The sequence below is a fragment of the Poromitra crassiceps genome (assembly GCF_964638095.1).
Source record: "Poromitra crassiceps genome assembly, chromosome: 27".
In the NCBI taxonomy this organism is placed as follows: domain Eukaryota; kingdom Metazoa; phylum Chordata; class Actinopteri; order Beryciformes; family Melamphaidae; genus Poromitra; species Poromitra crassiceps.
This window is the reverse complement of record NC_139650.1, coordinates 13,628,345-13,700,433: the sequence shown is the minus strand read 5'-3', so window position 1 is coordinate 13,700,433 and position 72,089 is coordinate 13,628,345. Positions and strand designations below refer to the sequence as shown.

The 72,089-nt window shown below is 44.8% G+C and overlaps 1 protein-coding gene, 1 long non-coding RNA gene and 1 pseudogene across 3 annotated transcripts; 2 read left to right on the top strand and 1 right to left on the bottom strand.

Moving 5' to 3' along the window:
* The first annotated feature begins 7,157 nt into the window (after window positions 1-7,157).
* Window positions 7,158-11,728, top strand: LOC310798977. Its single transcript, XR_014553794.1, has 3 exons — window positions 7,158-7,229; window positions 11,169-11,254; window positions 11,362-11,728. It is a non-coding gene; the product is annotated as an uncharacterized lncRNA (long non-coding RNA).
* A 37,509-nt stretch (window positions 11,729-49,237) lies between these two features.
* Window positions 49,238-62,307, top strand: rgn (regucalcin). Its single transcript, XM_083661867.1, has 8 exons — window positions 49,238-49,263; window positions 50,975-51,143; window positions 53,862-54,044; window positions 54,154-54,254; window positions 54,786-54,900; window positions 56,677-56,808; window positions 59,158-59,312; window positions 61,721-62,307. The coding sequence occupies exons 2-8, from the start codon at window positions 50,978-50,980 to the stop codon at window positions 61,769-61,771; spliced, it is 903 nt and encodes a 300-aa protein (XP_083517993.1). The 5' UTR covers window positions 49,238-49,263; window positions 50,975-50,977; the 3' UTR covers window positions 61,772-62,307.
* A 3,374-nt stretch (window positions 62,308-65,681) lies between these two features.
* Window positions 65,682-68,027, bottom strand: LOC310799112 (oxysterol-binding protein-related protein 3 pseudogene; annotated as a pseudogene). The gene has a single exon. The product of its transcript is annotated as an oxysterol-binding protein-related protein 3 pseudogene (transcript).
* Window positions 68,028-72,089: the final 4,062 nt, after the last annotated feature.

Sequence of the window (72,089 nt, the reverse complement as noted above, 5' to 3'; positions counted from 1 at the left end):
TCTGCGCTGCTCTAAACATAACGTAGTTGGCTCGAGACTGTTTCGTCCTGGAACCCACTCGCTTTGCGCCAGAACACAATCGATTTGGGGGTGGAACACGCCAGGATTGGCCAACGCCAACGTCAGTGCCCAGAACTGTCAAATCAAATCAATGGCCCGCCTCCCAGTATTTTCAGTGTATCAGAGATAGAGAACGATAAATGATAAATATAGCCACGTTATAAACAACAAACTAACGCTGGTGATCCGTATGGAAACAGTGTTACTCGAAATGGTTAAAAGTTATATCAATTTGGTCATTCAGTGGCGTTTTACTGCCATGTAACATAATTAGCTAGCTGCTAACATTAGCCACAGTGGGCGATTAACCATGGATGCATTGCTCTTAAAGGGCTCGTGCCGCGTGAACTACAGTAATAATCAAATGGGGGAAACATTTTTTTTCTTCACATGAGTGGGGCACGCGCAAATACCACCGTGACGTCACGATGTACCAAATCTCCCATTCATTTGAGGGCACAAAAAAAAGCAGGTTTGGACCCATATAGGGAATTATGCTGCTGAAATGATAAGGGTTTGTAAAATTGTAACAGATTGGTCTCAAATGTGGAGATTTTGACCAAAATCCTTCACATACCACCCCAAAAGCCATATATATTGGTTAAAAGCTGAAAAAAGTGTTTTGGGGTAAGTTACACTTTAAGTGCTGTTCTATTCAAAGTAGTGGTGCAACGGACTGTAGTTGATCCGTTCTGATCTGCCCCCACGGTTCAGCACGCATGTGCCACAGATTAATTGCTAAGTTTAACAGTCAGTGTGAAATACAGTTTTACTGCTGCTGAAACTTTTTAAAGTCATATTTCACTACATCTCCATGCAGCTGCAGTGACAAGATACAGACAAGACAGATGTGTTTTACTGTGAAGTGAAAAGATACAGATGATGAAGATGCATGTTGGTAATGCAGACTGTATGAAGAGTTTTGAAAAAGTGGCTTCAGTTTTTACCCTTAACACATTCACTGCCAGACGTTTTTTTTTTTACTGTAGTTAGCTTCTGCCAGAGGGGTTTTTTGAGGATTCTGGCTCATCTTTCAAGACCCGAGGATTCTTTTCTGCTAAGATTTTGTGAACACACAATATCTCAAAAGAACTAATAGAATGTGTGCTTTCTCTGTCTAAAAGAGTTAGTTTGTAGAGTTAGTAGTTATGTAAGCATTAGCAGTTGAATACAGCATGGTTTCAGCGTCAGAAAAATTATTCAGAGATAAACGGCTTTTTGTGAAATTCGATAGAACAGTCACTTTAACCATTCATTTTTGGCATCAGTAAGACGTCAGACATCTAACAATAGTTTTGAACAGTAATTTCCTCCATAACAGCAGGAAACCCCCCTCTGCTTCCAACTCCTCCCTCCGTGGGCGTTCTTCTTGGCTGCAGCGGCCGTCACAAGCTTGTCACCAGTCTCACTGCTTTGCTGCTGCTGCTGCCTGTCTGCGCGGCCGCTGTTTGAGGAAGTCTGGATGGACTCGCTCGCTTCTTGGAGTTTTGGTTGAGAGAAGCTTTTGCGATTCTGGTCATATTTATGCTGCGTGTTTCAAAGTGTGTTCCACCTGTAATCTATTATGCAAATTTGCAATCCCGCATCGCCAGCAATCAGCGCGAAAACGAAAGCGTTTTCCCCCATCCATTTTCATGAGAATGGCTGCTTTTTGCTTGCCTTCCTCTAGTCAGGAGAGCACTGTCGCCACTTAGTGGCTCGGTGGAATGGGTTGTAAACGTTCGGTGGCTCCAATAATTATATAAGAGATGTAAAAGGGTTAGATGCACATCCCACGGTCAAAAAATAATAATTCATTTTTTTGACGTATTAATACGTCATTGGCAGTCAACCGTTGGATTATTTTTGACGTATTAATACGTCATTGGCAGTGAACGTGTTAAAAACACTCTAATGGAGTTTATTTATTCCAACTCTGTTTTTTGAGTAATTATTATGTTGATTTAATTTCATATTCTTGTTTTATTTGTGTACCACCATGCTGACCACATGCATGCACTGTTTTTATATCTGAATGTTTTTACAACAAAGATAAAAGAGCCAAAGTATCACATTTTTAATTATTATTTTTGCTGAACTGAAAAATGATCTGATCTGTGACTCAATAGCGTGATACAATCTGAACTGTGATCTGTTGCAGCCCTAATTCAAAGTGACTTTACTTATTTTACTAATGACTCTCTTGTCTCTGTTCAGAGCCTGTCAGGTTGGTGGGAGGAGCCAGACGCTGTGCTGGTGAACTGGAGGTGAAACAACATGGAGACTGGGGACCAGTGGATGAGTGGGAGTCTGACTGGAACCTGAAGTTAGCAGCTGTAGTGTGCAGACAGCTGGACTGTAGCTCTGCTGTTTACACAGAAAGGAGAGAGGCTTCCTCAGTAAGATCTGTATTGAAGTTCAGGTCTTCCTGTCTTCAGTCTGGATCTACACTGAGGGAGTGTTTACTAACAGGGTTTGACTATTCATCTGTCAGCCTGCAGATCAACTGCTCAGGTAAAACCATCAATGGTGCGCGCGCGTGTGTGTGTGTGTGTGTGTGTGTGTGTGTGCATGCGTGCGTGTGTGTGCGTGTGTGTGAGAGTGTGTGGTGTTGCTTTGGAATACTTTGGTGACCCTCTTGCTCTTTCTCTCTCTCTCTCTCTCTCTCTCTCTCTCTCTCTCTCTCTCTCTCCAGAGTCTGTGAGGCTGGTGAATGGTACTAGTCTGTGCTCAGGCAGACTGGAGGTGAAGTCTAACCAGTCATGGTCCTCAGTGTGTGAAGCTGACTTTGACCAGCAGGATGCAGAGGTGGTCTGTAGGGAGCTTGACTGTGGGGCTCCTTCATTCCTCCAGGGGGCGCTCTATGGAGACAGGGAGACTCCAATGTGGACCAAAGAGTTCCAGTGTGAAGGCAGTGAGTCTGTTCTCCTGGACTGTGGAAGCTCAGGCTCAGCTAGAAACACCTGCTCACCTGGCAAAGCTGTTGGACTCACCTGCTCAGGTAGGAGAGGAGCTGTGCGTGTGTGTGTCTGTGTCTGTGTGTGTGTCTGTGTGTGTGTGTGTGTGTGTGTGTGTGTGTGTGTGTGTGTGTGAGTGAGTGTGAGAGTGAGCGTGTGCGTGTGCATGTGCGTGTGCGTACGTGTGTGTGTGTCTGTGTGTGTGTGTCTGTGTGTGTGTGTGTGTGTGTGTGTGTGTGTGTAGGTGTGTGTGTGCGTAGGTGTGTGTCTGTGTTTGTGTATTTTCTCAGTGAGAACAATGTTTATGGTTGAATGAGCTTATGGTGAGACATGTATAAAGTGTGTTGGTGGTTTGAGTGAGTTTTGGAGGTGAGATGATGAAGATGCATGTTGGTAATGCAGACTGTATGAAGAGTTTTTAAGTTTTGACCCTTAACTCATTGAGTGCCAGCCACTTTTGGAGAACGGACGCTCCCAGTGCCAGAGTTTCAGAGCTTTTTTCAGTGATTTCTCGAGGCCCACAGAATATTGTGTGATCTTACTATGTAAACACCGAACAAAAAGAACGATGAGACTCTCTTCTATCATCAGCAAAAACAGGTTTATTGATCCCATTTTCCGTTCTTTAGTTATCAGCCGGAGAAGATAGCTTGATTTAACCAAAAACAGCCGTTTTTTTCTAGAAGCTGAGATAATGAGCCTTTTGTGAAATTAAACATTTCAAGCACATCACTGACTCTGAAGCTAATTTTCTGATGTAGTCACACCTCAAAAATAATTTCCTTCAATAAAACAGTGAAGGCCAGGGAATTTTGTTTGGCAGAATAATATTTTTTAGCTGCAACCAGCAGCGCTGGCCCCTGCGTGCGCTGCTGGTTGCAGCTTCTTGCTGGTCTTGATTTGCTGCTGGTGGGGATCGGATATTCTGGCTTGCGTTTGCCAATCCTCTCCTGCTGTCTGGGTCTGTGTTGTGTGCTGCTCTGCGTGCCCCCCCCCCCCCCCTCAACTGCAAACCCCTCCTCCAGTCCGTGGGAGTGTCTCTGGGGCTTTCTACTGCGTTTGCTCTGCACTGAAAAGTCCACTACATCCAGCTTTTTTACAGCGTTCCGCGTGTGTTTGTCACCCGCTCCCATGCTTCCAGTTGAGAATAATAACAACTCCACGGCTGATCATGCGGATGGGCTGTCGCAGCGGACACGGAGGAGCTCAATTGTGGGAGCAGATTGGCTGCTGCAGGCACAGCTAATGTTATGCTTCATGCATATCGATGCATACGGATGCGATGCGATTTCCAACGACTTCTTCTCTGTTTTTCTCTGCCTTTCTGTAATCTGGAGAGCACTGTCGCCACCTAATGGGTCCCTAAAATAGCTTTTACACATTCAACAACCACCATACTTTCACAGGAGATGGATCTGGCTTTAATGCACGTCCCACCGTCAAAAAACGCAATTGACGAACATACTCGTCCATGGCACTCTACGTTACTAAACCAATTGACGAACATACTCGTCCATGGCACTCAATGAGTTAAAAACACTCTAATGGAGTTTATTTATTCCAACTCTGTTTTTTGAGTAAGCAATTATTATGTTTATTTAATTTCATATTCTTTTTTTATATGTGTACCACCATGCTGACCACATGCATGCACTGTTTTTATATCTGAATGTTTTTACAACAAAGATAAAAGAGCCAAAGTTTTAAAATCTTAATTATTATTTTTGCTGATCTGAAAACTGATCTGATCTGTGACTCAATAGCGTGATACAATCTGAACTGTGAGTTTTGTGATCTGTTGTAGCCCTAATTCAAAGTGACTTTACTTCTTTTACTAATGACTCTCTTGTCTCTGTTCAGATGTCAGGTTGGTGGGAGGAGCCAGACGCTGTGCTGGTGAACTGGAGGTGAAACAACATGGAGTCTGGAGACCAGTGGATGAGAGGAGGTCTGACTGGAACCTGAAGTCAGCAGCTGTAGTGTGCAGACAGCTGGACTGTGGCTCTGCTGTTTACACAGAAAGGAGAAAGGGTTCCTTAGTAAGATCTGTATTGAAGTTCAGGTCTTACTGTCTTCAGTCTGGATCTACACTGAGGGAGTGTTTACTAACAGGGTTTGACTATTCATCTGACAGCCTGCAGATCAACTGCTCAGGTAACACCATCAATTGTGTGTGTGTGTGTGTGTGTGTGTGTGTGTGTGTGTGTGTGTGTGTGTGTGTGTGTGTGTGTGTGTGTGTGTGTGTGTGTGTGTGTGTGTGTGTGTGTGTGTGTGTGTGTGTGTGGACTCTGGGTTGCTGCATAGTCAGCTCCCATAACTCTTCACCACCCAGTGATGTTTTTGTAACTTACTCTCTTTCTCACTCTCTCACACACACACTCTCACACTCTCTCACACACTCTCTCTCACACACACACACACACACACACACACTCCGTCTCCCTCCGTCTCTCACACTCACTCCTTCCCTCTCTCACTCTCTCTCTCTCTCTTTCTCACACTCCTTCCCTCTCTCTCTCCCTCTCACTCTCTCTCTCTCTCTCTCTCCCTCCTTCTAATTCAATTCAAAGAGGTGTTATTGGATGATCATGAGTATAAAGCACATTGCACAGGGTCGTACAAAGTGGCCTCCAATTTTTTTTACATAACACAATGTTACTGTAACATGAGAGTAAAAAATACAACCATGTCAACAACACTTTGTAATGTGTGTGTGTGAGAGAGAGTGTGTGTGGTGTTGCTTTGGAATACTTTGGTGACCTCTCTCTCTCTCTCTCTCTCTCTCTCCAGAGTCTGTGAGGCTGGTGAATGGTACTAGTCTGTGCTCAGGCAGACTGGAGGTGAAGTCTAACCAGTCATGGTCCTCAGTGTGTGAAGCTGACTTTGACCAGCAGGATGCAGAGGTGGTCTGTAGGGAGCTTGACTGTGGGGCTCCTTCAGTCCTCCAGGGGGCGCTCTATGGAGATGGGGAGACCCCAATGTGGATGAAAGAGTTCCAGTGTGAAGGCAGTGAGTCTGTTCTCCTGGACTGTGGAAGCTCAGGCTCAGCTAGAAACACCTGCTCACCTGGCAAAGCTGCTGGACTCACCTGCTCAGGTAGGAGAGGAGCTGTGTGTGTGTGTGTGTGTGTGTGTGTGTGTGTGTGTGTGTGTGTGTGTGTGTGTTTGTGTGTCTGGAGATTAAAATACCTAGTGGAGACTGGAAAACATTGGATCGTGAGCGCTCTGAGTGGAACCTGAAGTCAGCAGCTGTAGTGTGCAGACAGCTGGCATGTGGCTCTGCTGTTTCAACACAATGGAGAAAGTATAACTCATCAAGATCTACATGGGTTATTCATTCTCTCTGTGATGGGTCTGAGTCTGCACTGAGGGAGTGTGCAGGAAATTTACCATCATATCTCCATCATACCATCAGGTCTTCCAGCCTGGAGCTGATCTGCTCAGGTAACACTGAACAGTGACATCACATCCTCAGCTGCTTCCACAGTGCCAGGCTGCTCTCTGACTCCTCTCTGTATTACAATGTAGCAGTTGCAGTTCTCTGTATTACAATGTAGCAGTTATCTGTATTACATATAAATAGCCTCTCTCTGTCTTGTACGGTGGCTGCTAACAGACAAACCGTCATCTTTCAACCATCAGCATTCATCACTTTGGTTCAGCCAATCATCTCTCTCTGTTTACAGACCTGCTGGTCCAGCCAATCATCTCCCTCTCTGTTTACAGACCTGCTGGTACAGCCAATCATCTCTCTCTCTGTTTACAGATCTGCTGGTTCAGCCAATCATCTCCCTCTCTTCCTCCATGGACGGGGTCTCCGAGGCCCAGCAGCAGGGGTTTCAGGTGTTCAGGGGCTCCAGCTTCACCATCAGCTGCTCCATCGAGCCACAGTACCCAGGAGGCTTCTTCCACCTGACCTCCAGCAACACAGCACAGGACTACATCCTGCCAGCTGTCAATCACTCTGCCTTCAACACAGCAGACAACCACACCCAGCCAGCTGTCAATCACTCTGCTCTCAACACAGCAGACAACCACACCCAGCCAGCTGTCAATCACTCTGCCCTCAACACAGCAGACAACCACACCCAGCCACCTGCCAATCTCACTGCCCACGTCCTGTTTCCTGCTGCAAGCCACGCCCACCAAGGGATCTACAGCTGTGTTTATCACATCTATATTTTCTCTCATAACTTCTCCTCTGAGAGCCAGCCCCTCTCTCTCACTGTCTCAGGTAACGTGACGGAGAATATTCCATTTTTTGCCCTTATTCCGAAAAAGACAATATTCCACAAATAGTCCTGTTTACATGCAGCAGTGCATACTCCCATTACTGTAACATAAAATGTTCCCATGACGTAATGTACGTCCTACGGCTACGGTGATTCATGCATTCACTCACTCACTCATCTTATTCTGTTCCCCAATGGCTGTTAGGGTGCATGAACATAGCTACACACTATAGGGGTGTAAAAATATGCGTATTTGTACCGTACCATATTCGTACTGAAACCATACCGAACGGTGCAGCTGTACCGAATTTAGATTTTTTTTATAAATAAATATAAATCCCAAAAAGTTCAAACAAAAAGTTACCATCTAACAATTTTAGAGCCGTTATTGTTAAACTAATGTTTTTGGCTGTGGACCAATGTTTCTATTTCACTATTTTTTGGAGACTGGGTTGTGTGAGAACATAAACCGACCTCAATCCGACACAACTGCAGGAAACAGGGCACACTTTTTACCACGTGCGCAGGGCCTGGTCAGGAGATGGTTCTTTGGGGTGAGTCATTCACTCATTCATTCATTCACTCACTCAGTCAGTCATGTCACAGAAAGGACATTTCTCGGGTCTATTACTTCCGGTTGAGTGAACGCTGGCGCGTCTAGCCGCCGCTGCTCTCCGGTTGTTTTAATGTTTCTATGATTCTCATCTAGTCTTGGCGAATGTGGTACCGTTGGCCTCTACTCTGGGCTTACTGTCAATTTGATTTGATTGTCAGTATTGTGTTTTAACCTGCTCAAACGTTACATGTAGCGTTGGCGCCCTACTCACCCGGCCTCTGCTGCTGCTGCTTTGGTAAACGTTACATCTGCCCGTTCATCATGTGGATCTACAATCTCGCTGTGAGCTCTGTGCTCTTGTGGACTGTCCTGTCCTTCTTAATATATCCAGCGTCAACCCTGATCCAATACATGAGTGCGGAGCTCCACCAACTTCGTTTCCACCGGTCTGTTCCCCCGCCTGTACTGCATCATTTCCCGGACATCGCTCACCTTCCCCGTCGGAGGTACATCCATCGCGGAGCCGGACGAAGCTACCACATCGATGACTCCACTGCAATAAACTCCATCTGGTCCTCCACCCGCCGCCACCCTCCGAAAAACAACCGCAGGAAGGTGGACCACAGCGCGTTAGCTAGCCTAGCCAGGTCGGCTAATGTTAGCTCCTCCAACCAGCACTCCGACGTCAAACTTGGATTATTTAACATCCGCTCCCTCACTGGCAAGGGTCAACTGCTGCAGGACCTCCTCCTCGACCGCAAGTATGACTTTCTCTGTTTAACAGAGACTTGGCAACATCCCAATGACTTCTCTCAGCTGAACGAGTCTACTCCACCTGGGTTTGTTTACAACTGTCAACCCCGTCTCACCGGCAGGGGAGGAGGTCTCGCGATAATTCACCGCGAGATTTGGAAGGTCTCATCTATCACAATGCCAGTGTCTCATTCATTTGAGTCTGTGGCTCTACAACTGAATGGACCTACTCCAACTGTTTTAGTAAACCTCTACCGCCCACCCAAACCAAACAAGGACTTCATTGATGAATTCAATACATTTCTCACCCACATCTGTTCACTCTCATCCAACATAATTCTGTTAGGTGATTTAAATTTTCACATGGACAACACTAATCATGCTCTCACTAAGGACTTCATCTCTTGCCTGGACAGTTTTGGTCTCCATCAATATATTGATTTCCCTACCCATTCTAAAGGTCATATTTTGGACTTGGTCTGTTGCTCAGGTGTCACTCCTCTCAACTGTTCTGCTGTCGATCTCCCCATCTCTGACCACATGCTTGTTTCAGTTAACTTCAGTTTAACACTATCCAAAATCAAACAGTCACGTATTATGTCCTTCCGCAACATCAAAAATATTAATTTAGCAGATCTCACAACAGGCATTGACAGTTTCCCCATCATCATCCCCCCATGCACCCCGGATCAGCTCATCTCTCATTACAACGATGGTCTCCAAACTCTGCTGGACTCACTTGCCCCCCTCAAAACCCGGACTGTCTCATTCCCCCACTCTGCCCCCTGGTTCTCCCCTCACCTACATCTGCTGAAAGCCAAAGGACGTCAGCTCGAGCGGCTTTCCAGAAAAACGGGACTCACTATTCACAAACAGATGCACCATGCCCATATCCTCCAATACAAGGACGCCCTCTCCTCAGCCAAATCCCAATATTTTGCCGATAAAATCACTGCTGGTGCTGGGAACACCAGGGCCCTGTTCTCAGTGGTCAACAACTCACTCCGCCCCCCCGATTCCCTTCCCCCCCACTTCTGGGGCGGCTTTAGCTCAGGAGGTAGAGCGGGTCGGCCAATGACGCAAGGGTTGGCGGTTCGATCCCCGCTCCCTCCCAGCTGCTGTCGTTGTGTCCCTGGGCAAGACACTCAACCCTCCTTGCTCCCGATGGTGTGTAGGCACCCTGCGTGGCAGCCTGCCGCCATCGGTGTATGAATGGGTGAATGTAATCTACTCCACTGACCACTGTAACTCCCTGGTGTCATTTTTCAATTCAAAAATAGCCAATATCCACCAGCAACTGACCCCTCTCATGTCCGGTTGTCCATCTCCCCTAGCTCCCCCCCCCACCCTCTCTGCACCCCTCTCCTGCTTCCATCTCCCCTCTTCTGCCGATTTATCAAAACTCATCCGGAAATCCAAGCCATCCACCTGCCAACTCGACCCCCTGCCCTCCTCCCTGGTTATATCCCCCCTCTGTAATTTTGGTCTGGAGCCGGGCCTGCCCCGACGGTAATCTTTGCAAATACTGCAATGCGTGCTTCAACATTCCCTCTCGCGGGCGCGCAGAAAGGACTTAAAAGGGATTTGCACCGACAACCAAATTGGCTGAAAACATTGGCTGTAACGTGAGGGGACATAACGCGAGGAGACACTGACACAGAGTTCATGTCTGTAAAATGTAGTTTGCCACTTACCGTTTTAGCACGGGCCGAAGCAAAATAATAATGAAATAGCGAGTGTGTAAAACAGGCCGAGGGTATTTGCATTGGGAGGAGGAGGTGTGTGTGAGTCAGTGTGGACGTGTGTGTGTGCGAGTCAGTGTGTGCTCATCGAAATGAAGGCAGCGTCCCAAGCGGGCGGGGTCAGGGGTATTGAAACACACCACCCCTTTGGGAAACGAGAGTGAAAGTCATCCAGCGTCCCCGAAAGTGGAAAGTGTCCTTTCCGTTCAATATGACTGACTGACTGACACTGAATTAATAGTCTGTAGACCCGTGCTCTGCACGTGGTAAAAACATCATCTTCATTCTTCAGATCCTTCAGCATGGATAAACTTTTGGGGAATTTTGCATCATTGCAATCATCAGCAGTTTGGACTCGACCAACTTAGCTCTGGTCTCCGATATGGTAAATGAAAACAAGTCGTGGTCATCAGAGCTAGCCTTCTTTTTTAACACCTGTGTAGTTTTACTTGTAGTTGAGTAATATTTCAGTAATGTAACCTACTTCTACTTGAGTACAGACGTTCAGTTTATATTGTAACAACTTTCACGTAACAAAAAATGCCCTTTCTGAAATTAAACTAAATAAATAAATTAGAAAGCAAATTAACATATATATTTAAGGAACATCTTTTTCTTACCTGTCCTCGCTGTCCTTCCTTTCAAACTTTGAATATCTATGGGAACAGATTAGTGATGGTGACACAATATACAATGAGTATCAGCCACATGCTATCGGTGTATTTAATATTATCGGCCGATGAACCAATTGTAGTCAACAATGCAAAAATTGCCCATTTCCGATATTTAACGGATACAATTGTTTATCACTAAGGGCAACATGAGCTTTATGTTTAATGGGAGCTGTTCTCATGATGTCAGAGGATGTGATGATTCTGAATCTGTTTCAGCCTCTCCTGCAGATCTCACCTTCAGACATGTTGTCCTGCTGCTGACTGTGCTGTTGCTGCTCACTGGCCTCTGTTTCTACTGCAAGGTACTGAACATCTTTACTCAGTAGACGATTGGTTAAATGAAACAGACTGTACATTTTAGCTAGAAGAGAGGTGTGATCCAGTAACAGCTGCTGTCATGTTTTTCCAGGCCAGAAGGAGGCACCAGCCAGGAAGAGAGAACATTGAGCTGGTTTATTATAACCTTCATGGTTCAGATGCTGAAGAAAGAGAGGAGAACATTGAGCTGGTTTATTATAACCTTCGTGGTTCAGATGCTGAAGAAAGAGAGGAGAACATTGAGCTGGTTTATTATAACCTTCGTGGTTCAGATGCTGAAGGAAGAGAGGAGAACATTGTGCCGGATTATTATAGCCTTGATGATTCCAGTGCTGAACGGAGTGAGGAGGACGTTGAGATGGGTTATGATGATCTGGGTGGTCACAGTGTTGAAAGAAGAGAGGAGGACATTGAGCTGGATTATGATGACCTGGGTGGTCCCAGTGCTCAAGGAAGAGAGGAGGACATTGAGCTGGATTATGATGACCTGGGTGGTCCCAGTGCTCAAGGAAGAGAGGAGAACATTGAGCTGGATTATGATGACCTTGGTGGTCCCAGTGCTGAAGGAAGAGAGGAGGACATTGAGCTGGATTATGATGACCTTGGTGGTCCCAGTGCTGAAAGAAGAGAGGAGAACATTGAGCTGGATTATGATGACCTGGGTGGTCCCACTGTTGAAAGAAGAGAGGAGGACATTGAGCTGGATTATGATGACCTGGGTGGTCCCACTGTTGAAAGAAGAGAGGAGGACATTGAGCTGGATTATGATGACCTGGGTGGTCCCAGTGCTGAAAGAAGAGAGGCCGTTTAGCTGGATTATGATGACCTGGATGGTCCCAGTGCTGAAGGAAGAGAGGAGAACATTGAGTTGCATTATGATGACCTGGGTGGTCCCAGTGCTGAAGGCAGGTCAGGTGAAGAAGCAGCAGCCCAGGGAACAGAGTAGGATCTCCAAGGAGCTGATCTCACTCCAGATGGATGTCTCAGCTCTCACAGAGCCAGCTGTCCATCACCTTAGTGAAGGTAGTGACAGAGTTGTTCCCTTTGAAGTCCCACTGAAATCACAGCAGGATAAATGCAGCCAATCAGTTGTCAGCAGTGAAGGCTCACAGCAAATCAGATGACTCCTTGACATGCATATTCATGACAACACTGTCAACGTTACTGAGAGTCTAATTGGTTTGATTGAATTGTCATGCTGACCACGACACGCTGCACGCCGCCTCGCTCAGCTGCTTCTGCTTGTGGGCTATCGGCATTGCGGACTGTCGGCACTGTGGACTGTCAGCACATAGATGTGGCACCGTTTAATAGCCAGACAGATTGATCAGATCTATCTAGCAGCTGTAGGTAGCCCTAGAGACCAACAAGCAAGCACTAGCAATCTATTGGTGTACAAATGTATGACTGTTTATACAATGCAATCTGCATAAAAAATGTCAGCAATCTCTTAAAAAAAAATAACTTCATGATGTTTGGCTATCGTGCAGACTGCTCTGCTCAGAGACTGGCGGGACTTAGATGTGTGAGTTTAGATCAATAGATCAGATCATGATGTGTTTCAGATGTATTGAGTTAGATGTGTGAGTTTAGATCAATATATCATTATGTGTTTCATATGTATTGAGTTAGATGTGTGAGCTTAGATCAATTGAGTTAGATGTGTGAGTTTAGATCTCTCTAAACTCAGTCTGCTGGTTTTGGTCCCAGCCAGACCTGGATAAGACTGTTAGCTATATGCTGAACACATCTAGCACTCATTTGTATATTGCTTTATTTTGTTCTTATTATTTTGATTACTTATTACTTACTAGCTACTTACTTATCATGTTATATACTGTAAAAACCTTATGTAACTTCAACTTTATATTTTCACGTTGGAGATTTTGCTTGAATGAAAAGTTTGATAAGCTCAGACCTCAAACTTTTCTACTTTCTACTGCTGAAAAATGAGCTTTTAAAGAAAACAGTGTTAGGGGTTGTGTCCACAGAAAATCCCCATCCCCCCATAGTGGAGCACTTTGGATATCAGTTAGTAGCTAACATTAGCTAGCAAAAGGGAAATAGCAAGCTGACATCAAAACAACAAGATAATACAATTGATAATTCTCACATGGAACCCCCCCCAAAAAGCAGATATCACTCCTCCACCATGTTTGTTGATCTTTTTAGTCCCGCCTCTTCCTCGATTTTGATTGGTTGATCGGAAAAAGTGACATTAGAAGCTGAATTGCAGAAAGGCACTGGCAGCTCAAAAAATGCTTTCTGTGGACACGGCCCCTCATGCAGCTGATTGTATATTTTCTCTGGTTTGATTTTTGTTTTTTGTAAACCCCCCCCAAAAAATGAATAAAGAGGAAAGGTGTTTGAGGCAAAGGAAGTGTCCATCCTTCTGAGTGTGTCTGTACAGCTCTGCCTTCTGATTCCCATTGGTTTCAATGCAGCACGGCAGCCATGTTTTTACAGTGTGGTGAGCCACGTACTGAACGTTAAAGATATGAACTTTATCAAAAGAGCTCTGCACTTCAAACAGTTCAGCAATCTGCTGCAAACAGCAGGAGGCGCTATGCTTATAAGAGCATCTGTTGAAACCTAATGTTCTTTCTATTCTATTCTATTGACCTGCCGAATGCTGCTATGAAAATGAAGGAAACGTAGCAGTCAAACGTCACATTTTATCGTCACACTGACAGAAATGTTTTTGCCATAATTTCACCAAAGACTTAATATGTTATCTTTAACATAGTGTTTACCCTGCCGTCACTGCTGACAGCCAGCCAGGTAACCATGGTGTTTACTCTAAGCCATGACAGCCAGCCAGGTAACCATAGTGTTTACCCTAAGCCATGACAGCCAGCCAGGTAACCATAGTGTTTACCTTAAGCCATGACAGCCAGCCAGGTAACCATAGTGTTTACCTTAAACCATGACAGCCAGCCAGGTAACCATAGTGTTTACCTTAAACCATGACAGCCAGCCAGGTAACCATAGTGTTTACCATAAGCCATGACAGCCAGCCAGGTAACCATAGTGTTTACCTTAAACCATGACAGCCAGCCAGGTAACCATAGTGTTTAAGCCATGACAGCCAGCCAGGTAACTATAGTGTTTAAGCCATGACAGCCAGCCAGGTAACCATAGTGTTTAAGCCATGACAGCCAGCCAGGTAACCATAGTGTTTAAGCCATGACAGCCAGCCAGGTAACCATAGTGTTTATCCTAAGCCATGACAGCCAGCCAGGTAACCATAGTGTTTATCCTAAGACATGACAGCCAGCCAGGTAACCATAGTGTTTATCCTAAGACATGACAGCCAGCCAGGTAACCATAGTGTTTATCCTAAGACATGACAGCCAGCCAGGTAACCATAGTGTTTATCCTAAGCCATGACAGCCAGCCAGGTAACCATAGTGTTTATCCTAAGCCATGACAGCCAGCCAGGTAACCATAGTGTTTATCCTAAGACATGACAGCCAGCCAGGTAACCATGGTGTTTATCATAAGACATGACAGCCAGCCAGGTAACCATAGTGTTTAAGCCATGACAGCCAGCCAGGTAACCATAGTGTTTATCCTAAGACATGACAGCCAGCCAGGTAACCATAGTGTTTATCCTAAGCCATGACAGCCAGCCAGGTAACCATGGTGTTTATCCTAAGACACGACAGCCAGCCAGGTAACCATGGTGTTTATCCTAAGACATGACAGCCAGCCAGGTAACCATAGTGTTTATCCTAAGCCATGACAGCCAGCCAGGTAACCATAGTGTTTATCCTAAGCCATGACAGCCAGCCAGGTAACCATAGTGTTTACCTTAAGCCATTACAGCCAGCCAGGTAACCATGGTGTTTACTCTAAGCCATGACAGCCAGCCAGGTAACCATAGTGTTTACTCTAAGGCAGCCATGACAGCCAGCCAGGTAACCATGGTGTTTACTCTAAGCTATGACAGCCAGCCAGGTAACCATAGTGTTTACTCTAAGGTAGCCATGACAGCCAGCCAGGTAACCATAGTGTTTACTCTAAGGCAGCCATGACAGCCAGCCAGGTAACCATAGTGTTTACTCTAAGGCAGCCATGACAGCCAGCCAGGTAACCATAGTGTTTACTCTAAGGCAGCCATGACAGCCAGCCAGGTAACCATAGTGTTTACTCTAAGGCAGCCATGACAGCCAGCCAGGTAACCATAGTGTTTACTCTAAGGCAGCCATGACAGCCAGCCAGGTAACCATAGTGTTTACTCTAAGGCAGCCATGACAGCCAGCCAGGTAACCATAGTGTTTACTCTAAGGCAGCCATGACAGCCAGCCAGGTAACCATAGTGTTTACTCTAAGGCAGCCATGACAGCCCAATTTACAACTGAACATTTAGCCCATTTTGTAGAAAACACTGAGATATATCATGTATCACCATTCAGCCGAGTTCATCTTAAAGACACAATGAATTTAAACCCCATCTCTTCAGTGTATTACTTCTAGCCTGGCATTAATTAAAGTGACGTAAATCACAACAATAATTACCTATGACAAGGATAATCTGTGGCCGCATATTTGAATAATCTCTTCAGCTAACATTTAATTGATAATCAAGTTGAACAATTAAACTTTATTGTGATTTGGTTGTAGAGTTTCCTGGGTCAAAGTGAGGCAATCATTTTGTGTGTAATAAACTATTTGCACCAGCAGGTGGCAGTTACCTGCAATGGGACTGCTGCAGGTTACCTGGAGGCAAGAAACTGTAAGCAGCATAATGCAAAATACCAGAGGAGAACCATCATGGACCTGAGGGCCGTAAATATTCTAAAAAAGATTATTTAAAAAAGCCATATGATATAGTGTTATTTTATTAATTGACAATTTGACAATTAACATCTAAACAACATGTTTCAGAGGAAATAAAGTTAAACCGTCTATTCAGTTTGTGTTGAACGATGAAGGATTAATCAGAATTTTGCACTAAACAGTTGCTGGGAAGATAATGCAGCTCTATTTTGCGCTGTGATCAGTCAGCTTGTTCTCTGGTTTCTGGCTGTATGAGAGAATAATTCATGTTAGTAAAAGATGACATGTAGCTTGTCCAAACGATAGGAAAAATAAATTGTTACATTGATAATACATTGATACAGTATAGACGGTTTTCACCAGCTGCAACCCCACAGCACTTCCTTTTTCTCAGCTTCTTCTTCTGTGTTTTATGGCAGGTGGCATCCTTAAATGTTGCATTACCGCCACCTGAATTGTATCAGCTTCACAGTGCTAACTATTGACAGTGTCCACTTTCTCAGCTATTCAGGGGAAAACACTGACATAGCCTACTTCTATTTCTATTTTTATTTTTGCTATGTAAACGTTTACAGCTTTCTTTTATAAAACGGTTTCCAAGTATGATAATATAAATATAATAATAATACTATAAGTCCGACTGGCATGGTATTCTGATAGTCAGTTGAAACACTACTGTAAGGCGGGACCTCTAGCAAGAAGATAGACGTGCGGGTGATTTGATTGGATCGTTCTGGAGACTGAAGTTGACATTGGCCAATCCTGGCGCTTGCTGAGAATCTGAGAGCTTTCTGGAAAGCCTGACAGGCAGCTCGAGCGCAGCGCTGCATTCTCAGCACTTGCTGAGAAGCTGAGTGCTTTCTGCAAAGCCCGACACCAACTAACGTTACAGGGTTAAATGCGGGGTTAACAGCCTTTTTTTTGCAAAGAAGACATTAGCCCGTAACATTGAACAATTAACGTATTAACCATGTAACGTAACAATTAACGTAGACATTAACCCCATTCTTGTACAAAACATAATTTTCTGCGAAGTATTAGTAAAGTTATAAGCGAAGATCGATTCACAAGGATCTGACAGCTGTCTCCGCCATTTGTTTTTTTTGAGGTAACCAAAGGCTTTTAGTAAGAGAGTTGCCATGGCAACCAATAACCCATGGCCATGGGTTATTGGAGTGGGTTATTGGATTTATACAATGGCTGTGAACCAATCAGATTGCTTGATTTGAGAGAGCCGTTTTATAAAGCTTAATAACAACTGATTCACTTAATAATAATAATAATTATGATGATTGGATTTATATAGCGCCTTTCCAAGGCTCAAAGCGCTTACACAGAATCATTATTCGTTCACACCATTCGTACCGGTGGTACTTGGACTCGTCTATTCATAGTATTCCCATGATGTCACATGCATTTCAGTTCGTGAATATATTAGTTAATCATAGATAGTTGCTGATTAGTCGGTCAATTCCTGAATAGAGTGGTTAATGATTAGTAAATGTGAAAATAATATTAATAATTGAAAACAAAATATTAAAAAATATATATATACCCCCCCCCCCCCCCACACACACACACACACACACACCACCACCATATCAATTGGGTTAGGGTATGGTTGTGGTTAAGAAAACCCTAATCTTAACCACATCTATTTGACTTGCTGCATGTTCTGTGTGTTTGAGCTGGGCTGTAGTCCAGTGGTGAAAGACCATGCCTTCCAACCCAAAGGTTTGTGGTTTGAATCCCGGTATGGACACTAAAACCTTTTCAAGTCTTTCATTCGGAAAGCCATAACAAAACTGTCTAGAGATCCATTGTAAGTTACCTAGGCTGATAGTCTAGGGGTTAAGGCGGTCACCTTAACAACCGCATACAAGGAGAAGTGCAGGTTCGATTCCTGCAGGGGATTTGAAGTCGCCTCCCCACCCATCCCCTCCCTCCTCTGCCATCTCCTGGCTTCCTTCCTTCACCCTGTTCTCCCCTCTGCCATCTCCTGGCCTCCCTCCCTCCTCCCCCACCCTGCCATCTCCTGGCCTCCTTCCTTCACCCTGTTCTCCCTCACCCCACTCCTCCCCCCTCTCCCCCCCACCCCTCCCCTGCCATCTCCTGGCTTCCTTCCTTCACCCTGTTCTCCCCTCTGCCATCTCCTGGCCTCCCTCCCTCCTCCCCCACCCTGCCATCTCCCGGCCTCCTTCTTGCTCTCCCCTCCCCTCCACCCCTCCCCCGCCATCTCCTGGCCTCCTTCCTTCACCCTGTTCTCCCTCCCCCCACCCCTCCCTCCTCCCCCCTCTCCCCCCCACCCCTCCCCTGCCATCTCCCGGCCTCCCTCCTTCACCCTGTTCCCCCCCACCCTCCCTCCTCTCCCCCCCACCCCTCCCCTGCCATCTCCTGGCCTCCCTCCTTCACTGTGTTCTCACTCACCCACTCTCACCATCTCTGCAGGGACTGTGCCTGCTCCCCTCTCTCCTCTGCGGGTCAGTCCCTGCAGAGATGGTAGAGTGGTTGAGTGCAAACAGGGTGAGAGGAAGGAGGCCGGGAGATACATACATAGATGGCAGAGGAGGGAATATTGTTGGAGGACGGGAAGGGGGAGACAGGAGGAGTAGAAGGAAGGACAGGGGGATGAGGAGAGGTTAGACAGTGGAGGAGAGGAGGTCAGAAAGTGGGGAGGGGTTCTACTCTCCCACCTCTCTCTCCCTGTCCTCTCTCTTCTCTCTCCTGCGTTGTCCTCCTGCCTTGAAGTCCTCTTGTCCTCTCTCCTGCGTTGTCCTCTCTCTCCTGCTTCTCTCCCTGTCCTCTCTCCTGCCTTGTCCTCTCTCTCACCCCCCACAATGGATCTCTATAGGCAGTTTTGTTATGGCTTTCCCCAACAAATGACTCAAAAAGGTTTTATTGTCCTTAATAAACAGATCACTATTCAAAACTTGACAAGACAAGACAAAACTGAACTAAACCAAACACATACAGTAGGCTAGCCCCTGCAAATGGGTCCAGTATGTAGGCAGTAGGACTGCTGCCTTCCCCTGTCAGAAGCAGGGACATGAATCCCCCATTGAAGGATGCAGCCCCTCCTATGCAGAGACAAACATAATTAGTTTTCAATTAACCACACAATACAACAAGAGTCCCCTTCAACACAACTATTATTACATTGACTTTCCCATACGTCATCATTTATGACTCCATTTATAATGACTCCAAGTAGTTTAACCCCTCAAAAATTGGTTTTACAGTTTTTCACAATTGTTTAAACACATTAGACACAATGTGCACAACCTGAAACTGAACATGCAAAGGCATAATTCTACTGATAAAGCATTCATATAGTGTTTTCCATTCTGCACACCAGTGTTCAATGGGTGCTTAGATATGTCTACTCATATGATGTATGTGTTTGTCATTTGAAAAGAAAATACCATTTAGTGAAGAGTTAACACTGTTTTGAGGGCAAAGTGTGCTTTTGCAAGAGAAGTGTAGGATTTTGCATTTTGTGTGTGAGTTTTGAGATTTGTGTTTCGGGTTTTGAGAAAGTGAGATAGTCTATCAGGAAATGTGTTTAAGCAATTGTGAAAAACTGTAATCAATTAAACCCCCCTACTGAATCACACTTGGCATGTTCCACTGCTCCCCGTCTACAAGTGAGGTTGGACCATGGGTTGGACCCATCTGCCTCCGTTTCGCCTCCTCAGTCCAGACCAGGAACCTGAGAACTGAGAAGAGGTGAGAAAACACACGGGGGTACAAACATTTTGCACAATGTTTCCCAATAAAGTCATTAGCTAATAAAATGTCTATGTGTTGTTATTTAACTGTTTGAAGGGATTTTACAACGTGAGAGATTGCAGGATTACGTGGACACAGCACACGGAGTGTTAACTATCGCCCAGGCAGGAAGGCTTCCCCGCAGACAACAAATGTAAGAAATGGGCAATTAAAGTTTTTTTGGTACTGCCGAGCAAAAGGTAGGCAGGAAATCTACTGCTGCACTACCCGGGTGCCCAATTTCATGTCAACCCTGTGTACCGGTGTCAAAGTCACCAGACATGCCAATGAGAGCCAGTGGAGTGATGGAGACGTGGAGGGGGGAGAAATTCACCTGTAACCCGGGGCGCCTACCTTGTGCTTCTCTTAAGTAAAGAGTTTGAGTGGAGTCCCACCTCGTTCTTTTTGTTCTCCCGGACAAACAACGCGGCCACGTGGGCCGGCAGAACGTTCTCCAGCAGCAGGTGGTTCAGGTTCTCCCTGGTCTCGATCTCGTCCTGATCCGTGTGGTTCTTGTTCTTCAGCAGTCGGAAGCACGACTCGTTCTAGCAGAGAGAGACGGGTGGTGAGGATGAGGGAGGTGTTTTTTCTTCTTCTTCTAAATATATATATATATAAAAGTATATATGAAGAGTTCATTTGCAAAAACAGGTATCTCCGTTTGGATTTTTTATCATTTTATTTTATATATTGATGTATTGATACTGTAATTAATTTATTTTTGGGAAATGTTTATTATCAATCATAACTAAAACATATTCATCTGATAATTTCCACATAAATCAACTCAATGTTTTCTATGTGCACTCCAGGGAGTATCAAACAGATGTTGTTTGTTCATTTTAAGAATGGCGTTTACCTGTTTTTGCAAATGAACTCTTCATATATATATTATATATATACTTTTTTTTTAATATATATTTATATATATATATATATATATATATATTTAGATATAGAGGTTGGAGAGGTTTGCACTCAATTTGAGAAATTATTTTGAGAAAACTTGTTATTTCAAGGCAAAATGACAAACTCCAGCATAGCAAGAAGCAAGAAGCTACTTGTTACATAGTCAAAGCCACATCACTGGCAGAAAAGCAGCTCTTACTCTAGGTAAAAGAGAGGAGGGCCATGAAGGAGGGATGTAAGAAAGGTTAGGAACCAAAGGTCACACATCTGCCATCCAGGTACTTGCGAGGCACCGTTAACTCTATAGGGATGCTATCAGTCTGTCTTTATGCCTGTGAGCAATACAAAGTTATTCATGTGTGTGTGTGTGTGTCTCTGAGAAATAAGGTATAAAAACGGGGAGGGAAATGGGGTGAGGAGCATTCTCCTTACCTGTTGTGAGATGATGAGCATAGTGACCAGGAACAGGGTGATATATATGCAGCTCATCACCTGGGGGTGTTTAACCAGGCCAAGCTCATTCAGGACAGATGCATCGTTAATGCTGTAGCACAAAGGGGAATTCATGGTTGGACCTCAGTTTCATTTGAAATGCTTCACCTATTCATACATGGTCATTTTAGGGATGCAGGAATAATTAGGGTTAAAAATTGTAACATTGTTTGTTCGTTTGTCTCTGTGTCTTTGACCCTGGTTGTCTAATGATGTTGGTATCATTGTATTTAAGATGATCATCATACTATGGTGGTCACTGTAAGTGGTTCTGATAAGATCTCACCACCTCTGAAATACTTCATGAGACTGAACTAGGGGATGCATGAAATCTAAGTGACTAGAGTGAGTGACTAGTGTTAAATTATGACTCATATCCTGTAATGCATGAGCACCCCCTCCCCCCTCACAGTACAATAAGACCATGTGACAGGATACAGGGTTGACATCCAGAGTTCAGTCCCACCTGTTGCAGTTCCAGTCGTGTGGATAGAGGATGCGTCCATAGGCCATGAAGAGCTCCTTCTTGCAGCCGAGGGTGATGACGCAATGAGAGACAGGATGCAGCAGTAGACAGAGTACTGTGGGAGAGAGATGGGGGATGGGAGTTAGACCTGTGATAGTTAAAATATAGTTACAAGTTAGGAATAAATTGATGAAATAGTTGTAATGTATTTTCATTTTGTAAAATGCTTATAAAAATAGTTGTACTGGTTCAAACCAAACGGTACAGATATATTTAGAAACAGGAGAGATGGCATAACATCTCACTGGGACCAAAACGTAAAACAAATGCAGGTTTAAAGACAATATTTTTTCAATGTTTTTTTGTTGTTGGTCAAAGTGAAATGTTCTATGGTCTCTCCCGATTATAGCGTTAGCTGAACCGTTTGGTTCGACAAACTATTTTATAAGCATTTTACGAAATGTCTATGGGAAAATAAATGGCGGATGAAATTCTCTGGTACAGTGCTGAAGCAGGAAGTAGGTGGTCACTTTGCCTCTCTATTGTTGCCCCTCTAGTGCAGGTTGATCATTTTATTTTCCAAACAATGTGGCATCCTTTCGTTCCTAACACATTACAAGTCCATGTTAGGAAAGATATCCAGCATGATTTTTTCCCCCCATTGAGATCTGATGTGTTTTCAAAGTGTTCCTTTAATTTTTTTGAGCAGTGTACGAGCAAGATTTTCAATTGTTATTAAACAGTCTAAATGTAATAACGATGCCTCACATCTTACCTTTAATAGTAGATGAGACCTGTCTTGATGATTGCAGTCTGTGTGCGGGCCGGGCAGATCAGGAAGAGAAATGAAACGGTGAGAAAACACACGGGGGTACGAACGTTTTGCACAGGGTTAGGGTTACACAATGTTTCCCAATAAAGTCATTAGCTAATAAAATGTCTCTGTGTTGTTATTTAACTGTTTGAAGGGATTTTACAACGTGAGAGATTGCAGGAGGATTACGTGGACACAGCACACAGAGTGTTAACTATGGCCCAGGCAGGAAGGCTTCCCCGCACGGCTGAGACGCTGCAGTGACATGGGCGACAGACTACAGTGAAGACACACATCTCCAACCCAAACAGTGCTCCACTTAACCACCACCTCTTGTGTAGCCCCCAAGGTGTAATGTATTTACAATATTTACAAACAAATACTAATTTCATCCAGGTAATGTTACTGTTTGGCATATTACTATTATAGGGCATGGGCTTCACCATGACAGTTCCACTTTAAGTTAAACATATTTCAAGTCATTATTGCTCGTCAATACACATTTCACCAGAGATTACTAAAAAAGAATAAAAATAATTGCCTCTTTGAGGTTGGTTCAATGTTCTTCTTCGGAAAGACTCCTGAATTCTCCGTCCTGTGTATGGAATGGAAAAGGTAACAGTCAATCTGAGGACTGATTTACAGAGGTCAATACCAAACATGACAGGCCTTGCAGGGCAGGACTTACTCGCAGAGCTGGAAGCAGATCGTACAGGGGTGGAGCCAGTAGATCCATGTCCTAGAAAGATGCTCATTTGCGTTTCCATCACCTGCACAGTGCACAGACATGGCCAGACAAATGTCAATGGAAAGTATTTGAGAAGTTATTAAATGTTCAAATCCTATTTAATTTAAGAGTTGTGACCAGCAGCTCAGCAGGTCATTCTGTCGGTTGGCCGGTCCCCAACAATTTCACCACACTTAGGTTAAATGAGGCAAGGTAGTCGTGTCATGTGTGCGCCTGTGTTTGTGTTCATGTCAATTGATGGAAAAAGGGGGCAATATTTAATAACTGCAGGGTGGCAGAGTAGAGTGGATCCTGCACCTGCCACCATGAATGTTACAAAAGTGTGTGTGAGAGAGAAAGCTTGAATTCATGTACATACACATACAGATCCTTTCAAAAAAATTGAATATCATGGAAATACCATGGATGACCATGGGCTTCAGCGGATTGTCAAGCAGACGATTAAAAAATTTGGCGGAGATTCAGAGGGAGTGGACTGAGGCTGGAGTCAGTCATAACTGAGAAGTAACTGCTGATTTTCTTCACACTATTCTAATTTCTTGAAATACTGTTTTGGGGGGTTTTCTGGAGCTGTAGGCCAAAATGATGAAAAATGACATAAATAAAGGCTAGAGATATTTCATTTTGTGTGTAATGAATCTATAATCTATGAAAGTTTCACTTTTTGAAAGGAATTATGGAACAAACTACCTTTTCCATGATATGCTAATTTTTTGGAAAGGATCTGTACATTGTAGCAGCTACTTCGCATTTGTGCTTGTTACTTGAATATGTCGGATTAAATGCAACACTGGCACTAATTGTTCCAATCACGTCTCGTTCCACATATCTGATGTGAAATCATTGCAAGTTCAACGCCATAACTTCATGTCCAATCAGAACTGTTCAATGTAGCCGAATGCCATGGTAATTTTGTTGGAATTACGGCACCCACTAATTTAGGGGTGCCAAATGAACACAGCACTATAATCAAATTCAAATGAACACAGTAGGCACTATAATCAAATTCAAATGAACACAGTACTATAATCAAATTCAAATTAAGTACTGACCACAGACTGTAGAAAGAGATGTAATGCAGGATAGCCAAGCGAATGTGTTTGGATGGAAGTTTGACGCTAGGCCAATCAGAGGCAGAGAGGGGCGGGTTATGCCTTCGCATAGCCTTCGCCATCATCCAAAAGAAAATATCGCCTCCGGGACAACAACGCTTCCTACCCAGCGTGTGCACGTCTTTCCGACAGGGGTGGTTGTTATGGCAACTATCAACAACAACAACAACAACTACTACAAGACATAAAGACCGAAATAGGCTACCTTGTTAATGTGTCTGTCGGAGACACGGCCTAACGTTAACATTTAATATGAGCCGAATATCAGCCTGCGCTCAGCTATGTATACAGGAAGTAAACCGGATATTCAGGTGGGTTGTGACGGTTGTTATTGTTGTCAAGTTAAAACTGTCTATATATCAATTGGGTAGTGATGCTTTTGTCCACTATGTGGCGCCATTACCTTTATCATTTTAAAACTATTCATAATCTCAAACTCACTGGCTGTTGAAGTCAGGCTTTAGATGCTTTTTACATCAGAAAAGGTAGCTTTAACAGATGAGCTTCCATGAATTCTGCACTATGTAATTTAGAATGATTAAAACAACCTGCAGGTCTGTTCATTTCCTTCTTATTCCATGAGTCTGCTCAGTGTGCCACACAGTACACACACACACACAAACACACACACACATACACAGGAAATTGGGGAGCTGTTAATGTGTCTTTGAAGTAAAGCAGTTCATTTTATTGCTTTTAATTTTGTTTTGACGTTTTGTTTTGTTTTGATTCCCCTATCACTCTGTTGAAAGTACTGAAACTGAACGACTAGTCTGTTACCGAGCTTTACGTCAAGCTAAACCTGGCAGCACAAACACTGAGGACCTGAAAGCCCAACAACAATTAACCACTGATGAAGAACCACAACACTATTGAACGTCTTTACTCCTTCAACATATTTATTGGTGAAGTATACAAACAAATGACAAAAGTATCATCATTTGCTCTTCTTGCTCCCGATTCTTGGTTCCAGTGGCTGTTTGGGCCAGTTTAACATTTTGGCCTTGTGGCACACACAACAGGTAACTGATCTCCACAAGTGTGACTGGCCCAGCTGCTATCCGCTGTAAATGACAGAAGAGAGTTTTTAGACGAGATGAAAGCAAAATGTGATGGAAGTGTCAAAGTTAGAGAAGCATGCTTGTGACAGGGAGGTTCAGATGGAAGGAAAAGTCACTCTACCAGTGTTCATGGCCAGACATGTTGCTGCTCCAAAGCTGTCCGAGGGCTTATAGTCCATGTTTGAGCCGTCACTCCACAGCCACGTAGCATCCTGTTAGCAGAGATATTGAATCATTCAATCGCTTGTTATTGACGATAACATCTACCGGTCGATCGCAATCGGCGTATTGGGCACCCGTGATCTACACTCTACATCACACATGGGCAAAATACGGCCCGGCCCGCCGGCGCCCCCAGTGTGGCCCGCGATGGAATTGCAATTTTTTTTTTTTTTTTTTTTTTTTTTATACAATGCACCTGAACGCAACATGCAAGATACCCGCTGAATAAGTTTCCAAATGTTCATGTCATTCTGGCCAATACTCCACTTCTGTTATAGCATTTCAGTCTGGAATATGGAACACCTTTAATCTTTATGGCTAAAAGGCTAAAAGTAATCTCATGTGTTAGAAGTGACTGTTCTACATTGAAGTAATCATTTAAATAATTAACTCGTTGGTTTTGGATTTATTTAGCTTCAAGAGTGCATTTTTGTTCTTGTGTGACCCTCAACACAGGCTTTGAGAATCCCGGGCCACTTACTGATACTTATGCTTAAATTAACCCACTCATATTCTGGTTTATTTCAAGAAAAACATTTCGGCTAGTGGAAATTCTAATTGGCTGGTAACTTTAAAATCTAGCAGCCATTTGGCAGGTGGTGAAAAAAGTTAATTTCAAGCCCTGCAGGAAGAGCAGGTGGTGACATAGGAGTGAGTGAGAAAAGGATCAAATATTGGTGGTTAAGACTGAATAATGACATCACAACTGTTAATTATAAATGAGTTATTCCTCTAAACCTGGCTTCAAATGCCCAAAATTTTTCACGCTGGCGCCGTTCAGCCCTTTTTTGTGGCCCTCTCTATCATCAAAGTTGCCCATCCATGGGTTACGGCATGACAATATTTTTTCGGCCCCCGGCAACAATCTGGGTTTCTCATGTGGCCCCCCATGAAAAATAGTTGCCCACCCCTGATCTACATTATAGTACAGTATATCTACCTCCACTTGACTGGCCAGAATAAATGTTGTGGGAAAGGACAATGTACACCAAGGTCAAATTGCTTTCAATTCATTCCATTCAAGAACAACAATAAAATAAATCTTTCCATAACAATTTTCTTCAATTCAGCCTGCTGAGAATGAAGGTGTATCACTCGTATGTGAACTGCCATTTGTCAGACAACTCAAAGACTGAAACCATCCTACTGTAAATGAGCGCTACCATTCTGAGACTGGACTCCTGTGTGAAGAGAGCCACAAAGTCACGATGGGCCCTATCGTGGCCAAAGCGGCAATTTAGCACTTGCGCCGGGCGCAGCGCAAATTAATGGGCGTTCCTAAGTCCTCTGCTATTCTCCGTGCCCTGCAAAATTTCACCTGCGCGCGGCGCAAATGGGATTTGGGCGGTCTTAACCACCTGAATTATGCACAGGTGTGGCCTGGCAATGCCTCCGCTTAATTACATCAATCAAACCCAATCAGATTCCCGTCCTGCATTCCCTTTAACACAGTTTGTGCGATGCGTGCTGTAATTCTCACAGATCCCACAACAACCATCGCATCATACCTGTTAAAAACATCTGTGATTTGATGCAATTTGGGTTATTTTGTTGACTGGAAAATAGAAACGTGTTTGCAACGGGGAAACAGGGACATTTAATTGACAATAATATTGCAAGTAGGCAGCATGTTTGTGGCTCTTTACATGTGATAAACATTTTTCAGTGAATAATAGTTGATTGGCTCACTGAATAATCTGCTGTTACCCAATTTTAGCAGCAGCATTTGATGTCCTGGCATTTGTATTTTAATGGGACATCGTGCGTAATGACGTATCCAAAAGTAATCCCCCTGCACTGCGCTGCACAGTCTGGAGAATAATGGTGCGCTCAAGCACAGCAGGGTATTTTTGCACTAAGAGCTGTTTAAGAGCTGCTTTTAGGTGCTCTTAAAATTGCGTGCACGCAAAGAATTTGCGGCATGCTGACGATAGCAGAAGGCAAGCATTTTGCGGGGACATGCCTGGTTTGGCATGCATGGGGCACGCCCACACCTGTGTCTGTGCTCAGATCCTGGAGCAAAACTGGTGTAGGGTTAATTATGCACATTCCCCTTGGGTCTGGATAACTGTGCCATGTGATCTTACACTTTGTATGGGTCTTCTGTAGGACATGGGTCACTTTGAGTACCTTTTAAATGTATTATTTTTGTATACTGATTTTATAAAGGTTTTTTTCTATTAAGGGTTCTATCTAATTAACTTTCCTATGGGGAATTAATTATTGTCTATGGGCGGTCTATCCTTGCCTCTGTGTAGTCTACCTACATGTATATAGCGCCCTCATGTGGAGATATGGGCCATTTGAGATCTCAGTATACCCACTTAACATATATAATCATTTATATTTCATATGTAGAATTTTTATGTTGGCTGCTTCTCCTGGCCTTTTCCGGTTATGGGTTCTCATGTGCCATCTCCATATTATGGTATTTAATTTTTTGTATTTCTATGTATTGATTGCTTAATTATTGATCTGTACCAGCTGGATGTATGCTCCCTGGTTTTTGCCTCCTTATATATGGGGTCACACCCATTCTCTCATTTAACACTGAGGAAAGCCACAGGCTGAAAGGCGTCTGCATGTACTGCTGCTGTGCAGATTAAAATACTCTTGAAACTCAACCTGTGAGTGCTGCCAGTTTGGACTTTTTCAAAGTGCAAAATGACACTTGTGGGAGGCAGACGATAGCAGAAGACGCAGGGAAGATGGCATAAGAAGCGTGCAAACTGATGCGTAAACGATAGCGCCTGTACGACAAGAGGGCCCGACATCCACGTTCAGCATACGAACCAAGGGATTTCATCCACCATTAACTTTTCCATGTACATTTAGTAGCTTATAAAGGTAGTTTTAATTGATCAAACCAAGCGATTCAGCTTAGAATCAGGAGAGACACTATAACATTTCACTCTTGCCAAAACTAACAAGTATTTATTTCATTAAATTTTTTATTGTTTTGGTCCAAGTGAGATGTTATAGGTATCTCCTGGTTTAACCAATTAAAACTACTTTATAAGTATTTTACGAAATGTGAAGAGGGTGACTTTGGCACTTAGCAATTTGCATGACAGCAGATGGATCTGAACATTTCACATGTTAGACTAGACTAGACTAGACTAGACTAGACTAGACGGGTTCAGTTATGGATGAGACCATACGGACCCCCATCCCCAGATGGGGGTCCGCTGCTGTGGCCTGGGTGGGCCCGTCCCCCGCGTGGCCTGCTCTCACGCTCTCAGTCACTATGCTGGTGGCTGGGGGCTGGGGGGGCGGGTCGCGTGGGGGCTGGGTCCGCCCGGGCCGCAGCAATTGGCCCCTAGCACAACGACCTCACAAGGTTCCTCCTCAGCCAAGTCACTGGGGCAATCCATGCGGCGATCCATATGGTGGAAAGGTTTTCTTGCGTTCACTGGGGGTGAGGGGGTGCCGCCTTATGTGGGCGGGGGCCGGGTCGGGGGGCATCGGTGCTCTTCATCACTGGTCGAGGGCTGCCGGTTGGTTTAGAACAGCCTAGGTAGGCGATAGATTAGCTACAGCCTAAGGCTGACCTGTTAGTGTTCAGGCTAAAATCAGACTAGAGCAGGGTAGGATAGGCCAGATTAGGCTGTAGATTAGCTAGATACTATGTCCCAGTTAGCTCTGGTTAATGCTTAGAGTAGTCAGTTGTCTGATCTTCCCCCCCCCCCTCTCTTTCCCCCTTCCCCCGCTTCTTCCCTTCTTCCCCCTTCTTGTTCTCCTCTCTTTCCATGCTCTTTCCTCCCCCACATCCCACCGCCCCCCCCTCCCTTCTCCTGCTCTCTCCTCATTCTCCCCCCCTCTGCTCCTTCTCCTCTTCTCCCCTATTTTCCTGAATCCCTGCCACTTCCTGCTCTCCCTTCTCTCACATTCCCCCTGCTCTCCTTCCCCTATACCCTCCCACCTCTCCTTCTCTGCCTCTCTGTCCTCCCCCCTCTCTCACATTCCCCCTGCTCTCCTTCCCCTGCACCCTCCCACCTCTCCTTCTCTGTTCTCTCCTCCTCCACATTTCCCATTTTCCCCCCACCCTCGCCCTAATCCGGGCCCGTATCCTACTCCCTCCCTCCACCCTAGACCCTACCTCTACTCTCTGTCCTCCCCCCTCTCTCACATTCCCCCTGCTCTCCTTCCCCTGCACCCTCCCACCTCTCCTTCTCTGTTCTCCCCTCCTCCACATTTCCCATTTCTCCCCACCCTCGCCCTAATCCGGGCCCGTATCCTACTCCCTCCCTCCACCCTAGACCCTACCTCTACTCTACCTCCCCTGTACCCTTCCACCTCTCCTTCTCTGTTCTCTCCTCCTCTCTGTCCTCTCCCCTCTCTCACATTCCCACTGCTCTCCTTCCCCTGCGCCCTCCCACCTCTCCTTCTCTGTTCTCTCCTCCTCTCTGCCCTCTCCTCCCTCTCACATTCCCCCTGCTCTCCCTCCCCTGCACCCTCTCCTTCTCTGTTCTCTCCTCCTCCACATTTCCCATTTCTCCCCACCCTCGCCCTAATCCGGGCCCGTATCCTACTCCCTCCCCTCCCCCAACCCTAGACCCTACCCCTACCCTGGCTCTCCCTCCCCTGCACCCTCATCTCTCCTCCTCTGTTCTCTCCTCCTCCACATTTCCTATTTTCTCCCCACCTCCCCCCTCTCCTCCCTCCTCCCTCTCCCTCCCTCCTCCACTCTCCTGCTTTCTTCAAATGTTCAAATGTTATCTTTATTCTGTATATTCTTGTTACTGTGTGTTAGCTAGAATCAGCTAGACATACTTTCTGTGAAGCCCTCTGAGACATGCTTGTGAATTAGGGCTATATAAATAAACTTGACTTGACTTGACTTGATATTATGAGGATATGAACCGCTACATTGCAGAAAATACGTTATTTGCATATTTGCATATTTGCACTACATATGCCCCGTTCGCCCGTTTTGGTCAGTTCCAGGACTCTACTCGGACCTGAATATCTTCTATGACGATCAGAATGAAACCAAAGTTCTCCGGGTGAGTAAAACATCATATTTTAAGCTGGAAATAATGTCCGGCGTGTAAAAAACAGGAATTTTCCTTTAAAGAACTATTACTTTGCACTTTATAATTTATATTTTGAGATTGTTTTCTGCATCTTCTGCTATTGATGTGATCGTTGCGCTGCATACTGCACAAAGTCAAATTCCTCGTTTGTAATATGATTACTCACTGTGGCTATTAAAATGACTTGAATCTTAAAATCTTTTAAAATCTCAACATGTGTTTGACAGAAAGAAAACCCACTCAACACTTGACTGATTGATCTGGGTAAAGAGACTTTGCTACCTCGACGCCATCCGAGCCACCGATCCAGACTCGGGGAACATCAGTGCTGGCCCCTTTCACCAGATCCTGAAGGTGCTGGAACTCCACCAAGCTGTGGATGGAGGCCAGGTTGGCACCAAAGGCCATACAATGTTGCTGTAAAAGAAGAGAGAAACCACTCCTAATAAAGGCACAGTTTGGCTGCAACAACGTCTAGTACAAACGTGTGTACTTCTGTTACAAAGACATATTGCAATTATGTGTGCTGGTCTCGGAGAGGCCTTCAAATGTCGCTGCTACACATTGTTAGCAATGAGTCAAAGTAGGTCGGAAACGAGTTTTGCAGGTATTTTATGATTTTGAGTGATTTGCTTACCTTAATCTCCATCATGAATAATCGTGAATAATTATTTTCATAAAACAAAAGGGAAAGTATTTATTTTTATAGTTTTGGTGGAATGTCACTGTAGAAAATGGAATGTTGTGGAATGTGGTAGTTCTGTTGTGGAGAAAAGGAGAATATACCAGCCACGCTGTCACAGCTGGTAATAATGTAATATACATGTATGAAATAATCCTTATTTGTGTATTACTACTCAGTATATTTCAAGGTGATATATAGTAGCATCATATAGCATCTGGGAGTGAACCCCACTGCCGTACCTCTGCCTTTATCCAGGTCATTGGGCTGTTGAAGAAAATGAAGCATCTAGATCCATAGAGGCCCCAGCCTACTGGACAGTCTCTCCTTGGCAGCACCAGGATTCCTATCAGAGAAAAGGATGGAGTCATTAACTGATGGTTTTCATAAATGTGTACATCATGGTTAGATGATGTTCTAGTCAAAACCAATAGGAACTTATTACCGTATTGATGAAATGCATTTAGGAAACTAGCCCCAGTCTGACGCACATAGCAAGTCTAGTCCTACTACACTCGAGTAGACATTGAACACATCACATGGTTTATCAAGTACGCTTGGACAGTGGCAACAAAGACAACTTCATACGTTTGTTAGTAGTTCAATAAATAACCGTGCCAACTTTCACTTCATTTCAGTCACAGAAACTAATTACCACAACTGCAGTTACAACAATAAAACAATTCCAGTTTTTCTTTCTGCAACAAAAAATTAAATACTTTTTTTTCTGCAACAACAAAATATTGGTTTTCTGCAACAGAAAATTCCAGTCTCACTGTGCTATCCTTTCTGCTCCTCAACACACACACACACGCACGCACGCACGCACACACACACACACACACACACACACACACACACACACACACACACACACACACACACACACACACACACAGTGCACTGCAGATGAGAGGTCAGTTTGATGACATGATGAGAGGTCAGTTTGATGACATCATACACCTGTTGACTCTGTTACAGAGGTCAGTTTGATGACATCATACACCTGTTGACTCTGTTACAGAGGTCAGTTTGATGACATCATACACCTATTGACTCTGTTACAGAGGTCAGTTTGATGACCTCATACACCTGTTGACTCTGTTACTGCAGATGAGAGGTCAGTTTGATGACATCATACACCTGTTGACTCTGTTACAGAGGTCAGTTTGGACTTCATGGAAAGATGAAGAGTGAGATTTCTATGTTGTCTCCTTCTCACCATGTTTGTCACATTCTGTGGGTAGTGAACCGAACTGGTTCCTGTGTTCCGTCCTGGTTCCTGTTCTCTCCCGCCCCGTACTGTCCACACACCAACAATATCCAGTAGAGCCATGACACTAAAGAAAAGTACATGTTAATTAAACAAATTCAATTTGTTTTTCTCCCCAACTGTACTTGGCAAAGTCCCCCTTCTGTCCTGATCGATGCTCCTCTCCCTCTGCCGATCTGGGCTGAGTTGTAGACTAGGGGGACACCTCGCCATTCCGAAGTGTCGGCATTCCGATCATTGACTTCTATGCTTTCGGAGAGGCGGCCCTTTTTTTTTATCTCCAAAAAATGTTTCGCCGAGAGATTAGGTTAGGCTTAGGCGTGGGGGGTGGGAGAGGTTAGGTTTAGGGTTAGGGTCTGGGGGAGGGTTTCGCAATGGCGAGGTTAGGGTTAGAATTTTGTCGGAATGCCGGTATTTCGGAGTGCCGACATTTCGGAATGCCGAGGTGTCCCCGTAGACTAGCACATGCTTCCTCCGATGCATGTGCACTCGCCAGCCGCTTCTTTTCACCTGACAGTGAGGATGTTGAGCATGGGAGGATTACGCTATTCCCCCAGGTTCCCCTCCCCCCGACCATGCAGGCGACACGACCGACCAGAGGAGGCGCTAGTGCAGCGACCAGGACAGTCATACTCTTAATCCGGCTTCCCAACTAGCGCAGACACGGCCAATTGTGCCTGTAGGAACGCCCGACCAAGCCGGTGGTAACACGGGTGCTCGAACCTCACGCTCGTGTTGGCAGGCAGGGAATCTACCGCTGCACTACCCAGATGTCCAATTCATTTTTTAAGGTATTTCAATTCATTTTTTTTAGATGCAAAAACAAAATTAATCAATCAATCAATCAATCAATCAGTTAATTATCAACTGCTAACCTGCCGTGGTGTATACTCTCCATCTTCATCACATCGAGGCATGAAGGCTCCAGGCATAGGGGTCACACTGTCTCTGAACTTCTGACAGTGGGTCCTATTGTCTGGTTCATACAGGGAGGAAAGATGATTTAAATGAATTAATTGTGTAATTATATTTACATTTCACATCAAATAGGCAGTTAATACACAGGCCAAAACTAGGAGATGGCCCTAGTGCCTCTGGCCCAAACTGATTTTACCAAGTAACAGTTGTTCCTGGACCAACATTTCTTCCTAGTTCAGGCCGGGAAAACCGTCAGTTTTATACAGCCACCACTGAAAGCATCCTCTCTTCATCCATCTCTGTGTGGTCCGTCTCCGTCTCCGCCCTCGTGCTCACAGCAGAGAAGCTGACAGGACAACAGCAGCTGTCAGTGAGTGAACTGTATGATGCCAGGGTCAGGAAGCTGAGTGAGCTGTATGATGCCAGGGTCAGGAAGCTGAGTGAACTGTATGATGCCAGGGTCAGGAAGCTGAGTGAGCTGTATGATGCCAGGGTCAGGAAGCTGAGTGAGCTGTATGATGCCAGGGTCAGGAAGCTGAGTGAACTGTATGATGCCAGGGTCAGGAAGCTGAGTGAACTGTATGATGCCAGGGTCAGGAAGCTGAGTGAGCTGTATGATGCCAGGGTCAGGAAGCTGAGTGAGCTGTACGATGCCAGGGTCAGGAAGCTGAGTGAGCTGTATGATGCCAGGGTCAGGAAGCTGAGTGAACTGTATGATGCCAGGGTCAGGAAGCTGAGTGATGCTGTACGATGCCAGGGTCAGGAAGCTGAGTGAGCTGTATGATGCCAGGGTCAGGAAGCTGAGTGAGCTGTATGATGCCAGGGTCAGGAAGCTGAGTGAACTGTATGATGCCAGGGTCAGGAAGCTGAGTGAGCTGTATGATGCCAGGGTCAGGAAGCTGAGTGAGCTGTACGATGCCAGGGTCAGGAAGCTGAGTGAGCTGTATGATGCCAGGGTCAGGAAGCTGAGTGATGCTGTACGATGCCAGGGTCAGGAAGCTGAGTGAACTGTATGATGCCAGGGTCAGGAAGCTGAGTGAACTGTACGATGCCAGGGTCAGGAAGCTGAGTGAGCTGTATGATGCCAGGGTCAGGAAGCTGAGTGAACTGTATGATGCCAGGGTCAGGAAGCTGAGTGAGCTGTATGATGCCAGGGTCAGGAAGCTGAGTGAGCTGTATGATGCCAGGGTCAGGAAGCTGAGTGATGCCAGGGTCAGGGAGCTGAGTGAGCTGTATGATGCCAGGGTCAGGAAGCTGAGTGATGCCAGGGTCAGGGAGCTGAGTGAGCTGTATGATGCCAGGGTCAGGAAGCTGAGTGATGCCAGGGTCAGGAAGCTGAGTGAGCTGTATGATGCCAGGGTCAGGAAGCTGAGTGAGCTGTATGATGCCAGGGTCAGGAAGCTGAGTGAGCTGTATGATGCCAGGGTCAGGAAGCTGAGTGAACTGTATGATGCCAGGGTCAGGAAGCTGAGTGAGCTGTATGATGCCAGGGTCAGGAAGCTGAGTGAGCTGTATGATGCCAGGGTCAGGAAGCTGAGTGAACTGTATGATGCCAGGGTCAGGAAGCTGAGTGGAGCTGTATGATGCCAGGGTCAGGGAGCTGAGTGAGCTGTATGATGCCAGGGTCAGGGAGCTGAGTGAGCTGTATGATGCCAGGGTCAGGGAGCTGAGTGAGCTGTACGATGCCAGGGTCAGGAAGCTGAGTGAGCTGTATGATGCCAGGGTCAGGAAGCTGAGTGACCTGTATGATGCCAGGGTCAGGAAGCTGAGTGAGCTGTATGATGCCAGGGTCAGGGAGCTGAGTGAGCTGTACGATGCCAGGGTCAGGAAGCTCAGTGAGCTCTATGATGCCAGGGTCAGGAAGCTGAGTGAGCTGTATGATGCCAGGGTCAGGAAGCTGAGTGAGCTCTATGATGCCAGGGTCAGGAAGCTGAGTGAACTGTATGATGCCAGGGTCAGGAAGCTGAGTGAGCTGTACGATGCCAGGGTCAGGAAGCTGAGTGAGCTGTATGATGCCAGGGTCAGGAAGCTGAGTAACCTGTATGATGCCAGGGTCAGGAAGCTGAGTGAGCTGTATGATGCCAGGGTCAGGGAGCTGAGTGAGCTGTACGATGCCAGGGTCAGGAAGCTGAGTGAGCTCTATGATGCCAGGGTCAGGAAGCTGAGTGAGCTGTACGATGCCAGGGTCAGGAAGCTGAGTGAGCTGTACGATGCCAGGGTCAGGAAGCTGAGTGAGCTGTATGATGCCAGGGTCAGGAAGCTGAGTGAGCTGTATGATGCCAGGGTCAGGAAGCTGAGTGAACTGTACGATGCCAGGGTCAGGAAGCTGAGTGAACTGTACGATGCCAGGGTCAGGAAGCTGAGTGAGCTGTATGATGCCAGGGTCAGGAAGCTGAGTGAGCTGTATGATGCCAGGGTCAGGAAGCTGAGTGAGCTGTATGATGCCAGGGTCAGGAAGCTGAGTGAACTGTACGATGCCAGGGTCAGGAAGCGGGCAGGGAGGATCTCCACTGACACCTCTCATAACGTCTCTTCAAAAGAACTCTCCTCAGGAAGGCGGTTCCATCAAAACCAGGACCACACGTCAACTTGAACAGTTTCTTCCCAAGGGCCGTTTCTCTCCTCAATAATTCAAATCACAATTAAGGTCATGACCCCCCTCCCCCACAGCTGTTCGGTCGCCGTCTTTAAAGCACTTTATCTTATTTATTTTAGTCCAGCTGCTTTTTTATCTTTTTATTTCTTTTTTATTCTAGGTACTGGTGATTTTACTCTAACTTTAGGGGTGTTTTGAGCTACTGTACATATATTTTATTCAGAAATTATCTTTTTTGTCAATTTGACTGTACGGGTTCTATCATGTCCTGAGTGTCTTGTCTTGATTGTGTCCTGTCTGTGTTTTTTAACCTGTTGAGTTGTGCTGCTACACCAGAATGAATTCATGTGTGTCCTTGTGATGCATTTGGCAATAAAGTGTTTCAGATTCTGATTCTGATTCTGATGACATCATACACCTGTTGACTCTGTTACTGCAGATGAGAGGTCAGTTTGATGACATCATACACCTGTTGACTTTGTTACAGAGGTCAGTTTGATGACATCATACACCTGTTGACTCTACTAGATGAGAGGTCAGTTTGATGACATCATAGACCTGTTGACTCTGTTACAGAGGTCAGTTTGATGACATCATAGACCTGTTGACTCTGTTACTAGATGAAGAGAGTGAGATCTCGATGTTGTCTCTTTCTCACCATATTGGTCACAGTCTGTGTTTGGTGTATCCGGTGGCGTACTGGAACCTGGAATCTCTTGCCCCTTATCGTCCACACACCAACAATATCCACTGGAGCCATGGCACTAAAGACAAGTACATTCAAATGTTTCTGTTTTTTTTTTTTTTAAGGTTTTTCAATTTATTTGACATGAAATTCAAAAACAAAATCAATCAATCAATCAGTGGGTCAGTCAACGGCTAACCTGCTGTGGTGTGTACTGTCCATCTGGAGCACATTCAGGGATGAAGGATCCAGGCATGGGGGGCCCCGCACGCTCCCTGTGCAGCTGACAGTGGCTCTTCACATACACATGATGCCCTAAAATGTCATTTGTAACATTTTCAATTAACCCATTGATACCTGATGCAGCATTTTTGTGTGTATCCCTTTAAGACCGCAAACCGCGTCACGCGCGGGCCCGGCGCCACGAGGGGGCGCCAGGGGGCTTTGCACCCTCAGTTCAATTTTCTGCCCCCTCACTTAAAAAATAATAATAATAATAATAATTATAATAGTTCATCTATAAAGGCCAGTTAGGCAATGTTTGTACCTGACATGTTTCGGCTGCTCTTTCTGCAGTCTTCATCAAATTTGATCAGTTTAAGTTGATGTAGGCTACCCCCTATAAACATAGCTCTGTTGTTTCAGAATTGGCAGGGAAGCACTATTTGCTGTGCTTTGGTTGTCACAAGGTGTCAGAGATGTAGCTATTTATTAAGTTTGAACCTCACTGCATGTTGTAGTGATCATGACATGATAACACACACACACACACACACACACACACACACACACACACACACACACACACACACACACACAGAGAGAGAGAGAGAGAGAGAGAAATCAGCTGCACCCAAGCACACAGCATGCCATGAGCAGAAAGATGGAGACAACACATCTGATCACTTTATTTCTTTAATTTAATGAACCTGGCACTGTCTGGCTATTATTTTGTTTAGTTTTTGGTCGATTTTTGCAGCAATTGTTTATTCTATGACTTTTCATATAGACATATATGTTCAGAGTGCTCCAGACAGGTCCCGCATTTCACGTTATGCAAAGCTCAGCTCTATTAATGCCTTAATCTGCTGCTGTGAAATAAATGTTTTATTTGATTTTGAATAGTAGTCTTTCTTGTGTTGTTATTGCGCTTTTCAGAGGTCATTATCGTTAAAAAGTCCAGAAATAGGCATAGCGGGTATATAACCTATGTTTTACGATATAAAAATATCATATGAAAAAAAAAAAAAAAAAAAAAAAATCAGCCCCCTTCCCAGTTATAACCGCCCCCTAAGTCATTTCATCCTGGCGCCGGCCCTGGTCACGCGGTTCGCGGTCTTAAAGAGATACACACACAAATGAGGGATATACACGCAAATGCTGCATCAGGTGTCAATGGGTTAGATTACTCAGCATATTCTAAATACTTTGGATTACTTTTGGAATACTTCAAGAGCCCATTTTGTCATTTTGTCGGTCACTCTGAATGTACGCAAACACGGTGACAATGATGTAATGTTGTGAGCTTCTTCAGCATGTTAACAAACACGGTGACAATGATGTAATGTTGTGAGCTTCTTCAGCATGTTAAGTCAGTAAAATGTTCTTTATATTTCCATGTCAAAAACACATTCCTGACAGTGTCTCCTGGCTGTGTGTCTCCTCCGACGTGTGTGGCAGGCATACATTACAATTACAAATCAAGTAAACTATTTCTAAGGACAGTACGTTTTCAGAATACCACCAATTTAAACTGTAACTGTAATGGAATATAGTGACTTATATTTTGTTTTGTTTTATATACATGTATCCACCTGCACATTGGTCTCTCTCAGACTTACCCACTGTAGGTGCGACTGTAACCACAGCATCATCTGGAAAAGAGTGTGCAAAGAAATGGAATGAGTTCTGTCCATACATGTCATACCATACATACCATGATACAGACTATCACATGGTCCATACATGTCATACCATACATACCATGATACAGACTATCACATGTCATACCATACATACCATGATACAGACTATCACATGTTAAAGGATCACGGAATCAAGGATCAAGGAAGCTTTATTGTCATATGTAGCAAGCTACAATTAAAGTTAAAAGCCCCCCGCCCCCTAACTTTGCTGATAAAAGACAATATACATTTGGTATAAAAAACAACAACAGCATAAAATAGTAAACCACACAATAAAAGAGCATACCGGGGAGATTGTATGGTAGATGTCTATCTAAAAAGTCCATAAAGTAAGTGAAGTGTGAAGTGGATCAACATAGAGGTCATAAAGTGCTGAAAACAGGCAGACTATTTAGAGTTAATAACCCGTATGGCTTGAGTGAAGAAACTCTTCCTGAGCCGCTCACTCTTTGTTTTGATGCAGTGGAGACATCTGCTGGACGGAAGCCACTGAGACAGGCTGTGATGTTCGCTCTGGAACTACACCTCCTGGTGTAGATGTCTGGAACTACACCTCCTGGTGTAGATGTCTGGAACTACACCTCCTGGTGTAGATGTCTGGAACTACACCTCCTGGTGTAGATGTCTGGAACTACACCTCCTGGTGTAGATGTCTCCAAGCGAGGGCAGAGCAGACCCGGTGATCCGCTCTGTGCGCACCTCACCACCCTGTGCAGCGCTTTCTTGTCCTGGGAGGAGCAGTTTCCAAACCAGGTGGTGATACATCCCGACAGCACCGACTCCATCGTGGCAGTGTAGAAGTTTTTTTTTAGGATATTTTGAATTTTCTCAGCCGCCTAAGATGGTCCACGCTCGCCTCGTTTTCTTCACTACTGTAGTGGTGTCAGCCGCCTATGCCAAACTTCCAAACTTAGGACCTTCTTGCTGTGAGGCGAGAGTGCAAGGCAAGAACGCTACCACTCTGCAATAGTACCCCCAAGTTACATAACATAGTATTTACAGTACTGACACACCGCGCCCCCAAGTTACATAACATAGTATTTACAGTACTGACACACCACGCCCCCAAGTTACATAACATAGTATTTACAGTACTGACACACCGTGCCCCCAAGTTACATAACATAGTATTTACAGTACTGACACACCGTACCCCCAAGTTACATAACATAGTATTTACAGTACTGACACACCGTGCCCCCAAGTTACAGAACATAGTATTTACAGTACTGACACACCATGCCCCCAAGTTACAGAACATAGTATTTACAGTACTGACACACCGTGCCCCCAAGTTACATAACATAGTATTTACAGTACTGACACACCATGCCCCCAAGTTACAGAACATAGTATTTACAGTACTGACACACCGTGCCCCCAAGTTACATAACATAGTATTTACAGTACTGACACACCGTGCCCCCAAGTTACATAACATAGTATTTACATCACTGACACACCGTGCCCCCAAGTTACAGAACATAGTATTTACAGTACTGACACACCGTGCCCCAAAGTTACATAACATAGTATTTACAGTACTGACACACCGTGCCCCCAAGTTACATAACATAGTATTTACAGTACTGACACACCGTGCCCTCAAGTTACATAACATAGTATTTACAGTACTGACACACCGTGCCCCCAAGTTACAGAACATAGTATTTACAGTACTGACACACCGTGCCCCCAAGTTACAGAACATAGTATTTACAGTACTGACACACCGTGCCCCCAAGTTACATAACGTAGTATTTACAGTACTGACACAGTACAGGGACAGGACATAAAATACACAGTGAGGATCACTTTCCACTGTGCATTAGGAGCCTATACATTCTGTTTGCATTAATACAAGATAAGTTGACAGTTCAGAGTCATTAATTACCTGCATTTCCATTTAAGGCAAAGGTGGTGCAGAGAAGAATGGAGACGATCAGCATCTTTTTGATGACACCCTGCAGTCTGGCCAATGAAAAGACAGATGTACTAACAACACCCTGTAGTCTGACCAATGAAAATACAGAAGTACTAACAACACCTTGTACTCTGGCCAATGAAAATACAGATGTACTAAAGTCATTGAGAATCACAGGTTTGATTCCTGCTGAAGAGGCATTCAGATTATGAAGCTGTCTCTGACCTCTGACCCCTCTGGTGACCAGTGTTGGGCAAGTTACTCAGGAAGTCTAATAGTTACTTATGACTTTTTTTTTTTTTTTACTGTACTTATCACTTGGTATCAAAAGTAATTAGTTACGTTACTCATTACTATATTACTTTTGCTCCTTTTACATCTGAACACACGTTATTGGAACACTAATTAACCTTAGGAGGAGACAAAAATCAGCCACACTGTATACTTTTATTTGCTTATACTATAGGACAAAAAACTAATTACATTCTGGCAATGCAGTAGTCCCAGACCTATCTACACTTGCCAGGAAGCGCTGGAGAAAGTAATGCAGTAACTTGAAGTTACTTGGATTAGTAACTGTAATATAATTACTGTTTTGGAAATTGTAATTCCTTACACTACTCGTTACTGGGAAAGCAATAGAATTACAGTAACATGAGTAACGCGTTATACACTGCCCAACACTGCTGGTGACACGCATTTATGTGTCTAGAGGGCGATACAAATTCATATTTAATGGTGAAAATATTAAATTATTTCGTGAACACAAATTATCACACAGAAAATGTGTGAGGTCTCAAAAAAACTGAAAAATAAAGCCTGGACTTACTGTTAGGCCTGAAAATCAGGATCTCCTGAGCTTCAGTCAGATGTGGCGACAAGCAGAAAGGGGAGCGCTGATTTATAGCCAAGATCAAAGAAACATGTATTTGATTTACCAGCTAACTCATCATTGGCTGGTTTAGAGAACCTATATAAGGTCAAAGGAGATGTTGACACACACACACACACACACACACACACACACACACACACACACACACACACAGCTGTGTGAATGCAGCACATAAACCCAGAGCCCTCTGCTCTGTTACAGATAAGAAGATGCACGCACATCCAAGCCAAAGTGAACAAACCTTAAACTAAACAAATACAACTATGAAGGTAAAGATGTTGCCAAATCGAGAGATTGTAGCCTTCAATTTAGCCTTCTAATTGTAGAACAAATATCTGAACGTGTGTTTAAAGGTCCCATATCATGCTATTTTTTTTAACTGTATAAAACATGTCTCATAGGTCTTTAAAACAAGGTTATGAATTCTGTTGCAAAAAAATATCAAATCCAGCCTCTGTGCTTCCCTATGTGCTCTGTCTCTCCCCTCCTTAAAGGGATAGTTCACATCTGTTAAAGACTTCTTTGAAATTCTTTAAAATCTTTTAAATACAGGCCATTTAAAGTCTAGCCCTATTTGCTACTTACCAATGATGATGTTGATTGGTAGAGTTCTTTCTCAGCACAATCCATGCTGTTCCTCATAGCCCTCATGAAAAAGTACTACTGAATCACTACTCATCACTACTACACAATATCTACACAAAACCTACTGTTCCACTACTTGATTGCTATTGAGATGTGTAGTGATTTATGTCGTGATTTCAGTAGTATTGAGTAGAGCATTGGCCCCTTTCACTACTGGTGATTACTACATAATGCCTATATCACTGCATGATTACTACTTAATTACTTCTGTCTCACTATTTGGCTTTTAGGAAATTACTATATAAACACTACTCATCCCTTCACAATTATTATTGAATTACCACAATGCTTACACATTTACTACTGTATGCCTTCACAATCCCTATGGGATTACTACATCCTTCTGTATGTGTCACTATTGAATTTCTCTTCATTTAAACCTTTTGAATGACTATTGAAAACACATTTGCTACTAGTTGCGTATTCAGTATCATGCTATTATCATGCATATAAATTATTCTTATCAAACAAGAATGAGCTTACACAAGCTTAATTTCAAATACATTTATTAAATTGAGTGAATATTCTCTTACATGCTTTACATTAAAAAAAATCATGTATAGCATTACTTATCACATTTTAAAGGGGGACTAACCCCCTAGATATCTATTAGAACAGTGATTTGAAAATACCTATGGAAAAAACCAAGAAATGACATATGCTCTTGTCTATACTGGACTCTTTGGCTGTGTTGAAGTCCAGATTTTTTTTCGGAAATCGACGCCATTACAGTTTGCCTATTGCCTCAAAAATAATTTATTTGAGAGGGGCCATATCTGTATAAATATCAACAATTAGCCAACGCTGGTGGCCTGTATGGAAAGAGCTTTGCTCAAAATGGTTGAAAGTTATATCAATTTGGTAATTCAGTGGCGAACTAGAAATTTAATTATTTTTCTGCATGTAACTCTATGGCAGTGTGTCAAAACTACGTTACGAGAGCAAAGTGGCATGGGCTCGTTACAGCAGCACACCGCACAATACGACAAACCCCCCGTTCTGGGGTAACACAATGCGAGATTTCTCTACGTCATTCCCTCGTCCAAGTTGCCATATAGTCCCTTTTTCATTTTAGTTTGGGGACTTTTCGTGGGGACTTTTCGTGATTCTTGTTAAAAGTTGTGCAAAAGTTTTTTCCTCTCAGCGCAGTGCAGGCTGCCTGCGCCTCCTCCCTCCTGCCAGACCCCGGCTGGCGAAACAGCATGGGGCGCTTGTAACCTCACGGAGCAACAAACAAACAGACAGAAATAGCTGGTGTGCGATTTAGAGAATACAGTCTGAGATTGGGTACAGGATTGAGGGAATCCCGCATCTGTTTGCGAAGGTGCGACTGGACAGGACGCTTTTCACAGACGGGCACAGTAGTCGGAGCGAGGCGAGTGTCTCTCAGGGCTACTCAGGGCAGAGCTGCAGATCTCTCCTTCTCCTCCGCGCATTCAGTCTGTCCAAAATCATTACCGATATAATCTCAGTAGGAGGGATGCAGGGAAATGATAGTAGCCGATGTGTTTAGAGAAGCTTTGTCACGTTGTCACGTCGTAGTATAGCGTTATATTTTACATGTGCGCTAAACTGCGACCATATTTGTTTGCGGAAATATCAGACTGCTCTCTCTACTCTCAGAGCACAGAGAGCTCTGCTCTGCTGCGCGCGCCCGCGGAGCTTGGAGCTAGTGCATGAGGTTTACAGTACGACTCTCTCCCGCATGCCTGGGCTGGAGACAGCTGCTTGCAACTCGGACTGATAATATATACATCATCATTCGAGCTTATTCAGGTAAGATATTAATAAAGTAGTGACACATTCAGCGGGAAACTAACTATAATTAAGACATGTGCCAACTTTGACAACGTTTGGTTCAGTATTTTAAGAGCAAACTTCAATAAGAATAGGCTTGGAGTTCTGAGGAGCTGAAAGGGTACATGGGGGGTAGGGGAGTAATTATCTTGAAATCCCATAGTCTTTGGGGACAACCTGACGTCAGGTTGTACCAAATCTCCCATTCATTTGAGAAAAAAAAAAAAAGCAGTCTTTGACCCTAAGAGGGCGCTTATGCCAGATATGCTGCTGAAAAATGATACAAATGGTAAAATGGCAACAGTTTGGTGTCAAATGTGGAAATTCTGACCAGAATTCTTCACACATCACCCCCAAAGTCATATATATTGGTTAAAAGCTGAAAAAAAGTGTTTTGGAGGTTAGTTCTCCTTTAAGCAGAACCCTTGATTGGCTCTGAGAGGTTGTTTACGAATTAGCCGCGATCTGATTCGACTAAACCCAGCAGCTTGTCTGAGCTGGATATGCCAATTGAGGGGTTCCTCTGCCTTTCCGACATGCTGCCACTCCGAACGTTAACTTCCATTATTCGGACTGGCGGTCGTTCACCTTAGAAGCCGCAATGCCGACCTTAGGTTTAGGCGTGGGGGTGGGAGAGGTTAGGTTTTGGGTTAGGGTCTGGGGGAGGTTAGGTTTAGGCATGGGGGGAGGTTAGGTTTGGCGTGGGGGCTGGGAGAGGTTAGTGAAAAACGGGGAATATAGACCCCCTTTCGGAGTGCCGATATTTCGGAGTGGCAGCACGTCGGAGTGGCAGCATGTAACCGCCAATTGACTGCAATATTGTAACAACGCCACTAAATTCTCCAAATAGTTTAACTTCTGTGTATTTAACATGGCATAATGTAGAAAATGATTGTTCAAACAAATCTATGTTCAATAACAATCAAAGTTATGTCCACCTTCGGTCATCAGAAGGCCATCTCAAAAGCTCTGATTAGCGTATGATGCAACGTTACATGCCCAAACAGAGATCAACTTCAGATACAACTTGTGAAGCTACTATAGCAATCTCGCCAATAAACATGAATGTGCATAAAGTTTACCAATGGATTATTGAAATAAACATTAAGTGACTCTCTGATACTTTGTTGCCAACGCGGAATGAGCTGCCCATGACACTAGATTAATGATACATTTTACCAGGGTGTGAAACACAAGAACCTGTGTGTCTAACGTGCACCATCTCTATTATATTGGATTTACGCTTACAAAATAATAGTGTGTAGTGTAAGAAAAAATATAAAGGTGAAAAAGACTGATTGTTGGGATAATTAACTTTCAAAGATGTTGGTTGAGGAAACTGGATGGATCAGAGAGCCTCTGACTGGTGTGCACATTAAAACACAAGGATCCAAGGGCCGTTTAACCTTTTATTTGGAGTAGGTTTGGCGTATGTTGAATGGATGGATGATGGATAGATGAATGGATGTATGGATGATTTCTGTACAATGATAAACAAACAAAGGATTAATACATTGATGTGCCCACCATAACTAAATAAAAATAACAGAGGAATATCAGCTTACATTTTTGTATGCATCCACTAACTTAAGGTAAAAATAACTGCACAGGTTTCACACTGGTCTCCAACTTCAGACAGGGCTGGTGGGCATCAAAGATCTTCAAAGGTTAGGGAGCCAAATGTTCGGTACAAACATTTGCTATGCTCAAAAAAGGTGCTGCAGAAATGGTGGCAGGCCAACTCTCAACTGGGGGTGAAAGTGACTGAGGTTTTAAAGGGAGTGTGCAGGGTGATTAGGTAATTGTGAGCAGCTGGGTGAGGTGCAAGAGGAACAGGTGAGGGAGTGATGCATTATGGTAAATGAAGTCCAGAAAATCAAGCTTGGGATTTTTAACAAAAGGAAAATGCATTGCAACACAAACAGAAATGCAAAACTTACTCACCATAATGAACATCATGAAGTGCATGGTGGTCAACGTTATTCCGTTATTATACTCCACAAAGTCCAGTCTCTCATGATTGAATAATAATAAAACACATTGAATAAACCGGTGTTACAGTGAAAGCTGTGCCACCACGGGCGAGTTTGACCGGAAGGAAAAACAAAATCATTATGGGGTTCATAGTTGAGTATAACACTGGCCAGTATCCACCATCAAAGGCAGTTATTCGAGTCAGGAGCCGTGAAAATTAAATGCCTTTTCCTCCGCTTTCTGGTCACAGAGTGGTGTTTTTGGTGAAAATTACCTACATTCAGGTGTCGATAACTAAAGAACGGATGAAGGTAGAATCAAACTTTTTTTTCACATGAAAGTCGAGGCTCTCTTCATTCTTTTGGGATATTCAGTCCTTAGAAGTAGTCATAGAAGAAAATATTCTGTGCGTCTTGGAAAATTCCTGAAAATGATCAAAAACCCTGGCGGTGGCCAGTGACTTTTTCTGAAAAACTGTGGCGGAGAATGAGTTATATATCAGACACAGACTTGTCATTGTGTGTGAAACAATCAGCTGTTAAGACACGTCACACACCATCTAGTGACGCCTCTGATGAAGACGGAAGTGTTACCGTGGAAACATGTCAGGTAGGAATGACAAGTCTGTGTCTGATATATAAGAAATGCTAAATTCTAAGTTACAATATAGACAAAATGAACCCTTTTTGGATTATTTTCAATGTCTTCACCGTCACATTATAAAGCCTATAGGATTATGCCAATGTTACCATGTTTTTTTAAGATGCTGTCTAGTGACTAGACTCTAGTCTTTTTATCATGTCTATTCTATTCACTAGACAGCAGCTTAAAAAAGATACTCTACATCTGTCCAAAAATGTGAGAAATTGTTTCTCCAGTATATTATGTTTGCAGAAGGTTATTTTAAACTGTATAAATGCTGGCTCAGAACAATTTGTGATCAGTCAGGCACTTCATGTTGTGAGTGGTGAGGGTTAGTCAGGCACTCCATGTTGTGAGTGGTGAGGGTTAGTCACTTCATGTTGTGAGTGGTGAGGGTTAGTCACTTCATGTTGTGAGTGGTGAGGGTTAGTCACTTCATGTTGTGAGTGGTGAGGGTTAGTCACTTCATGTTGTGAGTGGTGAGGGTTAGTCAGGCACTCCATGTTGTGAGTGGTGAGGGTTAGTCACTCCATGTTGTGAGTGGTGAGGGTTAGTCAGGCACTCCATGTTGTGAGTGGTGTTGTGAGTGGTGAGGGTTAGTCACTTCATGTTGTGAGTGGTGAGGGTTAGTCAGGCACTTCATGTTGTGAGTGGTGTTGTGAGTGGTGAGGGTTAGTCACTTCATGTTGTGAGTGGTGAGGGTTAGTCACTCCATGTTGTGAGTGGTGAGGGTTAGTCACTTCATGTTGTGAGTGGTGAGGGTTAGTCACTCCATGTTGTGAGTGGTGAGGGTTAGTCACTCCATGTTGTGAGTGGTGAGGGTTAGTCACTTCATGTTGTGAGTGGTGAGGGTTAGTCACTTCATGTTGTGAGTGGTGAGGGTTAGTCACTTCATGTTGTGAGTGGTGAGGGTTAGTCACTTCATGTTGTGAGTGGTGAGGGTTAGGCACTTCATGTTGTGAGTGGTGAGGGTTAGTCACTCCATGTTGTGAGTGGTGAGGGTTAGGCACTTCATGTTGTGAGTGGTGAGGGTTAGGCACTTCATGTTGTGAGTGGTGAGGGTTAGTCACTTCATGTTGTGAGTGGTGAGGGTTAGTCAGGCACTTCATGTTGTGAGTGGTGAGGGTTAGTCACTTCATGTTGTGAGTGGTGAGGGTTAGTCACTCCATGTTGTGAGTGGTGAGGGTTAGTCACTTCATGTTGTGAGTGGTGAGGGTTAGGCACTTCATGTTGTGAGTGGTGAGGGTTAGGCACTTCATGTTGTGAGTGGTGAGGGTTAGGCACTTCATGTTGTGAGTGGTGAGGGTTAGTCACTCCATGTTGTGAGTGGTGAGGGTTAGTCACTCCATGTTGTGAGTGGTGAGGGTTAGTCACTTCATGTTGTGAGTGGTGAGGGTTAGGCACTTCATGTTGTGAGTGGTGAGGGTTAGTCACTCCATGTTGTGAGTGGTGAGGGTTAGGCACTTCATGTTGTGAGTGGTGAGGGTTAGTCACTTCATGTTGTGAGTGGTGAGGGTTAGTCACTCCATGTTGTGAGTGGTGAGGGTTAGTCACTTCATGTTGTGAGTGGTGAGGGTTAGTCACTTCATGTTGTGAGTGGTGAGGGTTAGTCACTTCATGTTGTGAGTGGTGAGGGTTAGTCACTCCATGTTGTGAGTGGTGAGGGTTAGTCAGGCACTTCATGTTGTGAGTGGTGAGGGTTAGTCACTCCATGTTGTGAGTGGTGAGGGTTAGTCAGGCACTTCATGTTGTGAGTGGTGAGGGTTAGTCACTCCATGTTGTGAGTGGTGAGGGTTAGTCACTCCATGTTGTGAGTGGTGAGGGTTAGTCAGGCACTTCATGTTGTGAGTGGTGAGGGTTAGTCACTCCATGTTGTGAGTGGTGAGGGTTAGTCACTCCATGTTGTGAGTGGTGAGGGTTAGGCACTTCATGTTGTGAGTGGTGAGGGTTAGTCAGGCACTCCATGTTGTGAGTGGTGAGGGTTAGTCAGGCACTTCATGTTGTGAGTGGTGAGGGTTAGTCACTTCATGTTGTGAGTGGTGAGGGTTAGTCACTCCATGTTGTGAGTGGTGAGGGTTAGTCACTTCATGTTGTGAGTGGTGAGGGTTAGTCACTTCATGTTGTGAGTGGTGAGGGTTAGTCACTTCATGTTGTGAGTGGTGAGGGTTAGTCAGGCACTTCATGTTGTGAGTGGTGAGGGTTAGTCACTCCATGTTGTGAGTGGTGAGGGTTAGTCAGGCACTTCATGTTGTGAGTGGTGAGGGTTAGTCACTCCATGTTGTGAGTGGTGAGGGTTAGTCACTCCATGTTGTGAGTGGTGAGGGTTAGTCAGGCACTTCATGTTGTGAGTGGTGAGGGTTAGTCACTTCATGTTGTGAGTGGTGAGGGTTAGTCACTTCATGTTGTGAGTGGTGAGGGTTAGTCACTCCATGTTGTGAGTGGTGAGGGTTAGTCAGGCACTTCATGTTGTGAGTGGTGAGGGTTAGTCACTCCATGTTGTGAGTGGTGAGGGTTAACTCTGGGTGTGTTTTGGTTTGTCTGGAGTCAGCTGGTTGGGGGCGGAGCTGTCACATGCTCAGCTCAGACAGAGGAACAGGAAGAGAGGCAGACTGAGTTTACTGCAGCAGGTAGGAAACTTCTCTTACAGCTTTACTCTCAAGAGACAATGATGTTGTTTGGAGCAAGCCTAGATGACTAATTGAAGATTAAAAAAAACACTATAGAGTATAATAATACTGTGAGTAGGAAACCAGATCAGCTCTGTTACTGCTGTAAAAACAATAAAGCACTCAGTCACTCAGCTGCTGCTTTACTGCGCATGACCTACTTTACTGTCAGTCTGGCTGGAGTAAACTTTAAACACGTGAACGGCTTCACGGGGGCGAGCACAGACTCGTGCACGGCTTCACAGGGGCGAGCACAGACTCGTGCACAGCTTCACGGGGGCGAGCACAGACTTGTGCACGGCTTCACAGGGGCGAGCACAGACTCGTGCACAGCTTCACGGGGGCGAGCACAGACTTGTGCACGGCTTCACAGGGGCGAGCACAGACTCATGCACGGCTTCACAGGGGCGAGCACAGACTCATGCACGGCTTCACGGGGGCAAGCACAGACTCGTGCACGGCTTCACGGGGGCGAGCACAGACTCATGCACGGCTTCACGGGGGCAAGCACAGACTCATGCACGGCTTCACGGGGGCAAGCACAGACTCATGCACGGCTTCACGGGGGCGAGCACAGACTCATGCACGGCTTCACAGGGGCAAGCACAGACTCATGCACGGCTTCACGGGGGCAAGCACAGACTCGTGCACGGCTTCACAGGGGCAAGCACAGACTCATGCACGGCTTCACGGGGGCGAGCACAGACTCATGCACGGCTTCACGGGGGCGAGCACAGACTCGTGCACGGCTTCACAGGGGCGAGCACAGACTCATGCACGGCTTCACAGGGGCGAGCACAGACTCATGCACGGCTTCACAGGGGCGAGCACAGACTCATGCACGGCTTCACAGGGGCGAGCACAGACTCATGCACGGCTTCACAGGGGCAAGCACAGACTCGTGCACGGCTTCACAGGGGCGAGCACAGACTCATGCACGGCTTCACAGGGGCGAGCAGAGACTCATGCACGGCTTCACGGGGGCGAGCACAGACTCATGCACGGCTTCACGGGGGCGAGCACAGACTCGTGCACAGCTTCACAGGGGCGAGCACAGACTCGTGCACGGCTTCACGGGGCGAGCACAGACTCGTGCACAGCTATAAAATATATAAATAATATATATATATTAAAAAACAATAAAAAAATTACACTATAAGATCAAGTGAATTTTGCCACAAGGCCGCAAGGTGTTTGCTCGATTTTTGGTATAGCCTCCATGGACAAAATGCACCAGGCACCACTGGCAGCAGCTTTTGGAAGTGTCAACCACTTCCAAAAGCTGCTGCCAGTGGTGCCTGGTGCATTTTGTCCATGGAGGCTATACCAAGCCTGCAGTGATTCTCACTGCAGGCTTTCTGTGGAGGAACATTTGGACAGAATTTGTGAAGTTGAAGTTTTATTGAGGTAAAGTGCAGCTCTGTGTGTCAGAGGTGAAGAGCCTGGTAGAAAACATATCCAGTCACATTACATACTCTGCTCTGCAGCATGCAGTGAGCTGAGAAACATAAAAACTACAGATTTATGGATTGGGTTTGGTGCTGGGAGAGCAGAGAGACACAACAGATTAAACATTAAACAGGTTAGTCATTAACAGTTTACCACCCTTTGGCTGTAACCCCCCTTCCTCTCTCTCTCTCTCTCTATCTCTCTCTCTCTGTCTCTCTACCAGTTGATGATGTCATCAGTGAGGGTGGAATGTGTGGTGAAGGAGAGCTGTCTGATTGGTGAAGGGCCGGTGTGGGAGGAGGCAGAACAGACTCTCCTATTCGTCGATATCGCCGCACAGAAGATCCACCGCTGGAACTCGGAGACCAATCACATCCAGTCGATGGAGACAGGTCAGCCAATGGGGAGGGAGGAAGAAATCCAGCCAATCATGATGCAGGAAATGATTCGTTTTTATTGGTTGGTGTGAAAACACCAGAGCAGTTTGAATCTAATAAACTGTATTCACTTATACAGAATACAACTTTATGGGTGCTTTTCGTTCACAGCAGACATTTTGTGTCTTAAAGCAGGGTAAACCGGTGTAACCAATCACATAATGATGATGGTTTCCAGTGTGCATTCCATTTAGGTGTTCCAGTGCAGACAACTGGAGTCATTAGACACATTCAAGGTTCAAGGTTCAATGATATTTATTGTCATTCCAGAACATGGGACATGAAAGCGAACGAAATGAGCCTAGGCTACTCAGGGTGGTTGGATAGTATACAATACTAACTCCAAAAGTGCACTCGGTGGAGTGCAGATCTCCGCCAGGACCGCGTTTTCCCCCAAGCTGACCCATAGACCATGTGTGTGACGAGACATCGTCTGAATGCAATGTGTTAGTGAGTGTTGTCATACTGAGATGCTATTGTAAATCATATATTGTTATTGTCTGCTTTTATTGTAGTGTTTTGTTTATGTATTCATGATGGGTTTATTGTATGTGTTGTAACCCACGTATTTATGTGTTTTTGTCAAGTTCTTTATTGTGCGTTTGTGTTAGAATAATTGTTGTTTAGTTTTTTGATTAGGGGATGCGGTTACACGTAGAAAAGGGCAGTCTGACTGAGTGTATGCCTGTGTATATGTTTTCATAACACTGGGCCAAATAACCAGTCTGTATTTATGTATTACTAGTGCAGTGCCCGTTCCCCCCAAAGCACAACCCCGTGGGCACGCCACCCCCCGTCCGCACACACACACACACACACACACACACACACACAGGGATTCGAACCCCCGTCCCAAACCATAAGTCCAGACCAGTGGATTGTGCTTTTTAAGCCTACAGGCGACCCTTATTTGTGTCTCATTAAATCAGTTGCACCTATCAGTGGGCATGTTTCTACGGTGTTTGTTTTTTGCGCAAAATAGTGTGTGTTGTTGTTATCAACTGTTATTGCTAACAATGGCTTGCCTGGCTAGAGCTAACCCCGGCTGTACAGAGATGCCTTGCCTTATAGTAAAGCTAATAATAACCTTGGCTGGCTTTCCGTCTTCTTTTACACAGTGTAGGCTATGTTTGTAACGTTAGCAATAAATTGCTCACTGCATTCATATCAGCTCTCTGTGTCCGTGGGTTTCGCTGTTGCTCCGTGTTGATACCTCAATAAAGTTAGCTTGGCAGTTAACAAAATGTTAACAGTCGCAAATATGCCTAATGTTGCTCAGCTTTTAGAGCAGTATGGGATCAGACCCTATACGTCCGGATGGGAGCAGAGAGAGCTAAGGTTAGCTAGCTCTGCCTCTCTGGTAGTTAGCTCAAGAGAGAGCTAATGTTAGCTAGCTCTGCCTCTCTGATACAGTAGTTAACTCAAGAGAGAGCTAATGTTAGCTAGCTCTGCCTCTCTGGTAGTTAGCTCAAGAGAGAGCTAATGTTAGCTAGCTCTGCCTCTCTGGTAGTTAACTCAAGAGAGAGCTAATGTTAGCTAGCTCTGCCTCTCTGGTAGTTAACTCAAGAGAGAGCTAATGTTAGCTAGCTCTGCCTCTCTGGTAGTTAACTCAAGAGAGAGCTAATGTTAGCTAGCTCTGCCTCTCTGGTAGTTAACTCAAAAGAGAGCTAATGTTAGCTAGCTCTGCCTCTCTGGTAGTTAACTCAAGAGAGAGCTAATGTTAGCTAGCTCTGCCTCTCTGGTAGTTAACTCAAGAGAGAGCTAATGTTAGCTAGCTCTGCCTCTCTGGTAGTTAACTCAAGAGAGAGCTAATGTTAGCTAGCTCTGCCTCTCTGGTAGTTAACTCAAGAGAGAGCTAATGTTAGCTAGCTCTGCCTCTCTGGTAGTTAGCTCAAGAGAGAGCTAATGTTAGCTAGCTCTGCCTCTCTGGTAGTTAGCTCAAGAGAGAGCTAATGTTAGCTAGCTCTGCTTCTCTGGTAGTTAACTCAAGAGAGAGCTAATGTTAGCTAGCTCTGCCTCTCTGGTAGTTAACTCAAGAGAGAGCTAATGTTAGCTAGCTCTGCCTCTCTGGTAGTTAACTCAAGAGAGAGCTAATGTTAGCTAGCTCTGCCTCTCTGGTAGTTAACTCAAGAGAGAGCTAATGTTAGCTAGCTCTGCCTCTCTGGTAGTTAGCTCAAGGTTGCCCACTCACACGCTCCTGACGGGTGACACACGCTTTCACCTTTAATCTCACTCGCTCACACTGCCCAAACTGTTGTTATACCAATTAACAGTCACCACATTCTCTCTCTCTCTCTGTCTCTCTCTTTATCCCTCCCTCCCTCTTTCTCTGTCTCTCTCTTTATCCCTCCCTCTCTCTCTCTCTCTCTCTCTCTCTCTGTCTCTCTCTTTATCCCTCCCTCTCTCTTTCTCTGTCTCTCTCTTTATCCCTCTCTCTCTTTCTCTTTCTCTCTCTCTCTCTCTCTCTCTCCCTCTCCTGTGTGTGTGCATAAAGGACTTCAAAGCGAGTGCAGCGATAATAAAACACTTGCATTTCAAATCGTAACATTTGATTGTGAGCGGCCATTTTGATGGCAACACACATGACTTGACTCTTATCAACCTGTTTGTCTCTCTCCACCTGTCTCTCTCTCCACCTGTCTCTCTCCACCTGTCTGTGGGTCTGTCTCTCAGGTCACATGGTCGGCTTTGCGGTTCCTCGGAGGTCAGGTGGCTATGTGGCGGCGGCGGGTCGCAGCATTGTGGCTGTTGATTGGTCGACTCAGACGACGAAGAAACTGTTGGAGGTCGACGAGGAGAAACCCAACAACAGACTGAACGACGGGAAGGTCGATCCGATTGGACGACTGCTGGCCGGTGTGTCTGTCTGTCTGTCTCTCTGTCCCGTCCCTCTGTCTGTCCGTCTGTGAGTAAGATGGTGGTGTGGTGTTGCCATGGTAACATCAATGAGTGTTGTCTGTCTCAGGTTCCATGGCGTTGGAACAGCGTCCGGCAGTTCTGGAGAGGAAGCAGGGTGCACTTTACTCTGTGACCTCTGACCTCACTTTGATCAAACACTTCAACCAGGTACCTGTCTGTCTGTCTGTCTGTCTGTCTGTCTGTCTGCCTTCCTGTCTGTCTGTCTGTCTGTCTGTCTGTCTGTCTGTCTGCCTCCCTGCCTGTCTGTCTGTATGTCTGCCTGTCTGTCTGTCTGTCTGTCTGCCTGTCTGTCTGTCTGTCTGTCTCTCTGTCTGCCTGTCTGTCTGTCTGTCTGTCTGTCTGCCTGCCTGCCTCTCACCTTTCTGTCTGCCTTTCACCTGTATGTCTCTCACCTGTCTGTCTGCCTCTCACCTGTCTGTCTGCCTTTCACCTGTATGTCTCTCACCTGCCTGCCTGCCTCTCACCTTTCTGTCTGCCTTTCACCTGTGTGTCTCTCACCTGTCTGTCTGCCTCTCAACTGTCTGTCTCACTTGTCTGCCTCTCACCTGTCTGTCTGCATCTCACCTGTGTGTCTCTCACCTGTCTATCTGTCTGCCTGCCTGCCTCTCACCTGTCTGTCTGCCTTTCACCTGTATGTATCTCACCTGACTGTCTGCCTCTCACCTGTCTGTCTCTCAGGTGGACATCTCTAATGGGTTAGACTGGTCTCCAGATCAGAAGACGTTCTTCTACATCGATAGTCTCTCTCTGACCGTTGACGCCTTCGACTACGACACACACTCTGGACACATGAGTAACACACACACACACACGCACGCACGCACACACACGCACACACACACGCACACACGCACACGCACACGCACACGCACACACTGTTCTGTTGGTCTAATGTTGTCAGTATGTCCTCCTCTTTTCAGTTAGTGTGTCCACAGAGAGTTAGCTAGCAGCTCCATGTAGAGAGACAGACAGGCATTGTGTGTGTGTTGTCTAGGTCAGTGGTTCTCAACTGGTGTAGCCTCAGGACCCACTATTTTCCTTGTCATGAAGTTGCGACCCAAATTTCTGATTTTTTTTAAACCACTCAAATTTATTGCACAAAAAATAGCGCATTAATTTAATACACAATGCCTTCATGCACTGTTATAAACCTCAAATGAACAAAAAAGTGCAACAGAAGTACAACTAGGGCTAAAAACCAATTGAAATAAGGCAGACTTGAATTACAGGCCTATATGTTTTTAAATTTAAACAAGTCAAACTGGTCATGCTCAGAAGGTCTTATTTGAACTGTATGAAATATGAAATAAAAGGCAGATTTATCTTGAATTACATGCCTATATGTTTTTAAACAAGTTAATAATAATAATAATAATAATAATAATAATAATAATAATAATAATAATAATAATAATAATAAAACAAGTTAACCTGGTCATGCTAATCCAGTTTCAATAGTCTGAATTTAACTAATATGACATAAAAAGGAATCACAGGCAGGCTATATGCTTTTTAGTTAAACTGGTCATAACTTTTAATTAAACTGGGGCCATGCTAATCCAGTTTCAATCATCTGAATTGAACTAAAATTAAATATGAAATGAAAAGGCAGACTTCTCTTGAATTACAGGCAGAGCATATGCTTCAGCTTGTTAAACAAGTAAAACTGGTCAGGCTAATCCAGTTTCAATAATCTGAATTTAACTCAAATGAAATATGAAAAAAAAAAAAAAAAATTGGCCAATGTCCGCGACCCAATCAAAACGGCCCCGCGACCCACGACCCACCAGTTGAGAAACGCTGGTCTAGGTAACCGTCATGTGGTGTACCTGTGTGTGTTGTCTAGGTAACCGTCGTGCAGTGTTGGGAGTAACTAGTTACTAACTAACTAGTTACTGTAACTTAACTACTTTTTTCAGTAACTAGTAATCTAACTAATTACTTTTTCAAATTCAGTAACTCAGTTACAGTTACTAAAATAGTAACTGGGCTAGTTACTAGTTACTTTAGGACATGAAAATAACGGACAACTTCAGAGGATTACCCAGTTTCTGATCCTCAGACCTAGTCCGGGGAGAGAGCTGCAGCCAGAGCCCCAGAGGCTAATGACCTTGATAGGCTATAAGCCTCCCCAATAAGGTTCAATGCCATACTGTGGCACAGCAACACTAACATAATGTGTGCATTAATAACAATCGAAGCAGACTTTTAAAAGTAACGCAAAAGTTACTTTCCCTAGTAACTAATTACTTTGAAGTAACTGGTAACTTTAAAGTAATTAAATTACCTTTTGAGAGAAGTAACTAGTAACTGTAACTAATTACCAATTTTCAGTAACTTTCCCAACACTGCCGTCGTGTGGTGTACCTGTGTGTGTTGCCTAGGTAACCGTCGTGTGGTGTACCTGTGTGTGTTGTCTAGGTAACCGTCGTGTGGTGTACCTGTGTGTGTTGTCTAGGTAACCGTCGTGTGGTGTACCTGTGTGTGTTGCCTAGGTAACCGTCGTGTGGTGTACCTGTGTGTGTTGTCTAGGTAACCGTCGTGTGGTGTACCTGTGTGTGTTGTCTAGGTAACCGTCGTGTGGTGTACCGTATGGAGGAGGGGGAGGGGCTTCCAGACGGGATGACAGTCGACGCTGACGGACGACTCTGGGTGTCGTGTTACAATGCAGGACGAGTCATCCACATCGACCCAGAGACTGGTCAGTACTCTGCTGTACTGGGTATGCTGGTCATACTGGTCATACTGGGTGTACTGGTCATACTGGGTATACTGGTCATACCTGGTATACTGGGTGTACTGGTCATATTGGGTGTACTGGTCATACTGGGTCTACTTGTCATATTGGGTGTACTGGTCATACTGGGTCTACTTGTCATATTGGGTGTACTGGTCATACTGGGTCTACTTGTCATATTGGGTGTACTGGTCATACTGGGTCTACTTGTCATATTGGGTGTACTGGTCATACTGGGTCTACTTGTCATATTGGGTGTACTGGTCATACTGGGTCTACTTGTCATATTGGGTGTACTGGTCATACTGGGTCTACTTGTCATATTGGGTGTACTGGTCATACTGGGTCTACTTGTCATATTGGTGTACTGGTCATACTGGGTCTACTTGTCATATTGGGTGTACTGGTCATACTGGGTCTACTTGTCATATTGGTGTACTGGTCATACTGGGTCTACTTGTCATATTGGGTGTACTGGTCATACTGGGTCTACTTGTCATATTGGGTGTACTGGTCATACTGGGTCTACTTGTCATATTGGGTGTACTGGTCATACTGGGTCTACTTGTCATATTGGGTGTACTGGTCATACTGGGTCTACTTGTCATATTGGGTGTACTGGTCATACTGGGTCTACTTGTCATATTGGTGTACTGGTCATACTGGGTCTACTTGTCATATTGGTGTACTGGTCATACTGGGTCTACTTGTCATATTGGGTGTACTGGTCATACTGGGTCTACTTGTCATATTGGGTGTACTGGTCATACTGGGTCTACTTGTCATATTGGGTGTACTGGTCATACTGGGTCTACTTGTCATATTGGTGTACTGGTCATACTGGGTCTACTTGTCATATTGGGTGTACTGGTCATACTGGGTCTACTTGTCATATTGGGTGTACTGGTCATACTGGGTCTACTTGTCATATTGGGTGTACTGGTCATACTGGGTCTACTTGTCATATTGGTGTACTGGTCATACTGGGTCTACTTGTCATATTGGTGTACTGGTCATACTGGGTCTACTTGTCATATTGGTGTACTGGTCATACTGGGTCTACTTGTCATATTGGGTGTACTGGTCATACTGGGTCTACTTGTCATATTGGTGTACTGGTCATACTGGGTCTACTTGTCATATTGGTGTACTGGTCCTACTGGGTCTACTTGTCATATTGGTGTACTGGTCATACTGGGTCTACTTGTCATATTGGTGTACTGGTCCTACTGGGTCTACTTGTCATATTGGTGTACTGGTCATACTGGGTCTACTTGTCATATTGGTGTACTGGTCATACTGGGTCTACTTGTCATATTGGTGTACTGGTCATACTGGGTCTACTTGTCATATTGGGTGTACTGGTCATACTGGGTCTACTTGTCATATTGGTGTACTGGTCATACTGGGTCTACTTGTCATATTGGTGTACTGGTCATACTGGGTCTACTTGTCATATTGGTGTACTGGTCATACTGGATCTACTTGTCATATTGGTCTACTTGTCATATTGGGTGTACTGGTCATACTGGGTCTACTTGTCATATTGGTGTACTGGTCATACTGGGTCTACTTGTCATATTGGTGTACTGGTCATACTGGGTCTACTTGTCATATTGGTGTACTGGTCATACTGGGTCTACTTGTCATATTGGTGTACTGGTCATACTGGGTCTACTTGTCATATTGGTGTACTGGTCATACTGGGTCTACTTGTCATATTGGTGTACTTGTCATACTGGGTCTACTTGTCATATTGGTGTACTGGTCATACTGGGTCTACTTGTCATACTGGGTCTACTTGTCATATTGGTGTACTGGTCATACTGGGTCTACTTGTCATATTGGTGTACTGGTCATACTGGGTCTACTTGTCATATTGGTGTACTGGTCATACTGGGTCTACTTGTCATATTGGTGTACTGGTCATACTGGGTCTACTTGTCATATTGGTGTACTGGTCATACTGGGTCTACTTGTCATATTGGTGTACTGGTCATACTGGGTCTACTTGTCATATTGGTGTACTGGTCATACTGGGTCTACTTGTCATATTGGTGTACTTGTCATACTGGGTCTACTTGTCATATTGGTGTACTGGTCATACTGGGTCTACTTGTCATACTGGGTCTACTTGTCATATTGGTGTACTGGTCATACTGGGTCTACTTGTCATATTGGTGTACTGGTCATACTGGGTCTACTTGTCATATTGGTGTACTGGTCATATTGGGTCTACTTGTCATATTGGTGTACTGGTCATACTGGGTCTACTTGTCATATTGGTGTACTGGTCATACTGGTTGTTTCCAGGTGTCAGGCTGCAGTCCGTCTCTCTGCCGGTGATGAAAACGACTTCCTGTTGTTTCGGCGGGCCGGACTACAGCGACCTCTTTGTGACCTCTGCCAGTCTGGGTCTGGACCACTCAGAGAGGACACAGCAACCACTGGCTGGAGCTACATTCAGGGTGTGTGTGTGTGTGTGTGTGTGTGTGTGTGTGTGTGTGTGTGTGTGTGTGTGTGTGTGTGTGTGTGTGTGTGTGTGTGTGTGTGTGTGTGTCTGTCTGTCTGTCTGTCTGTCTGTCTGTCTGTCTGAGTGCGTGCGTGTCTGTGTGTGTGTCTGTCTGTCTGTCTGAGTGCGTGCGTGTCTGTGTGTGTGTCTGTCTGTCTGTCTGTCTGAGTGCGTGCGTGTCTGTGTGTGTGTCTGTGTGTGTCTGTGTGTGTGTCTGTCTGTCTGTCTGAGTGCGTGCGTGTCTGTGTGTGTGTCTGTGTGTGTCTGTGTGTGTGTCTGTCTGTCTGTCTGAGTGCGTGCGTGTCTGTGTGTCTGTCTGTCTGTCTGTCCGTCTGTCTGTCTGTCTGTGTGTGTGTGTGTGTGTGTGTGTGTGTGTGTGTGTGTGTGTGTGTGTGTGTGTGTGTGTGTGTGTGTGTGTGTGTGTGTGTGTGTGTGTGTGTGTGTGTGTGTGTGTGTGTGTGAATGATTAGCACCAGTAAGTCTCCTAAAAACTCCTACCGAGACTCTTGCGTTTGATACGTGTGGCAGGGAGGACACAGTGACAGTAAGTGATTTTTGTCGCTGTGCAAACCTCTTTCCAACTGTCAACTCTCAAGGGCGGTTGTGTTGCCGCAGCCATACCACACTGTGACTGAGAAGATGAGCGTATTAATGGTAATAGCAGCAACAACAACATCTGCACAGAAACAAACTTTTATTGCCGCAACGCAGTCCCCACCGTGCCACTTACTGATACTTACTGATGCTTAAATTAACCCAATAGCACTATTTTAGTATTAGTATTCTGGTTCATTTCAAGAAAAACATTCTAAATGGCTGGTAACTTTCAAATCTAGCAGCCATATTAACAAAAAAGTTAATTTCAAGCCCTGCAGGGAGAGCAGGTGGTGACATGGGAGTGAGTGAGAAAAGGAGCAAATATTGATGGTTATGACTGTAATCCAATCCAATCCAATCCAACTTTATTTATAAAGCGCCTTAAAACAGCCACAGGGGCCCAAAGTGCTGTACAGAGAAGAAATAAGCAGCACAATAAAGTAGATAAAAATACGTAAAATATCTAAAAAGAAAAAACATAAGCAACACCAATAAAACAATAAAATAGATAAAAAATATGTAAAAACCGAGGAAACAGCAATAAAATAAATAAAACACGTAAAAACATAAAAACATAAAACACAAATAACGTGAATCATAAAATCAACATCCTACATGGTGTCAAAGGCCAGGGAGAAAAGGTGCGTTTTAAGAAGGCCTTTAAAGTGTGACAGTGAGGAGGCCTGCCTAATCTGCAGCAGTAGCTCGTTCCAGAGTTTAGGGGCGACAGCGGAGAAGACACGGTCCCCTCTGAGCTTACGCCTAGTTTTAGGCACTGCCAGGAGCAGCTGATCAGCTGACCTGAGTGTGCGGTAAGGTGCATAGAAGTGCAACAGCTCAGAGAGGTAGGGTGGGGCAAGGCCGTTAAAGGCTTTAAAAGCAAATAAAATAATTTTAAAATGAATCCTAAAGTGCACGGGCAGCCAGTGGAGTGAGGCTAAAATCACTGTATAATGACATCACAACCGTCTAATCCTAATGTTAATTTAAAATAAAATATTCCTCTAAATCTGGCTTCAGTCGACAATGAAAGCTGTGACCAGAGACATGTTTGGCCGGAAAGGCAAACCAAATCATATGGGCTGCATAGTTTGATATAACACCGGCCAGTATCCGCCATCAGAGACATTTGAAGGGGCCTTTCTGTGTGGAGTTTGCATGTTCTCCCCGTGCCCCCTGGGGGTTTCCTTCATAGAGGAGCATAAGGAAGTGACATCACAGCGGGTAGGGTAGGGATACTCGACATGCTTTGCCTGGGGGCCACTTTTGCTAAATGACAGGAGGCCAGGGGCCAGTTAATATACAAACATTAATATACGTTTTTCTGTAGCGGGGTTTTTGGGGTGTCAGCCGGAGTTTAGTCTCACAATTTTGTGCACACACGATAGTTAGTTAGTTAGGTTAAGTTAGTTAAGTAGGCTACATAATACTGTAAGTGCCTGGGTGGCGAGCAGATGGCCATATTTGACAATTTAGCTGGAGCTCAGTCAAACTTTATTTAGCATTAGTTTTCATTGTGAATTAGAAAATGGTCGGGGGGGCACTCTTCACCCTATCGAGGGCCACATCTGGCCCCCGGGCCACAAGTTGAGTATCACTGGGGTGGGGGCATAGGGATGTGATATCACAGAGGGTAGAATGAAGAGAACTTGTGGTTTCTGTGTGAAGGAGCCACTCAGATAAATCGATAATGGTGTGTGTGTGCGTGTGTGTGCGTGTGTGTGTGTGTGTGTGCGTGTGTGTGCGTGTGTGTGTGTGTTCTCACAGGTCACAGGTCTGGGGGTTAAAGGTCGTCCCTCCAACTCATTTGCTGGATAATCGTCAGGAGGCGGGAACTCGACCTGTCACCCAACCAGCCCATAGCTAACCCTGCAGGAATATGAACTTTGATTAACTGGCTAATTAACATAATTAATGTAATTAAGCCTGACGAGCAGAGGCAGGAGACACAGAGGCCACGTCCACAAGGCTGATCTACTCGGGGATAGACTGAGACGCCTAGAAGTGCTCCACTTAGGTTAACTGCAGCATCATTAGCATCACGTTAGAGAGACATCACAATCACTTTACACTCACATTACAGTGACATCACAACCGCTTTACAATCATCTTATAGTGACATCACAATCACTTTACACTCACATTACAGTGACATCACAACCACTTTACAATCATCTTATAGTGACATCACAATCACAGTCAGAGAGATCATAGATGAGCAGTGTTCGGGGTAACGCGTTACTGTAATCACACTACATTTGTCTGTAATGAGTAGTGTAAGGCAGTGATTCCCAAACTGGTGCACGTGTACCCCTAGGGGTATGTGGAGGTACTACAGGGGGTACTTGAGAGAAAGCGGGAAATGAAAAAATGTAAGAATAAATCATGAAAATAAATGAAATGTTAAAATGAATCTACTCAGGAGGCACTAATTGCAACTCTTTCACTCCAATTCTTATTTCGTAATGTTATATTCTTCAAAAGGTCTGTTATCATTCATTCATTGCATAACATGCTATAGTTTTCTGTTGCAGTTTTCTAAGCAAAATGTTGTAGTCGGGAAAAGGGGGGAAAGGGGGTACTGAAGCCAAACAAGTTTGAGATACTGGTGTAAGAAGGCATTACGCTTCCTAAATCCAGTAATCACATTAGTTACTAAATTAAATGGCTAACTGTAAAAGCCGTTAATTGCTAGAATGGATGGATGGGCTGTATGGGGAGAAGTGATGATTGGTTAGGTTTTGGCATGAGGACTCATGATTGGTTGGTTCAGGCCAATCAATCAGAGGCACAGTCAGTCTTCCCCAGGGCAGCTGTGGCTACATCACCCGTAGCTTACCACCACTGGTACGAATGGTGTGAATGAATAATGATTCCTGTGAAGCGCTTTGGGTGTCTAGAAAAGCGCTATATAAATCCAATCATTATTATTATTATTATTATTACAGTCGTCCCTCCGGCAGATCCGAATGTAGCACCAGCTTTCATAGGTCAAGAAGGGAGATGGGGGAAATTAGCCTGGTAAACCAGCCGGTCACGTGAACTCACATTTCATTTCGTTCTATCTGACCTTCTGGCCTGAAGCCCTGGGAGGTTTTTCTGCAGAAACTGCAAAGCGTACGAGCCAATCAGTGACCAGCCTCGTAGTTGACAGTAACCGGTCAATCAGGAACCTCACAAAACAATAATGGCTGCCTCCTTGCCTGTCCGCCTCGAGGAGTAATGTCAACGTTCGTTTAAACAGCCATAAAGTGCAGTTATTGCAGAAATAGACTCAATAACAACAATTAAACAAGTACAGGAGTATGTAACAGCAGAGTTTCTCTGCAGGAAATGTGTTTTTGCCGTTCTCCCGAGTGGATTTGGGTTTGACTGGATCCATCGCTGATTGGCTGAAGGAGTTGTCTGTCAAGGCAAGTACACCCGCCCAACTTCCGCCCACTTCAAACACTGGGTGAACGCTTCTGGCCAGATGGAAACGAAAAAAGAAATGAAATGTGAGTTCACGTGACTGGCTGGCTTATCAGGCTAGGGGGAAATGGCAGCGCGGACTACAACTTTTGAGGGGTGGAGTCGTGGAGATAATATGCACATTACTTCAAATTTGTTGGACGAAAGGACAGGAATGTGATGGTAAAGTGTAGGGCTGCAACAACAAATCAATAAAAATAGATTATTAAATTATTTGGCAACAAATTACATTTTCGTTTCGTTGGGCCGCAGAGTTGGCTGTTTTGTTTGCAAAACAGCTGACCAGCTTACTTGCTGCAGCGCACCACCAAGAGCTGCTCAAGGTTTTCTTTGCCGTTAAAGGGCTCTTTTCCTTGCCACCGTCGCCAAGTGCTGCTCTTGTTGGGTAATTGTATCAATTGTCACATGACCTGCAGTAAAATCACCAGTGCATGTGAGAATAGTTTCAATTGTTGGGTCTAAAATAAAGAGTCTGGTCTTCTACCTGCTCTATTTCTAGATTTAATTCCTTTACTGTTGTCTTTCCTGGGTCAAGCCGCATCTATCCATGGAGGGCGCGCCCACTTCTGCCATTTTGAATTTTGTCCAAAACTGTCCCCCCCCCCTGCTTATTTTCAACGGAACATGCTCAGAGTGCTGACTGATGATGTCATACCCACTGAGTGACCCCCCCCCCCAATCCATTGTACCGTTTAATTGTCCATATTTTGACATGAATCATTATTACTGTATTCTCTCTGATAAGATACTGTATCATATATAATGACAGTAATGACTGATCATGATTAGGCAGCATACAGGCTGTTGTCAGATTTCCTCTTTTATAATTAGTGAGTTTGACCTTTGGGACAAGTTGACTTACAATCCTACAACCTCCACCCTAAACAGATATCACATCACAGAACAAGTGCGTCCAAAAGAGGCGTATTAAAGTCTCTGACTATTAGTGTTTTTGCACAATTGCTACAGCAGTTGTTGGGAGTGCAGCACAGCATTAAAAAGCCAATTTGGTCAATGCTGAGGTGCAACAGAACATACTGATATGAATCATTCATCTACACTGACACTGTAAATAAGAATTGTGATAAAACTGCAAGAACATGGGGAGAAACACTTTCCCAACAAAGGGAAAACATACTAAACAACAGAAGCAGAAACAGTTTTAAACAAATGAACTGAAAGCACCCTCTTCAGTTCAACAGGCTGTCCATTCCAAGTAGCAAGTCCTTATTTGGTCAGGGTCACCATGACACGGGTAATGCATAGTAACCACGTCCGTGCTCTTTGAAGATGGTGGCAGGTGAGTTTCACACTTCCCTCTCTGTGGTGAGTGGAAAGTCACCACAGGACAGGGAAGTCCATTTGACTGAAGCCAGGGTCTCTCTGTGGTGAGTGGAAAGTCACCACAGGACAGGGAAGTCCATTTGACTGAAGCCAGGGTCTCTCTGTGGTGAGTGGAAAGTCACCACAGGACAGGGAAGTCCATTTGACTGAAGCCAGGGTCTCTGTGGTGAGTGGAAAGTCACCACAGGACAGGGAAGTCCATTTGACTGAAGCCAGGGTCTCTGTGGTGAGTGGAAAGTCACCACAGGACAGGGAAGTCCATTTGACTGAAGCCAGGGTCTCTGTGGTGAGTGGAAAGTCACCACAGGACAGGGAAGTCCATTTGACTGAAGCCAGGGTCTCTGTGGTGAGTGGAAAGTCACCACAGGACAGGGAAGTCCATTTGACTGAAGCCAGGGTCTCTGTGGTGAGTGGAAAGTCACCACAGGACAGGGAAGTCCATTTGACTGAAGCCAGGGTCTCTGTGGTGAGTGGAAAGTCACCACAGGACAGGGAAGTCCATTTGACTGAAGCCAGGGTCTCTCTGTGGTGAGTGGAAAGTCACCACAGGACAGGGAAGTCCATTTGACTGAAGCCAGGGTCTCTCCGCTGGTCCCAGTAAAGTCACCACAGGACAGGGAAGTCCATTTGACTGAAGCCAGGGTCTCTCTGTGGTGAGTGGAAAGTCACCACAGGACAGGGAAGTCCATTTGACTGAAGCCAGGGTCTCTCTGTGGTGAGTGGAAAGTCACCACAGGACAGGGAAGTCCATTTGACTGAAGCCAGGGTCTCTCTGTGGTGAGTGGAAAGTCACCACAGGACAGGGAAGTCCATTTGACTGAAGCCAGGGTCTCTCTGTGGTGAGTGGAAAGTCACCACAGGACAGGGAAGTCCATTTGACTGAAGCCAGGGTCTCTCTGTGGTGAGTGGAAAGTCACCACAGGACAGGGAAGTCCATTTGACTGAAGCCAGGGTCTCTCCGCTGGTCCCAGTAGTTGTTGCTGCTCACCCATGTATCATCCTGAGACTTGAAGAAGCGTGGCTGGTAGGACTCTTTCCTGCTCTCCCTCTGGAGCTGCTCTAGCCGCTGTTTCTCCTCTGCGGCGCCGTCTATGTTCCCCTCCTCCAACAACCTCTGGTCCGGCCTGAAGCGTGTGTCTGTGGGGGGCAGCTGGGCTCTCACCGTGGCATCCAGCTCATTCAGCTCCACCGCAAACTGGGTGAAGCCATAGTACTGTTCCTGTTGAACTGGCATGGGGTTTGCTCTCCAGATGCAGGTGGCAGAAGGCAGGTCTCCTTGGTACACCCCCTCGTGCCATTTCCCAAATATGGAGTGTATCACTTTCCCATTTTTATCTTTAACAACGCCTTCTATCTCGTTCACCACAGAGCTCCACGATCTCGCCTTGACAAATGTGACTGTACACTGGCAGGCATCACTGCTGACATTTTTGATGGCCATCTCTCCGTAGTGTTCGATCCAGCGCGGGCCAATCAGGATGTTGTGGATGCAGCACGTCACCTTGTTCCATTCATAGTGGTCCCCAAACGTGGGTAGAGTGACATGGGTGGTTCCCATGGGGATCATTTCCATGGATTTGCCCCAGAATTTGTTTTTCAATCGCACATCTTGCCAAAAGCTGAAGTTCTTTGAATCACAGTGACATGCCGACACAGGCGGGTGATGACTCACCTGTTCAGCTATGAACCTGAAGCCCTTGTCAGGTCTGTCACACTCGTACGTCTCTCCCAGGATGGGGTTAAACGGCTTCCTGCCTGCACGATAGTAGCTGAATGCACACGCAGACACAGCAAACGTTGCAACATACACCATGCGCTGGTAGGGGTCATGGGTGTGGTTGGCGGTGTCTAGCAGTTGGCTGTACTCCATCTCCTCACACATTCTCTGCAGGGTGTTGAGCGGCTCATTCAGCTGCACTGGCATGGTCACCTTGGACAGATCCTTACCGATGTTGTTCCTCAGGATGTTCCACACACTGACGCCGGCGCTGCTGGCGGCGGGAGCGGGAAGGGAGGTGCGACGGCGGGCCACTGAACTGTGTCTCTGACTGCCTCCATCGTTGCTGTAGGTATCCATGGAGATGCTGTCACTGATGTTGGAGTCATCATCTGACAAATCATTTTCAGAGGAGGAAGAGGAGAGGAGGTGCTCCTGAGCATCATAGAATTCCGATGACTCCGGGTTAGATAATTTCCTCTCATTGGACGTCTGGTCGACCAGGGAGCTGTCTGGACATTCTGTGGAATAGGCGGTCTTCAAGCCGATGAACTGTGCTAGTTCAGGAGCCTGCAGGCCGACGATGTGCTTCAGCCTGTCTCTATCTGCTGACAGGGAGCTAAAGGCTGACTTCAGTGTGGTGTGGATGTTGTGGGCCAGCCTGCAGAAGTCCTCCTGTAGACGGGATGCGTCTGTGGGCGAGTCTGTTGATTCGGGGCAGGCCTCCTGGGTGTTGGACTCAGTGATGGAGAGATTGGGTTGGGAAGCGTGGAGGCAGGGGGTGTTGGAGGAGATACAGCTAGGGGCTTTGGCATCTTTGCCATTGGTCTTGGATCGCCATCTCCTTGGTCTCTTCTCCTTCTTGTTGATATAAGTTGAGGCCTGTAGTGCATGTAGCGTACTGATGGCTGGGGCTGAGTATGTGCGGTGGAGGACCTCCATGCTCTTCAGCAGCAAGTTAAGTTCCAACATGTACGATTCACACTCCTCCAAGTCTCTGGAGCACTTGTCCATATCCTCTGAGGAGTGGAGCCAGGCACTGACCTGGTGGAGTGATGATTCCTGCTTCTTCCTGAGGGAGTCGTTGAGGGAGGGGGAGGCAAGGGGATGGAAGAGGTGCCTCTCTTGGGGATACATGCCGATCTCATTTTGCCGGAACACCCGGTGATGTCGCAGTTTCAGCACCCAATCATCAAACATCTCCAGAGACTTCACCTTCAGGTGATAGATGTTATCTTCTGTGTCCAGATAGATGCACATGGCTTTCTTCTGGATTGACATGACGGAGAGGCCAACATCAATGCAGCCATCGACCTTTCCCTTCAGATCAGGTCCACGCTTTGAATGCTTCAGGATGCCTTTCTCCAACACAAAGTATCGCTCATGCCATCCCTTCATGGGCCATTTTCTCCTCTTGAGCAGGTAGCCCTCCTGTCTGTCAGGCTCCTGCATGCTGGCAGGGATGCCCTCCATATTCTCCCAGCTGTCCTGGTTATTGACAGACTTATATGACTCGCTGCTGTGAGTGGGCAATGATGTCATCTTTGTGCGACTCGACCGCCTCCTGCCCGCCGCGGTTGTCTTGTTTTTATCGAAACCGCACCAGAGATCATACCCACTTATGATGTAATGTCCCACAATCATCGAGCGATGTCATACCCTTCTTACATAAACCAATCACAGCTCACGGTGCTAGGACATCACTGATGAGTTCATAAATCACTGATGATGTCATATAGACATCATTGGTGACATCACAATTAATTGACATCACTGATGTCATAAATTGCTGATGACGTCATACAGTTCAAATTCGACATCACGGATCGAAAATCTGTCGACAGGCTCCGTCAAAAGGGGTGTAACAGCGCTCACATGCTGCGCTTTACCCGATCAAAATGAAGTGAACGTGGTCGGTGTGTGTACAATTTTCAGCGTATAGCAAGTTGCTACTTGCTACTAGCAACGAGCTAGAGTTGTTTTTGCTGTTTCATAGCGACGGACGGATTTGAGAGCGACACGCAGGGAGCGGAAAAGAAATCCATTAATGGGCGGAGCCGGTCGGTTGGAGCCAATAGCAGAGCTTGCAGGGAGCGGAAAGGGATTTTCTTCCGCTGCCGACCGCGTCTCTTGAGTTCCTGTTGCACCACATTGAAATGAAATGAGGTGAAAGATTTTTGTTTTTTTGTTTGTTTAACCAATGGGTTCCCAGATTGCTCTGGACTAGGTCTGATGATCATAAACCCGATAATCCTCTGAAGCTGTCTGCTATTTTCACATCATTTCCTAAAGTAACGAACCCATTTGAATTTCAGAAATTGTAGCTGGTTACTAAAAGTAATTGGTTAGATGACTAGTTACTCTAAATTACAGTAACTATGCTAACTAGTTAGTCCCAACACTGATCTGCCGTGATATGTAAGCTACACAACCCACCTGAGATAAATGAGTGAAACATAAACGTCTATTCGAGTGTTTGTGATTATCTTTGTTCATTATGTAGTGGAGCGGTGATACCAATGACAATAAATGAATGAATGAAATATTTATTTTCTGTTAGTGAGTCTGGGAATGACTTGGTGTGTGTGTGTGTGTGTGTGTGTGTGTGCACGTGCCTGTACGCACGCATGTGTGTGTGTTGACTATAGGCAAACTTCCAACTGCTGCAGTTTACTTTATGATGTTGATAAAGACTGCGTAGGCACCAACACACACACACACACACACACACACACACACACACACACAAACACACACACACACACACACACACAAACACACACACTTTCTCTCTCCCTCCCTCTCTCTTTAATGGTCAGCGGAAATTCCCATAAACGGCAACTTAGCTTATCAAATAGAAAGTTGTCACACCGGTAAAAACACACACACACACACACACACACACACACACACACTGCTGTTGCATAAGACAGTAAAACATTGACAGGTTGTTCCACACCTGTGTGACGGTTAGAGGCTAATTCAAAATGTGACGAATTAAGCAAATATTTAATTCCGTTTAACTGGCTTGAGTCTGTCCAAGAAAGAAAAGAAAAAAGGAAAAGAGTTGAATCTTAATTCATGACTGGTCTAACCTCAGTAATGTTTGTCCCCTCTGGGAGCCAGTAGCCTATACTCACAGCATTATTCATTGCTTGACGCATTCATGTTTGCTTTGAAATCTTGTCCAAAAATTCATATTGACGCATCTACAATGCGTCAATATATTCGAGATATATCTTTATTTATTTTTTACCTACCTATTTATGCGAGCTCAAATAGTCCTGGACTCTTATTACTTTTAAGTTCATGTACGTGTCTTTTACTACTTTTAAGTACATTGTACAGATCCCTTGAGGTGTGTTATTACTTTACTTTTATCCTGTGTTTACTTGATCCATTTTCTGCTGGAAAACTGCTGCACATGCTCCATGTTTGTTTTAATTTGTCCATGTTTTTGTTTTTTCATGTATTCGCTATGCTTTTTAGATCTGCTTGCACACAAATTGCCCTTCTGCGACAAATAATAAACTTGAATCTTGAATCTTGAATACAAACATGGCAACATACACACACTAATGTAATGCTACAAAGGTATTACACTTTGTTTTATTATTGCAACAATATTTATACATACACATACATTTAGTAATACAATACATGTATAATATGAAAAGGTAGCAGTACTTGTCTTTCGGGGTTTATTTGTTCACCTTTTTCAAGTTATTTTCCTTTGATGTCTCATTTTCTATTTGTTTCTATCCAAATTAACTTTTTTTCCTTCTCTGGTTCCTCTTCCTCCTCGTGACTTTCACCTCTACAAATGGTGATTGGCGCCCAGTGTGAGCCTGCAGCTGGAGAATTTCAGACTTGAAAAATACATTACTATTGCTTTTTATTAGAAATAGTTTTATTATATTATAAATTATTGTCGTCATTGAATACGAGGACAGGGGGCGAATTTTCCACTGGGGACAGGGGGGACATGTCCCCCCCACTTTTCAAAACCTTGATTCTGTCCCCCCCACTTTTTAAACTGAAAAAAATCATGCTTAATACGCTACTGTTTGACCAGCCATCATATTATTGCTGAGAATGTTAATTGAGTTGCTAATTATAAGCTATAGGCTACTCCAAAAGATTGCCATTCATGGTCTGGAGAGGGCACTTTTTACAGACGAGGAGTCTGTAAAAAGTGCCCTCTCCAGACCATGAATGCATTTCTAATGGCGCTCTGTATGGAAAATCCCCTTTCCAAGCCGTCCCTGAAGGCACCACTCACAGAGTTTGGCTTTTCTTAAGACTAAATAATGATATCACAACAGTAATGTAACAGCAAATTTAACTTTTGTGCTAATATTATTCAGTTTGTTATCAGTGTCAGTTATTTTTCTGTGACAAGTATCATCCAAATGTTAATTTAAAATGAGATATTCCTCTAAATCTGGCTAAAAACGTTAACACTTTTTTGCCAGCCTCTGCCCCTCTAACATTCTCTGCATGTCCCTGCTGCTGTATAAAGGGTTAAGTGATGAGAGGAAGTGAACATGGTAAGCAGTGAACATGGTTGAATTTAAAATAAAGCACACTAATAATAATAATAATAATGATAATAATAATACAACCAACGTGATTTCAATATGGCTCTGGCTTTCACAGCAGTATTGTTCTATGCCTTGTTCATGTCACCTGCTTTCATATCAGAGCTCTGATGAGTTGGAGGAGGTGGTGTCTAAAAGGCATGTATTTAGTGATGTGTGTAGTTCTTCATAGATCTAGCCTCTTAATCTTCCCCTCAGAGACAATCAGTAGGTACATCCCATTCACACACCGATGGTGGCGGTTACCACGCACGGTGCTGGCACACCATCAGGAGCAATCTGGGTTTCAGTATCTTGCCCAAGGACACTTCAACATGCAGACTGGAGGAGGCGGGAATCGAACCAGTGACCTCTTTTATCCAAAGTGATTAGTGGACGACAGGGGCGTTTCTAGGTCCTGAAGACATTGGGGGCTTTAGCCAGGTACCCCGACGGGGAGGGGGGTTTTTTGAGTGGGGGGGAGGGGAGCCCCCTCCCCCCCACTCAAAATTTTTTGGTTTTTCCAATCCGTAAATACCCATGTTGTGAGTCATTTGAGATGGATACAGAAGAACAAGATTAGTGGGTCTCGAGGTCCAGGGACCACCAGAGGTCCTTGATAGGGTTCTGGCGGGAGTCCACTTAGCAAATTTACACATTTTATTTTATTAAATATTATATCTCAATGGTACGAACCCCCCCAGTAACTCCTGTGAAGGTATTTTATTAAGGTACACGCTTCCTGTAAACCTAAATTCTGATGGTGCCGTTTTTGTATCATATGGTACTTTTATTTTGAAACTTAGAGCGGACGTAGTGATGTTATATCTACGCTACTTGACGTAAGGTGTGCTCTTCAACCTACGGTTCTATCTAATCAAAAGCGCCTAGCTGGAATTGGGAACAACGTATTGTTTGTTGTAATGGTTTAATGAAGCAGTGATGTGTGGTTTTGTTTAACACGTTGACTGCCAATGACGAGATATCTCGTCTTACAGAATCCAACCGTTGAGTGCCAAAGACG

Excerpts from the sequence above, each read along its gene's own strand:
- rgn (XM_083661867.1), top strand. The coding sequence starts at position 50,978 with ATGATGTCATCAGTGAGGGTGGAATGTGTGGTGAAGGAGAGCTGTCTG. Across the intron at positions 51,144-53,861 it reads CATCCAGTCGATGGAGACAG|GTCACATGGTCGGCTTTGCG; the intron begins GTCAGCCAATGG and ends TCTGTCTCTCAG. Across the intron at positions 56,809-59,157 it reads CCACATCGACCCAGAGACTG|GTGTCAGGCTGCAGTCCGTC; the intron begins GTCAGTACTCTG and ends GGTTGTTTCCAG.